This window comes from Ammospiza caudacuta, chromosome 5, assembly GCF_027887145.1.
Source record: "Ammospiza caudacuta isolate bAmmCau1 chromosome 5, bAmmCau1.pri, whole genome shotgun sequence".
In the NCBI taxonomy this organism is placed as follows: domain Eukaryota; kingdom Metazoa; phylum Chordata; class Aves; order Passeriformes; family Passerellidae; genus Ammospiza; species Ammospiza caudacuta.
The window spans coordinates 2,728,384-2,800,472 of record NC_080597.1 but is presented as its reverse complement, the minus strand read 5'-3'; the positions used below and the strand labels follow the sequence as shown (position 1 = coordinate 2,800,472).

At 37.0% G+C, this 72,089-nt stretch overlaps 3 protein-coding genes across 3 annotated transcripts in view; 2 read left to right on the top strand and 1 right to left on the bottom strand.

Moving 5' to 3' along the window:
• Nucleotides 1–12,254, top strand: part of PIK3C2G (phosphatidylinositol-4-phosphate 3-kinase catalytic subunit type 2 gamma) — a 242,221-nt gene extending 229,967 nt beyond the window's left edge. The window contains exons 33-34 of the mRNA XM_058805171.1: nt 6,091–6,216; nt 11,539–12,254. Coding sequence (XP_058661154.1) covers nt 6,091–6,216; nt 11,539–11,691 — 279 coding nt within the window. The 3' untranslated portion in view covers nt 11,692–12,254. The remainder of the gene's footprint in view (nt 1–6,090; nt 6,217–11,538) is intronic.
• A 3,456-nt stretch (nt 12,255–15,710) lies between these two features.
• PLCZ1 (phospholipase C zeta 1) lies at nt 15,711–61,182 on the bottom strand. Its single transcript, XM_058805169.1, has 13 exons — nt 61,025–61,182; nt 60,272–60,389; nt 55,900–56,134; nt 48,761–48,962; nt 47,082–47,226; nt 45,116–45,271; nt 37,702–37,926; nt 35,365–35,521; nt 33,594–33,710; nt 23,900–24,072; nt 20,778–20,910; nt 19,179–19,328; nt 15,711–15,793 (listed from the first exon to the last, which is right to left on the bottom strand). The coding sequence occupies exons 1-13, from the start codon at nt 61,180–61,182 to the stop codon at nt 15,711–15,713; spliced, it is 2,052 nt and encodes a 683-aa protein (XP_058661152.1).
• A 28-nt stretch (nt 61,183–61,210) lies between these two features.
• On the top strand, nt 61,211–62,255 carry CAPZA3 (capping actin protein of muscle Z-line subunit alpha 3). Its single transcript, XM_058805168.1, is given in 5 exon segments — nt 61,211–61,219; nt 61,320–61,399; nt 61,748–61,987; nt 61,989–62,137; nt 62,140–62,255. Coding segments are annotated over 5 exon segments (594 nt in total).
• Nucleotides 62,256–72,089: the final 9,834 nt, after the last annotated feature.

Here is a 72,089-nt window from a genome sequence, read left to right as displayed (position 1 = left end):
GCACCACGGTGGTGGAGTGGAATATCTTCTTCTGTAATTATTATTTAATTACTGCAAATGGGATTTTATTTTTCATTTTCTTCAAAGCAATTTGGGGGTATTTTGTGAGAGGGAAATGAAAAGCTCAGTAGCAGGGTAGAATAGAGGTGTTCATGCTTTGGGATCTGCAGAGCTCAAAGGAAGAACAAGGAAAGTCTTGGATACCACTTCAGGATTTGGGAAGCTGTTGGAATTCTAGATGCTGAGAATTTCAGACTTTCTGTGCATACAGTCTCTGCCTCCCAAGAGAGCACCGAATTTGACCTGAGGCCATGAAAAAAGCTTTCAAAATTAATTAATAGCACTGAAATTACAAGTTTGTAGTTGATTAGAAGTATATCATATCACAAAGTAGAAAACTTAGAGTTTGGGGGTTTAGAAAATAGTAATATATATGTGAAGCCAGATGAAAGTTTTAAAACAGAGACTAGTTCTTATTCTTTACCTTCTTCTTCATAAGTTTAAGTAATATCTTGTAATTAGGCAGAAAAGTCAATATTGCAGACTTTGAGTAATTAGTTATAAAGTGAAAATAATTTAAGTATAATTTCTTAATTAGACAGTTTAACCTTAAAAGATCTTGTAACAAAAAATAGTTACCCGTTTTGTGCCCTATTAGTGCAATACTACAGGTAGCAACAGCACAACCACCCATTCACCCAGCAATCCCCTTTTCCCTGAAGTGTACATATCATTAATCTGCCTTTGAAGGAGCCTCTTGCTTTGTGATACTAATTTCTCAGCTCTTTAAGCTCAGAAGTAGCCCGGAGGATGTTCTCTTTTTCCTGAGGCAGAGCTGTGTTTGCTAATTAAGCTGCAGCTCTGGAGGGCAGGGTTGAGCCTTCCTCTGCTGAGTGGCACAGGGGCTTGGGGGCAGTGGAAAACACCAGCACTGGTGGCTCCTCCAGCTCCTCACTGGCTTTAATTTAGGCCAGAGGCAGCCAGGAATTTACAGAGGTTACCCCAGTGCAAGGATGATTTCTTCTGTGGATTTTTTCCTAATCCTCCTTTACTGGATAATAATCAAATCCACCTAATGTCTACACATGATATGTAGACGTTTTGTCTTGTTGAAGGTTTTTCCTAACCACTTACCATAGTGGTTTGCTTTTCAAACGTGTATGGATGTCTTGATATCAACGATTATGGAATATTTTGTAGTCCTTTCTTTACTATGTAAATAAATTCTCACAGCAGTGTATGTAAGAGAAGAACATAAGGATGGTAAAGGATAGGAAGACTAAGAGAAATAATGGACAACATGAATTATTTTTATTTGAGGGCAGGAGCTGAAATTGGAGACTTTCTAATGCCTGGATATCTATTTTATTTATTTTATTTAATTTTACTTTTTTTTTTTTTTTCCTTTGAAGAAAAGGAAGAAACTCAGATTTAAAAATGTCAAGGAAATGAATATTCACATCGGATGCTAAATCACTGAATAGTTGAATATATGACAAATTTTGCAGTAGTTATGCCTATAGTAATGCTAAAAACGAATCCTTGTGTGAGGAGAGTTGTAGATCATTAATAATGATCAGGGGGAAAAAGTCATTAGGATAATACATTCTTGTGGAAAAATTAATTGAATTTCATCCATTATTTCCCAGCCACAGCTACTATATTTAAAATTAAATTATAGAGGATGTAACACACCTCTGTGGGTTTCTGTAAACAAATACCAACTTGTTTTGGAAAACAAAACTGGAGTGGAAAATTTAACACAGTTATAACAGATCTAGGCTGTGTATGTTAGGTTTTCAGTATTGAATTAGAGGTATGGAAAAAGTAAACTCAGAGTTTTACTTTCTCTCCCTCATTCTGCCTGACTTTAGAAGAAAATAACATTTCCAGAGTAAAATCCTTTTTTAACAGAAATACAAGCAATAGTAACTGAGCTCCTTTAGAAACATCTGTCATTATCAAGGTCAACTAGGCTGCTCATTCTTTGAGAAAATAGTTCAATCATCACTTGGTTGTACTTGAAGAAAGAAAATACATTCAGTTTCTAAATTCAATTTGAAACAACTTCTAAATTCAGATTTTTTTATTGGCAGATTAAAATCACTGGGGAATTTTGTGGGCTTTTTGTCCCTAAGCATACCAAGAGAACCTATGGCATTTTTGTTGGGAGCTTGGTTTTATACCTTTACAGCCTGACAGATTTTTATAGCTTGGATTTATTTTCAAGCAAACACAATAAAAGATTTAAGACAGTAATTTAAATTGGGAGTAACTTCTTCTGAAGAAAGTAAAAATCCTTTATTTTTGGGTTAATAAAATGACTACAGAGTTAAACACAAATAGAACTCGATTTAAAACTTTAAGCTTTTTCTGTTTGCTTGATCACAAGTGCATTCAAGCTATAAAGGTTTTGCAGAGTAAAGTGCAAAATGGCTTTCCCAAGGTACCCTTTGATTTTATTTTTTTTTCCCCTGGCCTGGACTATGGACAGAAATAAGTCAGTTTTTTAAATCCTTCAATAATAAAAAAGAGGGGGTTTGCTGGATTTCAGAGCTACTTATGAACCTGCTAGAAATCTTCCTCTGTTTCTATAATGAGCTCACCAGAGCAAGTCCTCTTTGGTGCAAAGAGAGAAATTCCACCTGAACATGGGGAAGAATTTCCTTCCTGTGTGGGTGACCACATGGAACAGATTGCCCAGAGAGGGTGTGGAGAATCCCTCCTGGAGATGTTCCAGAACCATCTGGACTCAATCCTGTGCCCTGTGCTCTGGGATGACCCTGCCTGGCCAGGGAGATGGGGCCAGATGATCTCTGTGGGTCCCATCTGGGATTCTGTGCTTTTGGTCAGGTGTTCCTCATGTTTACCTAAATTTATAAACAACCCAGTGCAGTCTGAGTTAGAAGTGATCACTAAATGTGATACTGTAGTATGACAGAAGTCATAATCCTTAGTGAGAAAAATATTTATGATGTTTCCTCCATTTTTCATGATGTTTCTCTCCATTTTTCCTTTATTGACCATTCTTGTATAGTTCAGTGCTCAACTCAGAAACCCCAGAAAAGGATTAGTTTGCCCAAAACTTGGGGGGTTTTTTGCCTGCTATTTCAGTTTGCCTTAAAACTGTTTACTTCAAATTCCACCTACTTATGATTTTAAAAGAGATTTTTGCCATGTTAATGCCAGTCTTGTTTTGCACTATTGCAGTCAAACTGCCACTGTCACTCCTTGCTCCTGCTAGGAAGTGTTTATCAAAGTACAACTCTTTCCACTGCAAGTCTTGCCTCAAGAAATCCTGTGGTTAAGTAGGCTCTTCACAAGAAAAAAATTCAGCTCTTGTGCCAATCAAAAGAGAAACCAGCAAAAACTCATCATATGAGCTCCCCATACTCTGCTCTTGTAAGGCTGGGGCTGGTTTAAAACTGCTCTTAATGTGGAGTTTTGAATGATTAGGGCATGGTGGGACAGAGTCTTTAGCAGCTGGAGCCCTTCATTCGATGGATTGTGTGTGTCAGGAGGCAGGGGAGGGCAACTGAGGAGTGCAGCACCTGATCTGGCTGGGAGAGTGCTCAGCTGAAGCTTTGCTGATTGTTTGATGGCATAACAGTGCCACTGCAGATGGAGAATTGGGACAGCAGTGGGGTTTGGAGTGGCCTGTTTGCCTTTCCTCAGCACGGGAAGAGGAGGGGGGAAAATGTCACCTGTAAAGTTGGGGAGAAAAAAACAACAATCAGAACTACGATGTGTACTTGGAATTCAAGTGGCTGCACATCAAATTGCCTCTAACAGTCTGACTGCTGATTGCCACTATTCATGAAAAGTGCCTTTATTTCAGCTCTGAAGTATCCCAGAGCAGCAGCTCTCCCCTTGAGTTTCCCCATCTGAATCCCTGAAATGTTCTCTTTTAATTTCCTCTCTTGACCCTCTCCTCCCCCTCACCTCTTTCAACACCTATTTATCTACATTCAGAGGGATAGTGGGGAAGTATTTTTCAGTCCATCTCATACACCCAAAACACTGCTGCAAAGTGCCTTCCTTAAATTTTGGGAGGAATCAGCTGACAGGGGAAGGTTAGTTGGCTGAAGGCAGGGTAACATGACAAAGCTCAAAGGCATAGTGACAATTTTATGTGACTTCTTTTCAGTTAATCACATCTGGACACCCAGGTCCTGTTAAACCAAGTTACCTTTGGAGCCTGTCACCTCAGCCTGGTTCCATTCTTTGTCTGAAACAACTAAAACCAGTTGACCTTCAAGTTACACTGATGTTTACCTATTAATTGAGAAATTAAGAACTTGATTGCACTCAGGTATAATCCTCATTGCTTGGACTGGTACTTCAGGCTGCATTTCATTCTCCCTCCTGATTTTTTAGAGATGCTCAGTTTACTGTTACTTGTAATCCTCAATTGAAGTTTTACTACAGTGCTAGATCAACAGAGATGGGCTTTCAAGTGGACAGTGTAAATTGTAAATAAATCCTGCAATAATGATGTGGCAACCCATCCTAGGAAAATAGCCTTTCATTCCATTGCCCTTTAATGTCTCTCTTTTGTTGGCCATTGAATCCCATCCAGCTCAATCCCATGGGTATTTTAAATCAGATGTGCTTTGTGGAACGTAGCAATAGGAATATTAATCACTCCCATAGTGCTGACAATCTGTAATGGTTTGAGTGGGGCATCCTTTGATGCTGTGTGGTGTTAATGATAGCAATAATGAGCTTTGCAGTTGACCACATAATTTGCCTTGAAGGATCATTTCAGATAACAAAAACCAGAGGTTTGTTGTGCAAGAGCTAGTTGTTCACGCACACAAGCACCATTTTCCATCCCAATAGAGAAGTTATTTATTGCTAGGAGACAGCAGTTTCTTCCATCCCAGGGATATGTTGCTGATAATGCTGTAGAAAGCCCCATATTTCCAGACACATATTGTGAGTAATCAAAATTTGAGAAATTACTTCATTCTGAGCCAGGTGTAAAATTACAATGGGAGATATAAATGCAAGTGCCTGTATAATCCTCTGGGTTCATTGGTTCCAAATGTTTAAGTTCTCTTCTTTATGCCTGTATTCTTATTTGCATCTGTCACTGGATTGCCTGGGAGCTGACAGGTAAACTTCCTGTCTAAAATGCTGATTATTTATGTGATTAAAATTACTGATATTTTGATACACCCCATTTTGTGCTTTCTGACTGTATACTGTGTAACCAACACAAGGGTTTGTACTTAATTATGAATCAAGGATTAAGTGTCAGGTGCTGGCAGCATGCCTCCTCTACATTTTTCATTTTTATGTTTCTTGTGTGTTCTTTCAAAGCCTCAAGTAATACAATGTGTTTTCTGAGTAATTGTAAAGCTGCTTTAGGAATAACTTTAGAGCTCCTCAGAAGTTATCAAAAATTCTCCACCCGCCATCCCTGGCTGATGACTGAGCCTGGTTAATAGATTGCCTCTGATCTGGAGTTGCTACCATATAAGATGGAATATCTGGAATACCATTCAGTAACCTGAACTGGAAAATTAAAGAGAGATTGCAGCTGTGTGATGGGTGAGATGGGAAAGGCTGTAACAAGAATCCTGTCCTGCCCATATTGCTGCAGGAAATGCTCCTGGCTCCTCTATAGTAATATGTTTTACAAAACACCCTTAGAAACAATTGGTTGTTCCCATATCAGCACTGATACTTAGGGGTTAAAATCAATAGGAGCTTACTGTTTAATCCAGTTTCTGTACCTTGCTTTGGAAAGTGGAAGGGCTGGACTTTGTATCAGATTAAGATGAGTTAGGGTAGATTGAGGCTTAAGGGTTTTTCCATCAGAATGTAAATATTAAAGATAGACAATTTTAATTTTCTCTCTTGACCCTCTCTTTGTATTATTTAATTTTTATTTTCCTGATTCTATTTTAAGCTGAATTTTAATAATTGTTGTTATTCACTAGCACTCCAATTTAGCCCAAGAGAATACTGAGAATGTAACCTGTTTCTGTGTCTGCTAAAAGCCCAGATTTCATTTGGTACTTTTTTATTTGTTTTCTTTGCTAGAAGATGAACATTCATATTTGTGACCTTCTTGTTTTCCAGCACCTCCCAGATGGCTCTGCCCCAAGTGCACACGCTGAATTTTATCTTCTGCCAGACCCTGGTGAGGTCAGTCGAAGGAAAACCAGGACAGCTGCAAAAGGCTCTGACCCTACTTACAATGAACTTGTGAGTTCCCTTCACTTCCTTCCACCCTTTCTTGTTTCACAGAACCACAGAATGGGTCAGGCTGGAAGGGCACACAGTGGGCACGTGGTGCCACCTCCCAGCTCCAGCAGGGCCATCCCAGAGCACAGAGCACAGCAGTGTGGCCAGGTGGGATATCTGCAGTGAGGGACACCACACCCACTCTGGACAATCTGTTCCAGTGCTCAGTCACTGCACAGGGAAGTTCTTCCTCACATCCTGGCATCGGTTCCTCCTGTTGCCTCCTGTCCCATTCTGGTCCCTGCAGGAGCAGAGCCTGGTGCATCCCCTGAGCTCTCCCTGTGCACACTGGCGGACATGGATGAGGCTCTCAGCTGTCTCTTTTCCAGGGTGGACAGGCCCAGCTCAATCAGCTTTTTCTCATGAGAGTGATGCTCCAGAGATGCTCCAGTGCCTCACCAGATCCACAGCCCTTCCCTGGACTCACTCCAGGGCTTCCCTGCTTTTCTGGGTCTGTTGAGCCCACAGCTGGACACAGCTCTCCAGATATGCCTCACTGGGGCTGCTTAGAGGCAGGATCACCCCCCTGAACCTGCTGTCAGTGCTCTTCCTAATGCACCCCAGGACCCTTTTTGGCCATGAGGGCACACTGCTGGCTCGTGGACAGCCTGTTGTCCACCAGGACCCTCAGGTCCTTCCCAGCAGGTCACCCACAACCCACACAGGTGCAACTTGTTTTATTTGCTTTGCCCACTCTTGAAATAAAACAGCAATACAGCATTTTAGCAATGAGGATGACCAAAATGAAGGAATGTATCACAAAAAGGGACAACTGTCTGTTTCGCACCTTTCTCAGAAGTGAAGCAGTGTCTTTTATGCCTCTCTTCAGGAAAGCAGTTGGATTGTTCACAGTGCTCTGTCTCACCCCATAACCACAGTTACATGTTAGCCAAATGAGGCCAAGCATCATTGCACCATAACCCAGCAGTTCTGAATGCAGATATGCACAATAGCATGGAAAGTATTAATTGAATGGATGCTGTTATTCAAATTAACACTTGAAAATTGCTTGTCACTGTCCTAAATGATACCACAAGAATAAATAGCCAGGTTCTTTTTATGTTTAAATGCCATCAGTTCACAGCTATATATTATTATTTCACACATCACTGAAGTGCTCATGCCTCTGGGGTGAAAGAAAACATTTGTATGGAGAAACATTTATGGCAGAATGGGAAGTGGTATAAAGTGTGTTCATTTGTAAGGGCATGAGATTGAAACAGTAGGTGGGATTGGAGATTATAATTATTGCATGTAACAAATCTCCTAAAGATCTCAAAGTAATTACAAATGCTCTTTCAGCAGGCTATAAAGTAGAAGGCATGGAAAATATTACCACTCCACCCTGTTTCACAGATAAGATATGATAAAACTTAGGTTAGTCAGCAGAGTCTGAGTGCTTATCTCTTAGTTTCTCACTCCTGGAGCTCTAATATTTCCCCTTTCCCACATCTGTTAATTACAAAAGTTGCCTGCTCACACTGATGACTTCCAGCATTCTGTAAGAAGGCTCCCTGAGTAGTATTGCTGCTCACAGCTGAGGCAAATTTCCCTCCCCACAGAACTGCAGTGGAATAACAAGGAAGTAGGCTTTATTTTTTTGTCCTTTCTTTCTTTTTTTTTTTTTTTGCTATCAGAGTTGGATGAATCTAATTAATCTGTCTAAAGAAATTCCTTTGCATTTAAAGCAAAGGAACATAATACAATTATATCATAACATTCATTAGTAAGGTATCCAAAATGGACAACAGATAAGAGCCAGCCAGCAACACTGGAAGACAATTATCTTTCAAATTGTACTTAGATCTTTTTGAATGCAGTGAAATCCAAAATCCTGTCTGCAGTCAGTCAGTAGTCGCTGGAAGGAAATTTAGTTGTGGGTAACAAGTATTCCACTGCCATTAAAAGAAATTTCATGAAAACTTTAATGTCCTTAATCAAAACTGAGAGCCTCTTTCCCAGATGCTCAGTTTTTTTCACTGGGAAGTGCTAATCACAGTGGGGACATATGGTTCCACTGAACCTGGCCATTTCCAACCCAATGGCTGTGCTTTAGCAGCTCTGCTCCTCCATATGTGATGTCATTCTGGATGCAGTTTCTGTCCAAGGCTGGTAGACTGAGGCAGAAGCCGCCCCAGGGAAGAAAAACTACTAAAAATATAAGTCAGCTGTCTCTTAAGTTAGTTACTGTCCAAAACACTGTGTACAGAAATGTAGCAGCCTTTTTTTATGAGTTCATAAGTTTTTATTAAATCCAAATGGCTGGAAGGAAGCTGTATATTAATTTCTTTCTTTGTTCCAGACTGAGAAAAATCTGAAATGTGCTTCTCTTGAGTATTTTTGATTTTAGTTTTATACTTCTATTGCTTATGACTGCCTACAGCAAATTATCAACCTTGCAAAACTGCTTTTTATGTTTGTTTTTTATTTGTGTGTGAGAGTGAAGATGCGAAAGTCCAGAAGGGCTGACAATAAAATGAGTTACAGCAAATGTTTTGGAGTGGCATTTAGCAAACAAATCCTTCTTTTCTCCTGTGCCTGTATCTGGATTTTGGAATTTGTTGCATTCACAGTAGTTAGTGTTATATTGCATTGAGAAATGATGGTGGAAAAGGAGTAACACAGAGAAATGGAATACAAAGATGAAATGAAGGCAGAGCAGCCCCAGCCAGTGTGATGGAAGGGGAGGAGGGGAACTGCACCAGGAGCCACAGCCACTCCCTCCAGCACCATGCATCAAAACTACCTTGGATTAATTACCAAATCCAGGAACTGTGCCATGGCTACCTAGGGAGAGGCAACTGTCCCTCATTTGTGATTAAAATGTCATTAGACTCCTGTAGGTCAACAGGGTTTCTCTTTTGGAAGCCAGGAATAGTTGAATTCCAGCCCTACCTGTCCCACTGATTTGCTGCATGGCCACACGTAACTCACCTCCATCTCATCTCTCTGTGAAAAGGCAGGCAAATATTCTCATTGCACAATTATTTCAGAATTTAACTGTCCCCAAATTCTGGCAGGTGGCATTTGTTCTATCCACTAATTAATTGTTTTATCCACTAATCCACGCTAATTCGTCCTTCTCCAGACCTTTCTTCTGTCCCTACATCCTGATGATAATGTATACCTTACTCCAGCTGAATTTGCAATACCATTTTAGAAACAGTTTACTGGGATCATTTGAAAACCATCCACCCTCCACTGCAAAAATTTGTCATAGCTCAAAGATTAAAGCCTCTTTTTGGCCAAAGATTAAAAGTTGTTCATTTCCCCAGTTCAGTTTCTTAGCATTTACAGCTGATATGTGTAGTTTTTGGTGATGTGTTTAAAACAACAGCTGGTACCTTTAATATATTGGCAAAGAAACAAGGCAGCTTTCTTTGGTAACATTAGCATTACCTCAGTGTCAGATCACAGATTTATTCTAAATTGTATTATGCTTACTGTGCCTGTCCTTGCTTTTCAGATTTTCTTCATCATCTCACTTTTATATCAGTGAGTGAAAGAGAAGCTGTGAAATTTGTAATTCAGAGACAATTTAGCAAAATAGGCACAGTAAACATGAAAACCAAAAAGCACCAGGTGCCAATTTCAGGACAGCCATCCCAAACTATTATTTCCAAAGGTTTTTAAATGGAAAAGGAAATGTTAATCCCCTGGTAAGACTTTTCTTGGTCTTGTTGGTGCTTTCTGTGAGGGTTGCCTGGTGTCCTGTCCATTCCATGCTCCCTGTGAAATTCCTGCAGTTGCAAGTGGGAGTATAGAGGGGGCTCATCAGTCCAGCCCAGAGATCCAAGCTGGAGGGGCTCAGTCTGCCTTCACTCCTCCCCAGCAGTGCCTTGGGTACAGATTCCATGGAAAATCCAAGCAGGAAAATGCCTTTCAGGCAGTTTCAGTTTCCCATTCTCCTGAAGTGAGAGAATGTCACCTCGTTTGCTTTTCTAACAGCATAGAGAGATTAAAATTTAAAGGGTTTTTCCACTGCTACTAAAATAGCAAAAATATTTCCAGCCATACAAATTTTAGCTTAAATGGACTTCTTTAAAGGGAGTTTACCTTTCAGGCCTGCACTGAGAGCATTCTTTCACATTTTATCAGCTCACAGGCTGTTCGCTCAGCAGTTTTTATTAATGCAGAGACTGAAGCATGGGAATCTGTTCTGAGTGCAGCTGATTCTTGTTAGGTTATTGCTCCAGATAGTTTAGAGTTTTTTTAAATTCAGAAAATACACCATTTTAATTTCATACTTAATCCCAGTGTGTTCTCACAACATTAAGGTAATTTAAAAGCTATTTTAAATTTATAGGCATTAGTAATTTCTTAAGAGATGCTAAATTACTGTCTCATTTATTTTGAGAAGTATCAACAGCACTTCTGGAGTATCAGAAACATCTAAATTTAGTAACTTCCATTTGCTGAACTGGGTCCAATCTTTTCCAGTTTTCACAGAGAAAAGTATGAATACTGACTTTTTTTCTCTCAAGCATTGTTCAAGACAGGTTCCAGATGTATTTTCACATAATATTTTAAATAATTATTATTTAATATATAATATATATTATAATATATAGACTCTATAATATATCATTCTATATAAAATATAGCATATATTATAGAGAATTATATATAGTGTATATTATACATTATATATGATATATTATATATTTATATGATATATTTATATTATCTATTAAAATATAATTATATATTATATATATTAAAATATATACTATATGATATTATAATATATAATTTTAAATAGATATAATATATAATATATAATATATTGTGTATATTATAGATAACACATAACATATAACATATTTATAACATATTTAACACATAATATATAATATATATAATATTATATAACATATATATTATGAGTAGTATATGTATATAATAATTATATGAGGCATATTATATATAATTATATGTAGTGTATTATTATATAGTATATAACAATTATTATGTAATTTAAAGATTTGAAGTAATAATAATATTTATTTTAAAATAATCAAATCTCATGAGCCTAAGCTTGTGATTCTACGGTAGAATCTCTTTATATAAATGAGATAAGGTCAAATGTATTTCTGAGGTAAATTTGCTAAGTTAAGTGAATTTTGCTCACGGTTAATAACTTACTATTGTGGATGGAAGTTTGAAGCAATTATCACAAAATTGGATTAGTCATCATCCTGAACGCTGCATTGAAGTGCTTTGCCTGTCACATAGATTAACAAATTTGTGTGTTTTTTTCTGTTTCACTATTTATGATTTCAGATTGTCTATGACAGAGTCCCAGAGCTCCAAGGCCGTGTCCTGAAGCTTGTGGTGAAAAGCAAAGGAACATTTGTGGGAGCTGTTAACATTCAACTGAGCAGAGTCCAGTTCAATGAAGAAAAGTGGTACCCACTGGGAAACAGTGTAATTTAAATGTTCTCCAAGATGATTCAATTATTTGCCCACTAATGTTTCTTTATCCCATTTCCCAGGGTACATTTTGTCTCAGTTGCCCTTGAGAATAGGCAGTCATCTCCTGAGCACATATCCTAACATTTCTAACCATTAGCCTCTTGTCTTAAAAGTGCCACAGATTGCTGCCACAGATTCCTGCCAGTGTGGGTTTACAGGATCACATCCTAAGGACTTGTAGCAACATGCAGGAAGTTCTTATGACAGCAATGAAGGGCTTGGTTTTGTTAATATTAAGTAGTACTGTAAAAATACTGAATTCTGTACACATCAGTGTGTGGGGGCTCATTCTTTGCCCATTAATTCCACTGACTGTGTTGAAACAATGCTGATAATGCTGTAATTTATCATCACTGCATGTGATTTCACCAGAAAACCATGGGATGGTTTATATATTTCATATATTTCAGATGTCCAGCAAATTTAAAATTAAATCTTACCCAATCAATACTTTTGTTTTTTAAGAACTTTAAAAGTTTTGATACAATGTAACATTTAATCCAGGATATTCATTTGTCATTAATATATGTCGTTGTTTCTTTTATTCTGACATCCAAGAAGCAGATATAACTGGTCATTGGTGTGAGGAAAGAAAAAGGGAAAAGCTAATGTTCGTGAATAAAGAGAATATATTGATTATGATCTTTCAGTGGGGCATTTATTTAAGATCATGATATACCACAGATATTTGTTCAGCAGTCTTCCCACATTGCACTCCTGTGCTGCAAAAGGAGTTCAAGTCAATACATGCATTAAATAGACCTCAGGGTTATAAAATATATGTTATATATATTAATATATATAATGAATAATAAATAATGAACATGAGTGGTTCCTTTTAAGTTCACAGATGCTAATTACAGGCTCTGTCTTTCTCTAATTTGAGGAAGCATTTAGGCACATCTTAAAGCATTTGGCATGTGAGCAGCCACAGTGAAGTGTCCATGATTGCCAGACCCACTGACCATGTAAATAAACCTTTCCAGGGCCAGGGGCACATTTTTAAGGCACAGGAGATATGGTGATTTATGATCTGATCTGCTGTAAATTTTAAATTACCTTATACTGGACAAAACTGACATTTCTCCTACCAGGTGGAAAAGTGGTCAACAGAGAGGTAATAATCCCAGAAGTGAAGGTAATTGCCTTCTTTTCCCAAAGGACATTTACATCAGTCTTCAGAATATAAAGCTGCATAAAGCTCCTGAAGTGGGACTTAGACTGTTAGCTAGGAAATTAAATAAGCTGGAGTTTTTCTCAGCATCAAAACAATGGACTTGATCAGGTTTTATGTGAAAATTCTTTCCCCAGTCAAACTGGTGCACTAAGATCCTCCTCAGTAAGGGGAGGTGAGGGGAACTCTGAATATTAATAGTATTAGTCTATTCAGAGCTGTAAGAAACTGAAAAATATTTACCACGTGCAAGGGGCATTGGCTGGCACACAGAATATCATCACTACAAAGATCTGGACACCAAAATTTTATGCTGTGGGCTCTCCTGGGAAACATATCAAGTGCCTTGTCACTCAAGCACAGAAAACACACTGAGAGCAGCTTATAAAGTTATCAAATTACCTGACCTTACAGTTCAATGTTGATTTTAGATTCCTCTTAGTCTACTGTCTCAGTTTCCTTATTAAAACTATAATACAATTTTCTAACAGTGCTATTTCCTGTGACATTTTCTAACCCTTGTTTACCACATGCCCTGATTTTCTATCTTAAAGCAACATTAAATAAAACAGCATTAGAACAGCAATAAATAGAAAGAGCATTAAAATGTCTTATAAGAACTGTCTGTAAACTTAAGCAATAGTGTTTAATATTAAAGAAACTTGTCAATATAACATCCTTTTTATAAAAAACCTATATTTGAGTAACAAATATGCCATTAATTGCATAATTAACAAATCTGCCATTAGTCTGTAGTCCTGTGGAAGGCCAACAATACTTCAGTTCTGAAAAGAAAATGAAAAAATTGTGTTTTATGGGCAAGATCTACACTGATAGCTCTGGTAGGCAAGAAGTTGTCCTCATAGCTCTTCACACACATAGTCAACCCTGGCTTTTTATAAAATTCTCTGGTTCTCCTCAGAGTGCTGTGTTTGCTGAGTTCCCTGCTCCTATGAGGAACATGGTTCTTTACAAACCAGCCCAGGAATTTTTTATCTTGCTTTGGCAGCAGGAGGTTCAAGACTAAGGTAAGGAAAGGTACCAGTACTAACATATGTTTTTTTATGATTTTAAGTACTTTTTTTCCTCAAAACTATTTTTTCAGGTAAGAAAATGACAGTGGGGACTAAAGAGGAATAGCCCAATCAGAACCCACTTTTTATAAATGTAAAGGGAACATTGTATGGGTAACTTTTTCCTGAAAAGATACAATGGTAAAAAATTTTGTTCAAAACAAATAAAAAGGTCAATTTCACATACTCATATCCTAAAAATTATCTTGATCTCTTGTATATATTGGACTATTATTCTCACTCAAGAATTAGTCATAAATTTGAAATTAGCTCCATGTGACATCAACTGAATTTTTTAAATATACAAAAATATTCGGTATTTATGAATTGTTTCTAAATAATCAGAGAATAATAGAATCACAGAATGGCTTGGGTTGGAAGGGATCTTAAAGATCATCTCATTCCAACCCCCTGCCATGGCCAGAAACACTTTGTAGGTTGCTCAGAGCCCCATCCAACTGGCCTTGGACACTTCCGAGGAGGAGGAGTCCACAAATTCTCTGGAAACCTGTGCCAGTGCCTCACCACCCTCACACTAAAGAATTTCTTCCTAATACTCAATTAAACTTAATTTCTTTCGGTTTAAAACCACCCACTCTTGTCCAATCTCTATCTGTCCTTCTACTGGAAAGTTCTAGAAGGTCCTCCCTGGAGCCTTTTCTTCTCCAGGCTGAACAGTTCCAATCCTCTCAACCTTTCCTCACAGCAGAGGTGCTCCACACTTCTGATCATTTTCATGACCCTGCTCTGGACTCACTCCAAAATATCAACATCTGTCTTGTGTTGGGACCCCCAGAGCTGAATGCATCTTTCCAGTTGGGAACTCCTGAGAGCAGAGCGGGAGGGTAAAATCACCTCCCTCAATACTGTTTTTGATAGCAAATGTGGGCTATTTTCCCCTTTTTTCAATCAGTGGGAACTTCCCCAGCCTGCCATGACTTCCCAAGTATATGGATAGCAGCTTAGGCCAGTTCCCTCAGGATCTGTGGATGTATCTCATCAGGTCCCACGGACTTGTGTGTGAAAAATTGATTTGTAAAGGGCTCTCAAAACCTGACTGAAAGCTCACACAGCCTTGTACATGTGTGTGCAAACTCTGAGATAAGGTGTGCTGACTTAGGAAGGCCATGGAATAGAGATGACATTGTTGAGAGAGAGATTGAACTAGAAACGAGTTTCAAAAGATGGTCTGTCAAAAAGACCAGATATTTTGGAGAATTAGAACTGTGAAAGATGCATTGCAGCAAGGCCATGTAGGATAAAAAAAGAGATAATTTGGGTTAGAAGTATTAGCAGCATTGTGTGGCAAAAGCTAATAGGCTGAAAAACATTTATAAGGTATTGTAACCAAGAAGTAGAGTGGCTTCTGATGGAATGGTGTTGAGTTTTACATCTCTTATGTCTCAACCTTCTACAAGACTGATAGTGGAAAAAAATCTTTTAAAACACCTTTCAGTTACCCCATCTCTATAGAGCTGGGATTTTCCAACACTCGTGCATTTCAAAGCTTAGGTTTTCTCACACTCAGTCTTCCCCTACAGAAAAATAGCAGTACGGCCAAGGACAGTAGCCCTTGTCCAGGACATCCCTTCCATAAAAGCCCACTGGCTTCACAAAGTCATTGAGAATGTGCCAGTCTGGAAATCAGGCCCCTGGGCTCTTGGAAAGCCCGAAATGCTACTTTATTGAAGCAGGGGACAATCCCCCAGAATAATTTCTTCTGCAGAACATCACTAATAGAACCAAACATGAGCAAACAGCGATGCAGATTCCAGCTTGGTTCCATCTTTGGATAGCAGCGGAATGTTACGATAACCTGGAAATACAAGGACACCTTATTAGTGTATTAACCACAAGCACAGATATTAGAATGGAGTGGTTTTTTGGTCATCTATGCAGATAAGGCATAAATTAATGATTCTGTAAATAGCTCTTTAAAATAAAATTAAATTATACAGGACCTAAACACCATTTGTGCTATTTCTTCTCATATATATATAGTACTTCAATTGTGGTATTTTTAGTGACAGAGTGAAAAATTCTAATGTTTTTCAGGATGTGGTATTTTTTCAAATGGAAGACTTTTAGCCCAGTGATATTTACACATGGGCAAAGGTTACAATGTAATACCCAAGGTTAGGTGCTGCACACATTGTTCTGATAGCAAATGAAATCAGCATGTGAAACAGCAGTGATGGCACCTACAGAACGGTGCTGCAGCAGCTGTGCACTGTCCAGCTGAGGCAGAAAAAAATGAAATGTAACAACTCTGCAATGACATCTTACAAAGTTGTTTTCATATGAGTAATTCACTTTATTAGAGATAAGTCATGCCATCAGAAACAACGTGTTCATCTGGTTGGTTGAAACATTTGGAGAAGCTGTAGTTCTCAATTTCAAACATAATTCACTTACCTGCTTAGAAAACAAAACAATCTCTTCTTCAAAACCCCAGCCTGTATGGCTTGATATGACTAAATGTCCATTATTTCATAATAATAAACAATGTCACTTTTGATTAAAAAATAATCTGTATTCTGTCTATGTATATATAACTCCAGGTATTTAAGTAATTCTGTGTTTTGTATCAGTATCTCTGTTTTCAAAACTGCATATTTCAAAGCCCCTACTTGGGTGTGTCTGGTTGCCTGTGGAGTCTTTGGGGCCCACACTAACCTGGGTTTGGAATTTCTTGCTTCTTTTATACAGAATCATAAATTTTTTTAGGTTTGAAAAGGCCTCTGAGATCATCAAGTCCAGCCTTTGGCTGATCACCACCTTGTGAACCAGAGTGTGGCACTAAGTGCCACATCCAGCTGTTTTTTGAACACCTTCAGGGATGATGATTCCACCTCCTCTCTGAGCAGCCCTTTCTAGTGCTGGACAACCTTTCCAGTGACAAAATTCTCCCTGATGTCCAACTGAACCTTCCCTGGCACAATTTGCCCTTGTTCTGTCATATTACACATAAGTTCCTCTGGTATTTAAGGTTCAGATTCTGGGCAGCAGATATTAATGCTGGTCTCAGACACTTTTCATTTTAAATCAGTTTTTAAGGCATGCACACAGTATGTGGAAGGCTTGGTTGATTTCTTATCCAAAGATACACTTCAAGGACTAAGATTAATTTCTAAAGACTCGTGTTCTAGCTCCTACCTACAGAATATTCTACAAAGTGTCCTGGGAGAAGTATAACTTTTTTTTTTTAATTGAAATTGCTCCATTTTGCATTAAATAATTAACTACTCATGGATGATAATGGAGGTAATAATTGAGTTCCTGTCCTGTATTAGCATTCTCCATGGCAGATTCATTGGCACATGGACTGTAACAGAGAACTCCCCTTCTATTTGCCTTTAACCGCCCAGGTTGAGAATTTCTCTCAATTTCAGCCCCTCTGAGTAAAGCTACATAATCACTACTTGGAAAATCAAATTCTGCTACAGCTGGGCAGCAAACATTCCTCCCCAGTGGAGTCTACAAGTAGCTGGGAGTCTGCTGCTGGGGAAAGGAAGGCAGTGTGGATATAGATTTGAATCCTTTCAAACGAAAATGCAGAGGAGGGAGGAAATGGCACGACTTTTTCTCACTACCTGACAAAGAAAATAAAAAGATGTAAGCACTGCTCAGCTTTTGGAAGGAACTTGCCCTCAGGGACACCTCAGGGATACAAATCCTAGGGACTAAGGGGCAGTCCTGTAGCACAGATTAAAGCAATTGCAGTGCTGAGGACTAAGACTGAACTCCTAGCTCATCCTTCAGCATTTTAGGCAGTTCTTCCCTTGTCTTCTTTTTGTGACTCCCTCTGCAAGAATTATTTTCCTATTTCACTGTTTAGAGAGCCTTGGTACCTAAAGCAAAACCATCATTCCAGACCTAGTTTCAGAGATCTCAATGGTAAGCATTGCAATAAATTTTGAAATTATTTATCATTTCACTTCTTAGAAGCATTTTATTAATGGCTTCTGGGCATCCTGATGGCAAATTACTTTTTTTTTTTCATGTTGTGTTAAGGGGCAATTTGTTTGGCATCAATTATAGTTTTTGCACCTAAACTTATTCCCTAGCATTTTGAATTACTCCACTGGAAATATTTCCTCAAAAATCTACTGTTCTTACTTTTCCAAAATATGAATACCTAATTTGTCACCAAAATTAATCCTACAGAGACATTAAGCCACACTAAAAAACCCATCTAAAAAAGCCTCAATTAATAATTTTACAAGCACTTGTAAGCAGCAGTGCCTGATATTTGAATTTGTCTCAGACGTGAGTTGGTGAGTTGAATTTTCTTTCAGTATCCAGAAGTATACAAATAAAAGGAAAGTAAAAGGTTATCAGTGTAAAAATTTATGTTGTAGAAAAACAACTGAGCTCTAAGAGTAATGTCTTTGTTCTTGTATAACTCCTCAACCTCAACTAAGAATCACAAGCAGCTTTACGACTTCCAAACATGAGGGGAAAAAAGCCATTTAAAATCCTGTTAAGCTTAATAAAATAGCTCAGTGCCTGTTGCCAGCTGCAATGTTTTGCCTTCGCATCTTTATTCTCTAATAAAAGCTGTTTGTTTTGTCAGAAATAGCTTTGGAAAGCCAGTGTAGTAAACAGCCATTTTACATAAGCCTTTCTCCTTGGCCTATTGGCTTCTGTGTCTGCTCTTTATGTGCAGCCTATTCATTACAAAGGTTCCAGGAACTCTACTGCCTTAACAAAAGAAACTCCAGCAAGAAAAATGCCATCTTTGGTCTAATTTATAACCATTGTTATAACCATTATAACCACTCTGAAAAGTTGCAGATAGGTTACCTGAGGGAGTTTTGGTGGCTTGTTTTGTTTTAATTTGATATTGGATTTTGAACTTATCTGAGTAGGAATTGCACAAAACTGCTGCCTTCATAGCATTCTGACTAGTCTCACTTCTTGCAATGAATTAAAATACCACCTGGGCAGTTTCCATCTAGAATGGAATACTGCAGTGGGAATAATCTCCTGTCATTAATACTGCTTTGATTTCAACATCATGGATTTGCATTCAGAGAATACAATTAGTTAAAAAAACCAGAGAGGGCCATGTATTCATTTAGTTAGACAATCTCCCTCTAGAAAACAGGCATGATGCTGTAGTGTCTCAGTAAAAATAAAAGCTTGGAATGTTGCGGATTTTTTTAAGCTGTTACAGATGGCTCTCATAAAAGTACTACCTGTATTCAGGCTCATCACAGGTAAAGTGTATTGGCCAAGGAAGTCCTTGTTGACCAGAGACACCTCATCCTCCACACAGAAGCGTATCATTGCCAGCTCTGGAACTTGGATGTTGAAAGAGAAGGTTTCATTCCATCTAGGACACAAAGCTAAGGAAAAGAGAAAAGAAACAGGATTCAAATGTGATTTCTCTTTTTTCTACTCAGTAACTGAATTATTGTACCTGCTATCACTAGTCTGAACTGGTAAAGAGTCATTCTTTTTCCCTAGATATCTGTGCCCATTTAAATAAATAACCAGACTCCCACTGACTCTAGAGGTGCAAAAGCCTAAAACAGTTGGTGTCATCCCTTAAAAGAGAGCAAAATGGGCCAAGGATAGCCAAGTTAAGAACTTCTGCTCAACCTGAATTTTCCTGTGGCCATACCAGTTTCATGCTTTTGCCAAAGTTTGTCCTTTCACAGTGAGTAAATAAATTCAGGTAGTAAAACACTCACTTGACTAGAAAGACAAAAAAAGAATGTGGAACAGAAGGTGTTACTTTGTCTTTAGCAATGTTCCTACAGAGAAAAGAAATTCAGGGGCTGATTTAAAACAGCAGCCATCTAAATAAAAAGAAAAAGTAAGCGTAGAAGACAGAGATACAGAAAAAGGGAGATCACAGGGAAGTTGTAGTCTGAGACATCAAGAAGATCTATATTATAAAGATAAGGGAGTGCTCAAAGACAGCAACAAAGAGTACACACTTCACCTGTCAAGCAATTAAGGGATTACTCCTACTAGAAACTTCAAATGAGACAAGTGATGAAGTTACAGCGATTGCTTAAGAAAAAAAAGTCTAAATTTACCAATTTGTCTATTGGTTTAGGCTGGGATAGGATTAATTTTCTTCATATCAACCCCTATGGTGCAGCATTTTGGATTTTTAACCCAAACAGTGCTGATTACACAGCAGTTTGAGCTGTTGCTGAGCTGGGCTCACACAGTGTTGAGATTTGTCTTTCTCACTGTGCAAAGCAGCCTCAGGACGGCTGAGCCCAGCTGAGCAAAGGGATGTTCCTTAGCAAGGGTGGCGTGCTCACAGCTGGGGAAAGCAGGGAGGGAGGGCATTCACTGTCTCTCTTCCCAAGTAACACAAAACTCCAAAATGAACCCTTGTTTCCCTGGGAATGGCTCTACCCCTGCCTGCCCATGGGAAGTGGTGAATGAATTCCTTATTTTGCTTTGCTTGTGTGTAAAGCAGCTTTTACTTTACCTATTAAACTGTCTTCCCAACCCATGGGTTTTCTCATTTTGGCCCTTCCAGCCCTCTTCCCATCCAGCTGGGGGAGAGCAGGCAATCAGCTCTGTGGGGCTGAGCTGCTGTCCAGGATGAGCCCACAGCAGTGTGCAAATAAAATCCCAGCTAGGAGTTTGTGCTTCCTTAACCTACCAGTCTAGAAAAATGGCACACAGCATGAACTTCTGCTACAGATTTTGTGCCAGAAAATCCTAGTCTAGAGATAACTAATTGAATTCTCTATAACAATTCCTTGGTGATTCCTTATAAAATGTTGTTGTGCTTTGTTCTCAGCCAAGAGAATCAGACTGCTGCTCACCATTGCTTTTTATAACACTAGATCTCTTTTTGGCTTGATCCTCTGGCACACCATAGATTTCTATCTGCACCATGGGGTCAGCTTTGTTGGTCTTTGACATGGCACTGGGTGGTAATTGATGGCCACTGATCAGCTGGAAAATAAAGTTATATTGAAATAACTGTAATAATGAACTATTCACAGCCATGTAGTAACCATAAAAGAAATACCTTTCATAAGAAATTATTTTAAGGATATACCAGCCATAAACTGATGTATTAAAGACATATTAAATACAATGGAATCAATAATATGGATTTCATCTAACTTAATTTGTTGATAAATTTTTAGAAATATTGTGGTATATATTTATATAGTATATATATTATATTATATTCATATATATATAGGAACATTCATATATTTAGGAACATTTTAAATTAAATCAGATTGCTCCAAGCCCAGTCCAAACTGACCTTAAGTGGTTATAGGGATGGGACACATACAACCTCTCTGGGCTGCCTGTGCCAGTGTTTCACCACCCTCTTTATAAATAAAAAAATATATAAATAATTAAATATATAAATATATATGTGAATAATAAATATATAATATATATGTCACTAACTATATATATGTATATATAGATATATGTATATAAAACTGATACCATATTTTAAATTATATTTTTCAGGGGTTTTTACTCAATAGCTGCACATAAAAATTCTATTTTGTAACCATGCAAAATAATAACATTGGAGGAATCAGTGTACAGTGATTTTTACATTTTCTACTCTCAAGATCATGAATTCCAGTCTGTGGGGAGTGGATCAGCATCAAGACCCACGGTGACATCTGCACTGTGCTACAGGGTGTGTAGCAGACTCCCTCACCTGTGCCTCATGTCTCACACAGTAACACAAAAACTCCTCATTTAGTGAGCTTCCTGATGTTTTTCTCCTTAATTTAGTTAGCTACCTGGAAATTTTGTCTCAGACTGCCCTGTAATCTGGCACCCAGCCTAAGAAAGGACTTCTGAAAGTCACAACTTGGTCTGCTTTCTATCTATATTTCAGGACACCTAGGAAAGAGTAAACATCTGTGCAGTAATCAGCTTTTTAGAAATCAGTGTATGAAATGTCTTGGGAGAGATCTACAAGCCTGAAAACACAGCTGCAAGATATGACCCCTGATCCTGGTCTCAGGACTAAGCATCATAAGAGTTTCTTATTCCCCTGTCAGCCGCCCAAACAATCGAAACCCACAAATTCCAGCTTTTGCTTAGGTATTTTCTGTAACGCCTTGCTCAAAGAGAAGTTATAGTCTGAAATGTTTGAGCCTTGACAAACACTGATGTCCTTTCTTCCTAGTGAATAGCTACAGCCTTCACCAGAAAGCTTTGCAATCCCTGATGGGCTGCCCACTGGGAACCTGGGAGATTCCTTGCCATGTCCTGAGTGCTTTTGGCAAGGCATGAGCCATTGCTAGAGCCAAAATTTCCCCTGGGGTGGGAAAAGAGTGAGTTCTTTTGAGCACACTAGGACCCAAATACATAAATCCAATCCATGTTTGAGATCCAAGGTGCTGCAGAGACATAAAAATTGTTAGGCTGAGAAGACTCTTTATGAAGCACCTTGAATATCTCTGTGCTTCAAAAGCTCCATGCCTCTTGATGGGAATTGTGGCATATCAGGTTGAGGATAATGAATTCAGTAAAATCAGGCCCTATGTGACTTTTCTGTACTTTATTCATTCATTCTGAGAGATTTGTCCCCTAGATGTTTTATATCTTTGCTTTCTGTTAAGTCATTTGTCCATTCATCCAGTTAGTAACTTTTCCAGCAGAAGCTGCTTTTCCTTTGACTCCTGCTCCCAATTCCTTTTGTCTTCAACCACCATTTCCTGGTTTTTGCTGCTGGGAATGAATGGGGCTCTCTGTGCCCTTCAGTGCCTCAGCCAGTGGGATGCCACTGCTGCTCTACCAGCCTGTAGTCTCAGTCTAAAGTCCTCAGTCTAAAACACTGCCTTTCTCTTCTCCAGCTCCTTCCAAACTCAGACACTTCCTTTGCACTGACAATGATTTTTTGCTGTGTCCTGCATTACAATTCAGGGTTTCTCCTCATCCTAATTCCAGCTTCATCCAAATTAGGGCTAAAATAAGTGATGTATTTGCCTGGCTGCCTGAAATCATCCAGCAATGTCTTTTCACAATTGGTATGCTCACTGTCAGAACACTAAAATGTTCTTGATTAGGTGCGTGCATTATGTAAGTATTTTATAATTGTCACTAACTATTGCTTTATCTCCACTATTTATTAGTCTGAAAGAAACAAAATAGCAATTACACACTAATTATATGCTAATTAAATAGCATTTATGCCAGTGGTATTCTGTGTATTCAGAAATATTACTTTTTCATTGGGAAAAGGGAGTTTTCTAATTAGTGAACAATTATAACAAATCTACTTTATCTCAAAAAAAAAAAAGGGCTTTTCGAACCATTTATTTGTAAATGACATGTATTTCTAGTATTTTTGGGACGTAAATCACATTATAATTTGGGAGAAGTAGAAATAATTCAAAGACTTATTAATTCATTCCTCCTTTCACACATTTATACCATTTTAGGATTATAAATAATCTTTAATATATGCATAGGAAGATAATGAGACTTTAAAAAAGCCTAAAGCTTCCTATCTTATCTTTAAAATTTCCATTTCTCAATTAGCATTATAATAGTACACATGGTATTATTGATATTGAAAGAAATAACACCCAAAGTGCACATTTGATTTCTGTGTTTTCAGCTCAGTTTCCACAAGCACAATTAACTGGTCCATTTGTCAGCTCCATTATTTATATTTCTTTATACAGCATACTGAAAAATCATGTATTTTTACAGACTCTTAGAAGCTCTGAACTCTTACATATTTTTAGCAAACATAAGTGAGATACAGACTGGAAAGTATCCAAGCAGCAGTTGATACTATATGAGAGTTTTACCTTTCTTGTTGAAAATATTAATTCCCAACAAACAGGAATGAGAATAAAATGGAAAAAAAAATAGGTTACAATTGCATCTGAACTACATAACATTTGTTTTCCCATTTTTATGGAACAAAGCGACACTTCAGTAACCTTACCCTTATTGACAGAGACATTGGTTTGCTGTGTGCTCCCACATTTCGGGGTGTGAATGTGGTATTGCGATCCCTCAGGAATGCAGGTTTCAGCACATAGCCACAACCACCATTGTCCAGGAATTTTCCATCTTGCAATTCCATGAATGGGCCCGGTGTTTGGAAGTTTAGGGCCACTGGAAAATTAGAACAATACTGATTTTAGTGAATTAGGTTTGATAACATTTTATAAAACAAATATTTTTAAAAAAGCAAATGAGCTTAAGATATCTATATCTCTCAATTCATATGTAAGATCCTGCTGTTTCCCTTAAATTAAGTGATACTCAATTGCTGGAATCTGAAATGTAAGGAATTCTCAGTAAGCCAAAGCTTAGAATTAAACACAGGATTCTATTTGAGATCTTGGAAAAAGTTTCCAAATTTAAGTTCCAGAAGAGAGAATGTGGATTTATAGTTTAAAGTAGAAACACATCAAATTAAGAAGAAGAAAGTTTAGAGTTTTAGAGTTTAAGATATGGAAAAAATAAAAGTCGTTACAGAGGTAAACAAGGAGTTTAGAATGGTTACAGTTTAGTACTGTAAGTTTATATGTCATAACATGATTGGCTAAGAAAGCTTACAGCTTACACTTTAACATGAGTCCATAAGATGAAATATTTAAGGATTAGGTCAAAAACATAAATATCTTTATTAACAGTGGTTTATTAATCAATAAATCTTTAAAAGGTCTTATAACTAGGAGTCTTCTAAACCATAAAGATGTGAGCTGAACTCACCCTTCCTATTTATGTAGACGATAAGAAAAATAAATCACATCAAAACAACTCAGAAATCCCATCTCTAACTCATTCAAAATCCCTTCAAAAATCCCCATACTCATACACCCATAATTATTTGTGCACAAAAGCAGCACACTATTTAGAACTGCACCCCATTTTAAGAATTACCCTATAGATATTTTTACATTGCTCTATCTGTTTTCCCTTTTCTTTCTAAATTAGACCTAGGAGAATATGAAATGAGAGATCCTTTTTCTCCCTAAAAACTGAATTCACATCCTAGTTTCTCTAGAGCAGCAAGACCCTGCGCTCCAAAGCTGCTAACAAAGTTCTGGTGCAGAAGTCAAAACCACAGGATTGTATCCAACCTTAGTTATGGTGCAGAATTCATCAAAAAACATCTCACCCAGAAGATTAAGAAGCTTTAGTTTACTGTTAGAACACCCAGTGAAAATGCAATAGAAGTTTATAGAACTAGAAGCAATTTAAAAAGTGTTCTTAAATTTATGTGAGCACACATTCTCTTGGAGTTTAATCCTGCAGTACTGGTGATTATTGCAAAAATACGCCTGACAGATTTTCCTTTCCTTGGCAGTTCAAAACATTTTTGGTATGCTGCAGCACCAATAATAAAATATCACATTTCTCATCAACAGGATATTGTAATTCATGAGATAAAGCCAACATTGAAATAGACCTGTTTAATGAAATTTTCCCCTATTCCAGTACATTGGAGCTTCCTGTCACGTTCAAAATAGAAAATGCAGAAGTCAAATCAGCAGTGAATGATGGCATTATGAACCTGTGACATGTGTTAAACAGACAGTGATAAGAAGTCATTTACTTAAACTGGTGGTTTGGTAGGAATGAAAAAAGAAGACTTTAAGCAGTTCAAGTGACTCCTCATAATAATTCATGAAGAGGACAATATTACCTGTTCCTATGAGATAATATGAATGTATTGAATGAACGTTTGACATAATGCAACAATCCTTATCGCAAGAGGAAAACACACAGAATTGTTTTCATGCAAAAATTATTTGTTCCTTCATTGCTCTGATGATCCTTTTAAAATGTTCTGTAGCAAATAACACAAACAGGAATGAAGCAGCTGGTACAATGGACCTGATATTTGCACTACACGTGTTTTTTGGTAGGGTTACTTCTGAAGAGCTCGGGCCTGGCTCCATAGTCTCAAAACCAATTAATGGGTGGAATATATGAAGTGCTCCCAGAGTGCATCAGCTATTTAATCTGACAGGAATCCCATCTGTGCTAGCTAAGATTGCTCTGCATCATGAACCAATATGCAGCAAGCAGGAGCAACTGGAAACCCTGTCTAGAAAAACCCCAAACAAACAAAAAAAATGTGAAACAGCAAAACACAACATGCAGTCCCGCTTGGAACTAAGTGTTAATGTAGATGCAGACATGATTTTATATTAACATACACAGGAAATCTGTTTTAACTTTAACAACAGAAGTGAAACTTCACAGTGTTCATATTGCCCTTTGCACACCATTGCCTTTTTTAAACAGGGTAAGTATTTTCTTGGTATGGTTTTGGCAGTAATTCACAATTTGCTTTTCATGATCAGCACATCATCCAGAAACAGCCCCAGATTTGGTGCTCTATGATGCTTGTCATATTTTAATACACTGAATCAAGCTGTGCAGAGGATGCTACAAGAGCTGCAAACCCTGAGGCCCCTGGAAGTCTGAACTACAGATAACCCAGGACCTCTCAGTCCTCAGGTGATTCCTGGGCCACACTTTCAGAATATGTGGGTTTAAAAGTGCAACTGAAATTAGGCACATTGAACAGTCAGCTTCAAATAGCAGCTTCTACATGATGAACCAAATTACATGATTGCACATAATGAGACTACTGCTAAATTTACCAAGCTTTATATGCGACTAAGCAGGAAAATCTGATGTAACAACAGCAACAAGAAAATGAGAATACTTTATATTTTATCATATTAGGAAAATTACTTTTGCAACACAAGTGAAGGGCAATGTTATTATGGGTTCATATCTTCAAACATCAGAGCTGTGTTTTCACTTAATTTAATTTGACCTTAGAATAAGTTAAAAACATATGGAACAGTAGTTTTCATTTACCTGCTGGTTTCTTTGCGTTGCAAGTTTTAAGGTGATTAAGCAAACGTGAGATTTTGTGTCATATTCTCTGAGATGGAAACCTCTACTAAAACTGCTCACAGGGTTCATAGCTGCTTGGGGCCTCCCAGGGCACTGCTTTATGGTGCATTGATGCACAGTTTTTCTTTTTAATCAGGTGCAGTTATAGCCCTAACACTTCTTGAAAAATGGCAAGGATCATAAACCAAAAGCTATGCCTAGCAGCATGGGCTGAGCAACATCTTTCTGCAAACAACCCTGAATTTCTACCCAGTGTTTCATTTTAGCTTTGCTGAATTCAAGAGCAGAACTGTCAATAACATCCTTTGTACTGTTGTTTTATGAAACAATATAAATTTAATGCATGTATGAAAAGAGATTTAAACTGACAGTTTCTTTTGGAAATAAGCCTAAATGAGCTTGCAGTGAAACCATCTGAGCAGTACATAATCTCAATGTATGGTTTTCATGGGGAAGTACAGGCATCTTTAACACTGTGTACATTAAACTTTTTCCTTAGTCCTTTCATTAAGCACCAAAAGCCTTTAATATTGACTCAAAATCAAAGCACAACAGCAAAACCTAGGCTTGAGGAATGACCTGAGCAAAGGAATTCCTCAGTGTGACTCCTGCACCTGAAATGGATTTAAGTATTCCTAGAACCACGAGGCTAAGTCCCCTTCAGATCAGAGTATTCCATAATCAAATCATCTTGCAAAGCACCAAAGCTGCCATGGTTGTGCCAGTAAGCCCCAGGGGTAAATAACTTCAGAGAGCAAATGGAAGGTAGGAAATAGCCCAGCTCCAAAAAAGATGAGCCATTCCATAATACACAGAGCAGTACTATTTTTGACCCCAAAACTCTGTATCACAAACAGTTATCTGAAGTCAGTCCCATAACCAAGTGCAGAACTAAAGACATTCTAAATATTCATATACAGCACCTTCCATAAGCACCACAATTCAAGACATAATTGATTTATAATCTAAAAGCAAAAGCTTTTTAAAACCAAATGAGCACTGTGAATATGATTGTAGGGCAGTTGAGAAAAACTGCACATCCTTTGTCTGTTATCCTGCCTCTTATTAATAGTCCTAGTGAAACTTTTAAAATGTATTTTTTTATCTTTTGTTCTTTGCTTCCTGGTTCTATTACCTATATTACAACCATAAGGTTTAATGTATTTTCCCATTCAAATGGGAAGATTTTAAAATTGATAAGGACACATTTATCACCAATTTTTCTTAAAATGAGTTTCTTAATTGCATTTTATGCCATTTAAAAATGCATCTCAAAGTGTATTAATTTTATGCCATTTCAAAAAATACCATATGCAAAAAGCACTCAGTGCTTTCTATCTCCATGATTCACCTCACTCATTTGAATCTAAAGAGATTTAATAGATCACACTTTTATCAGCCTTGTTGCCTTCCTCTCAGCTCTTTCCAATTGTCTGTGTTCTTAAAGTGGGCCACTCACAACAAATGCAACAAAAAAAATCTATGCCTTAGATATTCAAAATCAGAACTGAATTGCACACAGCCTGGGAAATCCTATTGAAAACAGGCCTGCATCCCAAAGGTCTGGAGTGCTGCCATTGGCCATGAGATGATCAATGTGCTTGGATTTGAGGACACTGTGCATTTCATTCCACATCAGCACTCCAGGCTGGGCATGGGCTGTCTAGGCTTTCTTCTCACATGCAGGTCACAGCTGCACCCAATCCATCACTGCCCAAATTTACAGAAATATCTCAGGAGTCCAAGAAAGATAGAACAAGACTATTTGACTGTTTACAAGGGCATGACAGGACAAGGGGGAAGGTCTTCAAAGTGAAAGAGAGCAAACCTGTAAATAGGTGAGACCCACACAAACTTTATGAACAAGGACTTTGGTCTACCTGACCAAATATAAAGAAAAAACCCATTTTTTTCCTACCAGAAAAAAAAAAAAATATATATATATATATACTATTGGTTCCCTTACAAGCTTCTATGGACAGTATAAATTTTGGCATACAAAATCTCATCTCTCTTCCTGGCAAAAAAAAATCAATCAGTCAAACTGTTATTTTTTTCCCTCCCCTAACAGACTCCAAATTTTATTAAGCTTAATGATGATTCCTGGCTTTATTTTTCACCTACACATTTTGAAATGGTTGTTTTTATTCTACAGAAAATTGATTTATGAATGACTTACAATGTGAGAGAGGAAGAGGGACTGCTCTTCTGAGAACTGAATAAATGCAGAACTGTGACATAATATGCTTATAATGGTTTTTTTAATTGTCTTTGGGCCAATTTAATACTGTGGCTCCAAAGATACTGTCAAAAGAAATGTGAAGAATTCAGTCATACACTTCATAATTGCTGACATTGTTCCTACTTAATTACAAGTGGTTCTACTGGAAAAAAAGATATCAGGTGATTGAGTCATCCATTGTCCCAGCATATCTGCGAAGGGTTTAAGTAGGGATCCTCTCTTGTGAGGTTCTCATGGGAAAAGTACATAAAGTATTTCTGATAAATTATCAAGTCTAAAAATCTAAATTGATTTTTGCTATTTAATTAATGTATCAGTCTGAAAGTCACACTTTAGTGTAAGGCTGAGCATCTTTTGACTGTCATTTGACCAATTTTACACCTGAAATTTTTCCAATTTTTAAAAAATTATTTAACTTGTGATTCTTGGCAGAACAGTGAATATTATCAACTTCCCTTCCTGTTTTAGTATGAATCACTGACAGATTTTAGAACAAGATCTGCAAGGACTTCAGAAACAATTGTGTTCCTGCAATTTTTTTTCCCCCATCTTCTTTTAAAATTTATTAGACTCCACATAAATTATTTACTACTCTATTGGTTGTCTGCACTGAAGACAGCTGGAAAAACTGATAAAATGGAATTTCAATGTTTCTTTGCTTTTAAGTGAAATCCCAGTATCTATTCCACCCACCAAAAACTGCCTAAAAAGAAGCAGGCTACAGAGTAGCCCAAGAGCTTTTTCATAAGCCTGGCAGCAGGCACATTTCTGCAGAAGAAACATGACACCTTCATCCAAAACAGCTCCTAACCTTTGGAACCATTCCAAAGGAAAGTTGAGTGCATTTGGGGAGCTTCATATGTAGAATCATATTGTCCCACCCATCTTGTAGAGGTCTACACTTGAATTAGCTGCACCACTTCACTCTTAGTGGGGATCAAATCAATGAAGTTCAAGGGACAACATTAAAAAAAAAGATTTCTCTAGTTTTTCACTTCCCAAGAAGGCACTTTTGGGCTATTAAAGCCAATAGAAGGCAGCAATAATATAGTTATTGACACAGCACCCAAGCAGGGTCAGATTTGAGCCATTTTGATTTGCACAGGTGAGGCATACCAAAATTTGTTGCTTACTTTTCCCTTGGTTGCTTCAGAGATTGAAATCAGAACTGGTTAGAGAGCTCTTTATCCCTCCTCTTTTCATATTTTGTCATATTTTTGCTCACAAGACTGAGCCACAAAACAGATGTGAAAAAAACTGCCAAGCTGCATTTCAGTGTCACAGGCCAAGACAAAACCTACAGTAAGAAAAAACCCTTCATCCAAGTACAATTTTCACAGCAGCATATAAATTTCATGCACACTCCAAAAAGCACATATAGGATCTTCTGAAACAAAATTCTGTACCTACCACACCATGGCTTTCTCCTGTAACTTATGACATGTTTTGGTCATTCCTGTAGAGTGCTTTGATACATTTATAACATTTCCTACTGCATGGAAATGCCATATTCAAAAGGATAATTAAGTCTTTTTTTTTGTTTTCACTGAGGCTCTATTTTGTTTCAGATTTTTTGTTGTTTTTCTCAATTAATATAAAACAACTGCCTTCAGTTTATTTAAATAACTACCCTGAATTTTCTTCCCCTGCATAAATCTTTCAGTTTAATTTTATTTACTAAAGAAAAAGGAGACATGGATACACCAAACCAGTTCTTTCCAGTGCCTCACTGCAGCTGTATGCAGAAGGCATACTAATTTTCACAGACTATGAAAAGTGGGGTTGGTTTTTTATTCACAAAACCTCCTGTTCTTATGAGTCTCCATTTTCAGAGAACAGACAGGGAGTGCACAGTGATATCCAAAAGCTATTTTGTGGAAACTCTGTACTTTTCAGTGAGCTTTTTAACTTGTCTTCCTCTGGAAATTAGGTTTACACAATTACATGTCCCATCCTCAGCCCCAACAAATCTTGAGCCTGTTGGACCATTTCATCCTGCTTTAGCTGAGTGCCAGCCTGCTCCAAGTTAATATGTTCCAAGCAATTTAGAGAAAATTGCTGGCAAAGTACAGGAGAGAGACTGTTTTGGGTCCATCACTAAAGGGAAGTGAAGGAATAACTCAATTCTCATAATTACAGGATGCAGAGGCCTGGCAGACAGTATTATATGTTAGGTTTGAACAAAACCTAGTACATTTTCTTTGCCCAGCCAGAAGAAGTTATGGATGTTAAAGGAACTTGAAGGCAAACTTGCAGGTGTGGGGAGGAGAAGGGAGGTAAGAAGGGGAATAGGTGGCATAGGGGAAACCTGAGAGTCCTTTGAAGAGTTTTAGGGAAGTGGCAGAAGGGATCTGGAGGGATCACTTCTGCGCATGGGGTGTAAAATACAAAGGCAGGGTGTGTATGTCTGTCCCATGTCTCTATAATTCACACACGCAAAAAGTGTGTGAATTATAGAGACATGGGACAGACATAAAAAATCAAAACTCTGTGTTAAATCAGTGGAAGGACATCAGCAGAATGTTCACTGATACACTCACTCTGGGAGTTGCATTGTGGAGAGCAGCTGTAGTTCTGCCAAACACTTATCTGAAGCAGATTAGGGAATTAAGAATAGATCTAACATAGCTTGGAAATTATATATGTGGAGAATTTGTTTTAATCAGCCTATTCCCATGTGAAAAATGGAGGGGGTTTTGAGTGAAGATGCAAATGAAGTGACCAAGAGAGCAGATCTAACCACTTCCTACATATTTTTCATTCTTCCAGGAAGGGGCCCAAACTCCCTATGCACCAGAAGTCATATGTTTTGCATAGTAATGTTTAGAATGACTTCTCATTAAAGTATACTCTGAGTAAACAATCAGTATAGTAATTTTGAAAGACTTCAGCCCTGTCTGTGATCTAACAAATGGATATTCTTTCAAAGATAAGTGTGCAGATTTACAGGCCAGAAAGAAAACTAGTAAATTGCAGCATGATAAGACTGGGAGATTAATTCCATTTGAAATTAAGGACCTCTGGCTAGTGTTTCCTCTAAGCATGGAACAAACGTACTAGTTTTTAATGGCAGTATGGAGTGTAGATGGCAATGATAGCATACAGAGTGCAGCACCCAATTCAATAATCCAGAAATTACACAAAGTGCGGATGAACCACAAGGACAGAACATAATCAAACCAATTTCACACAGTGTGGTAATGAGAAGATACTTGGATAGCCCAGCCCAAGTCCAAATCTGTACTGCAAATAAGCATTTATAAGGACACAGAAACAAGTAAAATTTATACTAATCAGTAACTTTTGTAGTCCTTGTGTAGTTATGTAAAACTCTACCTCAATATAAACAGTCAGGATGGGGAAGGTAACTTGTCACAGGAGATACATGGGGAGCTGAGAAATGAAAGAAGTGGGAAAGGCAGCCTGGAACAAGGGTGACATAAGCTCTAGGGCCCTACAGGCAGAGTGGAAGCTGTGCCTGTCCTTGGATGAGTGTGTATTTTAACATAACAGGGTGAATCCAAACCTTTCACCTCCAAACCAGGAGCCTGCAGCAAAGTGCCCTGCTCACCCCGCAGCCTCCCTCAGGTGCCCTTGGCCAAGACTCAAAGACAGAATATATTTGTGAGTACAAAACAAAACAAACCAAAGCTCAACTATTCTGCTCTCCTTTACCTAGGGCTGAAGAAGATGTAGCAGGCAGACAGAGAAAAATATTCTGTAATGAGAATCTTTCAAACTGAAGAACAAACAGATGAAGGTAAAATTGTCTTTAAGGCCATAAAAAAGGACAAAATGCTTATAGGTAAGAGGTTTTTCAAAGCCTGCTGTACCCACAGAAGTAATGCCATGCTTATTTTTAACAAATTCAAAGTAATAACTTGCAATGAAGAGAAGCAGAAATAATTTTTATTTTGTTGCTCAGGAAACTAATATGTTATGCAGTGGGAATTAAGATGCTAAATGTATGTTACATTTATATAAAGACTGGAGGCTCCCAGCAGCTCCCAGCTGAACCTGGGTGTGGTGCTGACCAGGAATATTTGTGTTTCCTTGTGTAACATATCCTGTTCTGGGATTTCTGGCACTACTATCAATGGTTGTGCTCACATCTCCTGCCCCTGTACTGCTCAAGTCACAGGAGCCATTGAAAACCCAGAGACCCTGCAGAAGAAACTTCCATTGCTGAGTAATGGAAGCTTAAAAATGCTAAATTATCACTAGAGTTAATATACAATTCAAAAATATATTTTAAAGAAATTAATAAAGTACAATAAATTAAATATCTAGGATAAGAGACAGCTATTCAACACAAAGTGATGTTTACAACTACCAGGGATGAAAAACTAATGGGAGACGTGGGTTGAAGGAAAAGTTTATATAACAAAAAATTAAAATAATGTCACTGGTGGGAAATATGCAACCTATATAACACCAAAATACTACAGAAAGCAAGAAACCCTTGCATTTGTAAAGCCTAGAATGCAATCGTCTCTGCAAGGATACATACCCATTTGACACCCTATATTCCAGAACTCTTGAGGATTGTAATTTGAAGATTTCATTCTTGATCCTTTGGGGTAAATTCTTGTAATAAATCTTGTAGTATGTGCAATAAACTGGCTAGCTGATAAACAGAAGGATAAAATCTTGGTAAGAAAACCTTTGCTATCAAAGAGGTCCTATTTGAATAAATAATAAAAATGCAGTCACTGGATCCAGAAATTTTATACACAATATTATATCAATGTATTCTATTTTAACATTAATACATGGACCACTCTGAGCTATGCCTGAAATCTTATTTTGAAACCTTAATATCTTCCATGTATTTGAATCTGACAGCATTCCTGTATATAGTGCAGACTTTTTTAAGAAGTTCATGAACCAAAAATCATTCCTTCACTGGAATATTCTGTTTCTTCATCTTTTTACAGGGTAATTATATGATTTCTACACTAAAGCCCACTGTGTTCTCATGGGAAACTAAGACACAGAACAGGGAACTGCACAAAAGTTTCCCCATTCTATAGTAGCTCAAAATGAAAGAGAAAATCATCTCTAGATGATCTTGGCTTGTTTGCTGTTGGGAGATTTAAATAAAATGTCTAAATAATATTGAGACCAGGGAACAGCACGCTTTTAAAAGCCACTTAAATTATTCTTATATAAGCCTCAGAAGTTGTTAACTATTCATGAACATTGTTTTTCCTTCTGCTGGCTGTGTTCCCTCCTTTCTCATATGCAGGCATGGACTACACAGATGTGGGAAGCTCCAGATGACGTCTATCTACACAATTTTTAGTTATTCACCAAAAATCTACGTTTCCAGGCTCATCTCTCTGATATATTCCATTCTCCTCTCATAATTTTTTGTTTGTTTAGGGGTTTTGTTTGGTTGGGTTTGTTGTTTGGGGGTGGTTTTTTAGAGAGAGGGGGAGTTATAGAATTAGTTTTATATTCCCTAGAGTGCTGGAGGAACAGAGAGGACTCTCTGTGGATGGCTGGAAAATCTTACTTTTTGATGCATCATTCACCTCACCAGGCACTGAAGCGCCTCCACAAAGTGGGTGGGTGGCAGCAGGGCTGGCCCCGAGTGAATGGGCGTGTGGCAGGGGTCATTCTCATTGCCATTGCCGTTGTCACAGCCGGTGATCTCTGCTCTCCACACCCCCAGAGCCCCGGGCAGGCAGCTGGAGCTAGAACAGCAGAGGCTGCACTGTGCTGCCTCCACCAAACGGACATGCCCCAAGCCAGAGTGGGTTTGGAATAGCCCAGCTTGGCTGGCATGAAAGGTGTGCTCCAGTGGAGCAAACTGCCTGCTCTGGGCTTTATCCAGCCCTTTAATGTGGGCTCTTATCTGCAGCTCTCACCAAAGCCAGGGCACTGCCAAGCCAACTCCACTTTTTCAGCCCAGATTTTAGGAAGGGGGGAGGAGGAGTGAAATTTATTCCACACTTTTTCAAGTACTGGCTGAACTCTTAAATTATTTGATGCAGAAAACAATGAATCAAAAGGCAGACATTCATTTTGTAGACTGTGTTAATATTTGTTCTTATAAAAATACATGAAATTAAAACAAAGTTGAATTTCAATTTTCCCCACAAAACCAACAGAAATTTTAAAAAATGCTATTCAAAGGACATTTCTAACACAGTATTATACAAAGACCCAAATAAAATCAGACAGCAGTTGTTTCATAAAATTTTTACCCTTCCAATGCCTAAGCAGTGAACCATAGCAACAAGTAACTTTAAACTAATTAACTCAAAAGAAATTACCTGAAACTCTTGCAAGTTTTCGTGCTTTAGACTCTCCAATGGAATTATTTTCCCAGCACTTCTGAAACTGCATGGAATGCTCAAAGCCCACAAACTTCTGAGATTTTGTATAAACCACAAGGTCTGACAATGCAAGGGCAATCTTTGTCTTCCGCACCTAATAATCATCAGATGAATAATGGAATAAAAAAGTCACAATAATGCATATTTCATTATTATTATTATTAATAATTCACAGAAACAATAATTTTGGATGCATAAAGCATGAGAAAAGATGCCACAGTTAATGAATTTAATAAATATGACCTTTAATAGTGAGATTTGATCTAGTGAGAGAAAATTGAGGTTATTTTGTTCATGTTCATCATAGTAATCATAGGGTGAGTGGAGAGATGCTTCCTAGCAGAATATTCTGCATAGCTTTACAGTTTTCCTGCTTCTAAGGTGTTTGCAATAACATCATTTTTCTTGGCTTTTAACATTACTCCTTAAAACTATACCTCCAACTTTCTATTTGTAAATATATGAAATACTAGAAAGGACCAACAGCATAAACTCATCTGTAAAATGAAGAATAACAGGAAAATGTTACACTGTGCCAAACAAATTAGTCAAAGGCATATTATTCCTCTAAGCATTGCTCTGAAGTCAGGAAAACTTTTCTTCTTGATTAAGGTCAAAGATTCTCTCACCAAAATCTTAATTTAGTCTTGCTCCATTACCAAAACAAGCAGAAACGACTGACATTTTACCAGGGTCTTCTCTCTTACAGTGAGGCACTACATGACCACTTCATTTTCCACAGCACAACTTGTGAGCTAATTGGGGGCAGTAGCTAGCAGAGAGCTGCTGATGCTAATCATGTTTACATTCCATTAAAGCTTCTGAAGGCAAAGTCTCATCTGACAAAATAACAGAGTTTGCCTCCTCATGGCTCTTAAACTATGCAAAGTTCAAGAGCATTAATTATTCTGAGGCTGTGTCCCACGAGGAGCAATAGGGGTCTGCTGCCATGGAAATCCTGGAAAATGCAACTTTCTGGAGGCAGGCAAAGCCAGCAGCATCACTGGGACTTCTTCTGCAGATTCAAATGCTCTCCCACCCCTCCTCCCAAAAGTGGGATAGCAAGGCAAATAGTCCAACAGAGTGGGACCCTGGAAACCACTTCCCCTTCTGCCTGTGAAACATGAGCAGATACTTTTTGTTGCTGCTGTTTAAGAGTATTCCACAATACATTGTATTGTATTCCACAATACATTCACAATGTGTTCCACAATACATTCTCATCTGTAAAAAGGTCCTATCAATAAACTTGAAAACTTTTGCCTAGAAATTTGACATTTCCTGTTCAAAGAAAACTCCATCCTTCCTCAGCATTTTTCCTTGCTGTTTCTCCATGTCAGATGGAATGAGAAAGAAGCAAAAACTTTCACCATCAAATTATACAAAAAAAAAAAGAGACACTGTTTCTCAGCAAGAACACTGGGCTCTGAGGAACATTGCCAGTTTAGCCACATTTAGGTAATCAGAGCATGATGTGCAAGAGTGACTGGACACTTCAGGTGCTGCTTGACATCTTAAAAAAGTTGAACAAAGCAGTTTCAACTCTGAGAAAGCAACGGATTTTCAATGGTAGACAATTATACTTGGTTAAAAAAAATAAGTTCAATTTGACTTTCAGATAGGAGATTACACCCAATTTTTACACTTCTTTCAGAAATAGTGCTTAACGTTAAGTCTCTACATGATAAATGTTAAAATGCCTCTTCAATTTCAGGTGCTGAAAAATGTGTCAGCACAACCAGGAATGTGCACCAAGTTTAATGTAAAAAATCACAGAACAGAAGAAAATAGGGGAATCTATCAGAAGAAAATAGGGGAATCTATCAGAAGAAAATAGGGGAATCTATCTGTCTTAAAAATAGACTTGGGGAAGAAATAGTTAACTCTGCCTGTTGTCATTAGGAAGTGCTATAAATGTTCTCTATACATAGCTCCAGGGGGCCATGGCGCCAACAAAACACTTGGGTATCTTCATCTTAAATCTACTGTGGTACTGTGCACCTGGGACAAGCACAGAAAGAGGAAAATGGGGTTGAAGTTCAAGATGGGACCACTGGGAGGTTGGATACTAAAATGTGGTCCAGTCTGACTTTTCTTATAAAAATAGGAAAACTCTGAAAGCTTCAGCTAAAACATGTAATTTCCAAATGCACTGATCTTAGCAATTTTAAAGTTTCCCTTTTAAATTTAGTCTCTATTTTAAGATAATATAGTCCTTCTTAAAAAAAAAAAAAAATCTATATGTTCTCTATATTCAATTGAAGCAAAAGCTACCTTGCTTTTTTTTTGAGGTGGAGGTGAAGATCTACGATCTCCTTTTCTTTTGGAAGGAGTCTTGGGTCCTCCAGGAAGCATGACTTCTGTGTCATCATCATCAGAGGGAACATCAGAGTCAGACACTTCCTCTGCCTCACCACCATACTCCTCCTCCATCCTGAGCAGGCTTTGCTCAAGTGTTCCAACTTTCTTATTTTTTATCAGAACTTTGAATTTTAATGCCTGTAGAAAAGAGATTTAACAATAATAACTAGAATTCTGTAGATTTTTCATCTCTTGGTATTATTTAACTCGTCTTCAAAGTTGTTTATTAAGTATAATGAAGTGAGCTTATAAAATGAAGCAAAATAGATATGAGTGAGGCAGAAGCCAAAGCCAAATGAACCAAACAGAATCTGGGGACCAAAGTACATAACAGAATGTGGCTATCTAACCCCATGACAGGAAAAAAGGCTCTCCACCACAGGCACACAGATGCTGAAACTATGAAAACATAAGTAGGAAGTAAGAGCCAAAGGCGATAGCCAGACAAGATGGAAAACTATATTTTTTCACTATGCCTAAATGTCCTTATATATATGTGTGTGTGTGTGTGTGTACTTATAGACATGTATGATGTTAATTTGGAATGTTTTCATCTATCATTGAGGCTGCAGGAAATTTGTCATTTGATTTTTTGTGCATATCTCTCTTGTGTACCAAATTAAAAGTTCTGTTTATACCTTGTGTTCTTTATAGTAGATCCTTTATGCTGATCTTACCCAGTTGAGGGAAACAACAGTTTGGTGATTTTGTCTAAGCAGTTTCTCTGTTTATAAATGAGCATGTATCAACCTCCATAATATATAATGTAAAGGGGGAAAAGCATCTCTCAATTATAGTGATTCTAATAACATGGCTTTCATCTATGCAACAGAATTATTTGAATTTATATTTCACTTTGATTACAAAATTATATTTATAGTAAAGCTGTTATTATGTAGCAGACACTCAAATCTACATCTGGACACTGGAGCTGCCAGTGAGTAACAGGACTTACTATGGCTCTTGAATAAAGTGATCCTCAAAAATATTCCTTAAATTTCCTATGTGAAAAGGGAGTGAAAAGGGAGTGTGGCAGGAACAGGGAACGAATCATTTCACAATAAATGAAAGGTAACTGAAATGCTGTAGTTTGAAGTATCCACTAAGTAAATATAAAAGGTGTGGATGATGAAAACATATGAACCCAAAGTTCTATAATGGAAACCAGAGCCATTATAGGCAAGGACAGAGACATTCCATTCATTGCCATTGTTGCTCCATTGCTCATAATCCCTTTATCACTTCAGATTTCAGGCTGGTAGTTTGCCAGGGTGCCAGTGCAATGAGACGTCCCATGCCCAGTATCTATCAGTGCCATGGTGCTGGGAGGTTTGATCAGTCTCTCTGCACTGGTGACTCAGAATAAGGATGCCCTTTAAATTTTCCTTCATTTCTTATTGATGCACTATTTTTTTTTCCTTGTGATATTTTTAGAATAATTTTAATGTTATTAATGCTAAAATAAATGAAAATTAACCCATATTTTTTAAGAGTTCTGAATTTTCCTTTGTATGTTCATATTTCCCAATGTTTAAAAGCTATTCTATCCATTTTCAATCTTGTATTTTGTTATTCACATGAAGACTTAATTCTACAAATTTAAAAAAACCAATCCTAGTATACAGGGGATTAAAACACTTTCTATGGTTACATTATTGCCTCCTGTATGCAAATTTCTTTAAATAAAAAGGACTGTAGAATGTGTGTGTAGTTATAAAACAATGGGTCATGATGTTTTAAGTCAGTCTCTAAAATTCTGTTTACAAGCTGTTAGCAAAAATGTAAACACCCTGAGGTAGGAGGAGTTTTTTAAGTTTTTTTGGGGTTTTTTTCTACAAAGATAACATTTTTAAATCATGACTCATTTCAGAAACAGTCATAAAAAATACCCTAGTGATATGAAAATTTGCTATTTTTTGGCCAGAAGAAAATTGTAATAATAGTTACCCCAAATGGTTGAAAGTGAAACACAGAGTGAAAAATGACATACCAAGGATTTTGTCTGAACTTCAAAGATCTTCAAAAAAAAACTTACAATAAATGTATGGTTACAAAATCAGTGACTGTGAAATCTGAGTTCTTTAATTGGTAATCAGCACTGCTAAGCATGTGACCCCTTTTTTCTCTACAAGTCCAAGTCTTCCAAGAGAGCTGAAAAGTCTTTTAATAAGCTGAAACTCTGAGTATTCACTAAAACTTCTCATTTCTAGTTTTATTATGAAAGGCAAAGTATGTTAAAAATACATTTGCTGTTTACCTCTATATAAACTGTAAGCATACTAAAAAATTTAAATATGTAAAACATAATAGGTCTTCCCTAGAGCATAGAGGGACTTCAAGGCTGGCATAAGCAAAAGCCTCAAAGTACAATCAACTGGAACAAATATTTACATAATTAAATGAACAAAAGTCTGGTTTTTTGTATATTCTAGTTAATGTGATGTATAACACAAATCAGCTGAAGCAATGCCAAGTTTCCAAGACAAAAATCACAAGCACTTTGGATCAAGCAAACCCACCTATTGATCTCTGTGATTATGTAATGTAAAAATTCACTTCCCAAAAATCTAAGGAATAAACCCTGGATTTGAGATATAAGTATTAAAAAAAGAATAGTTTCTCCAGTTTAAATGTAGCTTGTTTTTCTCCCTTCTCCTCTCCTTACCAGCTGTAGGTACTTAGTTAGAGGAATATCAAATCCTGAAAATCTTGCTAAGTAACAAGGTTAAAAATCTCTTCTGACTTTTACATAATATTCTATTTCAAGAATTGTGTTGCTGCCTTAAATTCTGATACAGGGTGAAGATGCAACACCTCCTGTGAAGTCTAACACAGGGAAAGGTTTTGAGACAATGACAAGACTTGTTAAGTACAACTGTTAAAAAAACCCAACACCAGCTATCTTTAACAATTCAAGAGACTCACACTTAGTGAAGTGTGACTGGATGTCTTTGTGGCAGCCTTATAAATCACAATTATCAAGATACTTTAAACTAATACTACCAGCAATGTCTGAGCTCTGGGCAAATAGATATTAATTATATCAGGAGCAGCATTTTAGCTAGCTCATAGCAAGTTTTCATACAACACATTTACCCAGTGAGAAGCACCCTACCCCAAAAATTCCACTTCTGTATTGTGCTCTGTAGTAAACTTCAGGCAAGTCTCGTCCAAGGCAAAACAGCTGTGCTACAGCTGCGATGATATTCTACAAAGGCAGCTAAATCTCTGGATGGATTGGAAAGAAATCCAAAGGATGAATGTGGAGAAAGATGGTTGCAGGTTGGCCAGGATATTAAACCAGTGTGCTCAGAGTCCTCATGGCAGATTCCTTAGCAAAGCTCAGTGTTCCAAGAAGACACCTTGACAAACAAACAACCTGATTTTTAGACACCAAATAAACCATCAACCTGCCTGGGTGATTATATAAAATATGGCAATGTGTTGCTTTTAGTTGCCTCCTGCAGTTGCTTTACACTACGGGGAACCTATTACCAACAGATAATGGCTGTCACATGTTTACCACATTTCTGGGAAAACCATGTTCCCTCAAGAAGAGCACAATGCCTAAAAATAGTGAAGGAATTAGATGAGCCTTCTATAAGTACTCAGTACAGCCTAGAGATTCTAGTAATTTTATGAGAAACAATGCTGTTTTTCGGGGTTTTTTTTGAGGTCATCACCAAGACATACCACATTCTCATATCTTTCTTCTTCTTTTTGTAAAGAATAGATACCACAGACTGATTGAAAGGCAAAAGAAATGTTTTGAATTGCTAAGAAGCAAAGACATTTCTGATGCAAAGACTTGGTCAAGATGTTTGCATATTTGAAATTCCCAAAATAAATAGGAATTCCTCTCATAACTGAAGCAACAGAATCAGATATACTAAAGCAGGCTTGATCTTGAATTTCTCAGTGAAAACACTCACTGTATAGAGAAAGCTCCTTTGTACACTGAGTAGATAAAGCTTAAGAAAAGTGGGAACAATGAGTCCTGGTTTATGGGGTTAACTGGTTTTCCCCATAATAGCAGAATTTAAAATGTCCATAGCGTATAAAGTTGTACTGGAGACTTTCTATTGATCTTTCTCAAGGAGATCATTAAACAGATCCTTTTATTTGGACACCACAGGTTTAACAACCATAGGAAGCCTTGGCAATCCTGGCCAGAAATGCTTGTGAATCACCACAATACAGTAATTGATCTTGCAGCTGTGTGGTAAACATTAAAGACAACTTGTAAAATCACAGTAACTGCCACTTCCCATTCAGTTAATCACACATCAATTCCAACTTTGTGACAGGAAACCTGCAAATAATAAAAGTTCCCTAACTATCTGATATATATATCCTGTCAGCAGTGCAAGGCAGTTCAATGCACCACAATGCAAAATAATAGAGGAACAAATCTTCATCAAAGCAGTGTGTTTACATTCTTTTCTGTGTTACATTGGATGCCTACATGTTTCTTTCAATTGCTGTCAAATTTCTTTGAGAGGAAGGACACAGCAGGGTAAGTATATATTCTAACATATATTTAACACAATTTTTTGATATTTTCTAAGTTCAAATGTGAATTGCTGCAAAAGACACTTCATTCCTTCACTTTCTATCAGCACATCTCCAGGAGTGCTGGTGCAACCTGCAGGGATGTCTGGCACCAGTCAGTGATGCCACATCTAATTTAGTGCAGGAACTGACTCAAAGGACCTGATATTCCAGTGAATATTAGAGGAAGTTCATGAAGTCTCTTCAGAAGCACCATGATGGCCAAGGCTGGGAACAGAGAATTTTATCAGGTCTGCTGCTTTGAGTGGCAAAACATTTGCCCTGCAAAGAGGTAGAATAGATAGATGAAGCTTAAGGGCAGCCTCAGTTTCTCAGGGGATCAGGTATGTATGAAAGAAAGAAACAGAGCAAAAGTCTTCTCTTTCCTTCATATGTAGAGGAAGAATTGTGTGTTGAGATGCTACAGCATACAGGAATTGCAGGGAATTAACAATATCAATATAATCAGCTGGAAGTGTGAATATATGACTGAGGGCAAAGAATTAAAAAAAAATTACGTTCTTCCTGAAATTTTCTGGGGTTTGTTTATTCAGATGAAGCAAGTGTTGGGAAAAGCAGACACAAGAAGTGTTCAGTGATCCTCCACTAATATTTTCTGGCCCTCCATGTGATTTTCACTTTGAATTACAATGGTAGGAGACTTCATTGCAAGGTGGTCCAAGGAACCACCTGAGTGGGTTTGTTCCTCATTTTAACCTCCTTCCACACACACAAAATCGTCTCAGGGGACAAAAGTATAGCTCAAGATCTACTTAAAGAAGGAGGTAGAAGATTGACCATATAAGAGAAGAGAAAATAATTTCCATGGAAGCCTCCAAAACCTAAAAGGAACCTGTAATTGGGAAATGTTTCTCTGAAGTGTTGTGAGAAACTGTATGTTTTCCCACTTCATGTACACAAAAGAGAACCATTTAATTCTGATCTTGAGGAACACTGAGGTGGCTTTTTCCCTATTCGTGCTCATGCTCCATCTTGAAAAAAATGGAGCATAAATTATATAGGTGACAGCTTTTTTTTCCACACTAACTGAGAATCCTTCCCACAAAGAGCATTTTAAATTCATCATTTATGATTCTGTAACATCTCCTTTGCACAGCTTAAGCAAAGCAGTCTGAAGACTAAATTCAGAATTTGGCTTTCTAAAATCATAACAAATTTAACCAGGCCTTGAAAATGCCTGGTTAAGGTCCCAAGCTTTAAAGATGTGATGCCACGAAATTCCTTTTGAACATGGACCAAAAGTTGTTTTTCAAAAGGATGCCAGCCAAAAGTCAAGCTGAATTTACACATTCTGCCATAGCTACGTATTTCCATTGCTAGGTAAAATCCTACTGATTTTTCTAACATGCTTGACAAGTACATTTAGGAGAAATGGAGATGATCCTAATTTATGTTCATTCTCAAGATAATAATTTATTAAATTCAAACTTTTGTAACCAGCTGAGGACAGTGGTGGTATTTAGGTAAGCCTTACACCTGGCACAAATGGGAAATACGTCTGGCAATTCTTTAATATGCTGAAAGTTCAGGAGAATGAATCTCACCAGTCAGCATTTCCATACTTATAGACCCAGCAATCCATTTTCAGGCAAAAATGACTCATGAAAACTTTAAGCTATGGAAATATAAAGTATGAATTCCCTATATCACAGTAACCATATGGTAAGAGACATATATCATAGACAGTAATATTTTTAAGTGATTCAGTGATTCCATGTTCACTGATTTTGTGCTTGCTTCAGAGGGTGTATGGTCTTTGGACATCTCCTACACTGAATCCAGCCATGCTTTGAGAAGCTTTAAAACAAGCCCTCTTGTTTGGTATAGTTTATATTTTTTCCTAATTGAAAAAGCAGTTTTTAAGGCATCAAAATTATATTGGACACCATGATGTAAAAAAAATAATGGTACAATAAAAACAAAAGGCGGATAAATGTGAATATTAAATAAATTTATAACAACATTGTTATGGAAATAGAAGAATATGGTAATACTTTAACACATCTTCTGGACAGATTGCTTCAAAAATATTTTTCCTTGACAAATCCTTTGAAAATTACAACCTTTGTGTGTTGTTTTTTTTTATGACAGTGCTTCCTCTCCACATTTTCATTTGCATTTTTTTTAGCTACTGTAAAAAAAAAGTGTAAAATACAGCTATCACTAGCAACATTGACAAGCCTAAATAAGTATTTTGTATATATGCATGTATTTGTGCTACAAGAGATTTAAAAAAAAAATTGTCCTTGAAAGAAAATTATGTGCAAAGACTGGAACTGTGGACATTTATTTGTTTTAGCTTGCAATAAAATTTTCAATACCCATCTAATTGCCTTTTCTGATTTCATATCCCAGGGGTCTCAGGCCACCAGCTGAGGAACACTGTCTTGGGGAGAAGCACACTGAGAAAGAGAATGGCTTTGTAGTAGCAGAACACCAAGAAAAACTTCATTATCACTGTTACTGACAAAATAAAATGCTGGTTCAGGTTTCCATTTCAATAACAAGTTTAAATTTCAGGAATTTCCTTCAATTCAAACAAGAAAAATAAATCAGCAGATAACAGATACAGCAACATGTGCATCTTTCCATGGGGCTTTTTTCTGCTGTTTAAATTGTTTTGTTACTAACTGAAGTCTATTTCTGACACCAGATGTGATCCATAAATTCAGTTCCAGAGGATTAAGAACAAAAAAAGTGAAGAACCCCACAATTTTTTCCATTTTTTTAATAGAGAAAAATGAAAACTTATTACCTCAGGAGAAGGCAGTCGTGTCATATCTACCTCACCATTAAGTGGTGAAGAAAGAAGTTTGTCACCTAGAATACTTTTCAAGCAGAATGCCATCACTTCCTGCTGTTTAGGGCTGCAGTGGTTCTCCAAAGACAGTACAAGTGGATAGGCAGATGACTGGAAACATAATTTTGGGATTTTAGTATTAATAAATAAAAATGAGAATAATTGCTTTTCCAAAATATCTTACAAAAGTCCCCTTGGCAATCTGTATTTACCTTCATTTTCAAAGCATGCAGAATATAGATCAGTTGTTTCAGGTTAGTAAGGCAATAGAAAAAGCTCACATTTGTGGAAAAGAGAAAGCACAATTGAAGAAGAAAAAAATGCACCTTCAGAAAGCTAAAGCAGAGCTGGACATAGGCAGAGGTGTAAAAAGAACTGCTTTGTTTTGGTTTTAAAAGGTAAAATCAAATTCTAAAATTAAAATTGACAACATAAAACAAGATTAAATGTCTTTTGCTTTTGTTTATGACAGATTTTTTGAAATGCTTTTCAAGCTGATAGTCTCCCCAAAGCTTTTTCAGAAATTATTACTTCTGCAAAGACAAGCTATGCATTTTTTAAAATTTTTAATAATACCATAAACATTTCTAGGGACAGTCTACACTTTACTCATCACAGTACTCAAGCAAGGGTAATTGAGTAAAAATTAAAAATAAAAGGTGAAAAGGGGAAATTGAGTAAAACCTAGATAATAACTCAAAAGAAACATATCCATTTAAACATACAAATAAATCTCAGAAGTTGACAGTAATAATGGTGGCTACCAAAACCATAGTCTGAATGAAATCTTTGCTCAGGCAGGACCTAAATTGTCAAGAAGGAAAACACCTTTCTATTTTTTCCTGTCTTCACATTTTGTCCCATGAGCTTTTGTTAAGAGAAGCAGAGTTCAGCTTGCATGGACAGCTGGTACCAACCATTACCTGTTGTGATTTTATCATCTCATTGGCACTTAAACTTGAGAAATAAAGTTTGCATTAGAATTAAGCACAATATGTTGTGTATTAGCGAGAATAGGAGAGTTATATCCAATGAGTTTTGAAAAACAATGGAATAAAATAATGGTTTTAATTTCACTTTTAAAATCAGATATTAATTAAATTGTATACAGAAAACTGAATAGAAAAAACACAGCTTTCATTAGCACTGAGAAGGCTAATAACACATATGTGTAAAAATCCACATAAATTTATGATCATGGATGTATAAATTCAGACACATAATGCTGGCCTTATTCTGAGATTTGTATTAATAGTCATACAGCACTTGCTTTGAGCAGGAGTTTTGCCAAAAGCCTATACAAAATCCTGAGACAGTGCCAAAAACTCTCCACATTTCAGTGCTTTTCCAGAGATAGGCAGAAGGAACCTTGCCCTGTGAGTCACCTGACCAAAAAATCAGTAACTGCTAACACTTATCAGGTCAACATTCAAAATAAAAAGAGAGGAAATGAAAAACAAAGTCTCAGACTCATCTATTATCTAAAATTATTGTCTATTTCATAAAGTCACATATAGGATATAAGACAGACTGATAGCAGTAGAAGAATAAGTGACACAAAAACCGTTAAAAGATATAAAAAGGGAGAAAATGTCAGACCAATTCTGAAGTAGCTCTTCAATCCTTGTTTAAATGATCTGAGGTGAGAATTACACCCAAGAAGCTGAGCAAGATCACCTGAATCCTTTGCACTGTTTGGTGTATATTCATTATCAGGAAAAATTATTATGATTCCTTTAAAAGTTTTTAAAATACATTAAGAACAAATAGCACACTTGCTCTGTAATTAATTTTAACAATGCCCATTGCCACATGCTCTGTTTCATATTTTTTTACCCTGGATAATCTATAAGAGCCGTGTCCCTGGCTTAGTCAAAGCCACCATCCCAACTTATTTCTGCAGACATATATCTATACATACCATAAATGCATACTTGTCAATCACATGAATTACAGAACGAAATGGGATTTTGCTTGTTAAAGTGTGACCATGGTACACAATAGGTTCATTGTTGTGGCCATCCCAGCAGTCAATCTCCAGGCAACGACATCCTTTTAGGAGAGCACTTCAGAAGAACAAGAGAAATCATTTCACAGCCAAAAGAAAGATACCATACTTTTCTATACAAGTTGATGTATTTCTTTTTACAAGCACAGTGATCAATTACAGGAAAACCACCTCAGTTTCATCATAAATAAAAATAAACCCTACAAAATTTTACATATATGAGACACACATATTTTCTGTTGCTTATTCTAGGTGTGTTATGTAATAAACTTTCTTGGAGCACTAAAGAATATGGGATTACCTGAATTATCTTCCTTAAAATGAGGGTCAAAGATTTCAATAAAGGAATTTTGGAATAAAGACAAATTTTCACTTAAAACAGAAGAATAAATATTTTAAATGGTCTTTTGTGTTACTCTACCAAACTTGCTTGCAATTTTGAGAATGCCTGTATTTAAAGATCCATTGCACTTAGAGAATCAGGTTGCACTTTGTCTTTACATAAGTCAGTTCTCCCCAGCCCACATTTGTAAGAGGGAGTGCTAAAGTTTCCCAGGCGCCTTGACTTTCCTGCTTTAATTTTAATACGTTAGTGGCATCCCTTAAATTCTTAGGTTTCTAATATTTGACTTGCAACTAACTGAAACATTCCTTATAAACCCTTTCACTTAATTACCAATCTGTCTTTTACACGCTGCTTTTCACACATTAACAATATGTCAAATATGCCTCTAGCTGATTTTAGCATTTTCCTTACACAAATAATAGATAAAGAGGAAAAGAGAGGGGTCTATACCCTCTTTGCAATTACTTTCAGCAATGCAGCATTCACATAATGGAATTTAAAATACTGTTAATTATTCAGTACTGTTTCTGATAGTTGCAGGTCATTATAGAAAATTAAGAGAGCAACAAAAAAAAATTAGTTCAGATAGATGATGGTTCCAACTGCTTTCTCTTCACTAAAGCAGTACAAATAATAGGAATTCTAGACACAGCTCTTCCTAATTCTTAATATATCCTGCCCTCAGTGTTGCCTTTGTTGCACAATGCATTTCCATCTTCTCTGCCATCCTGGTCCTCCTCCTCCTCCTGGAGTCACACACTGTAGAGGTTCCTCCCCTGCTGCCTGCTTGAATGCCCACGTTTTGTGGTTTTTGTACTGCCCATGTGCACTGACCACAAATGTTCTTGACACAGATACACTCCAACACACATCCTCTATATTGAACAGATTAGAGCTTGCCCAGGATTTTTACCTTTCTTTCAGGGAGTTATTTATTTTTGCACAGTGTGTTGAGATTAAAAACTGATTTAATCATGTACTGTACACCATACTATAGATTTCATTTGCTGCAAGGTTGACTTTCTGAGATGTAAGTGAAAAAAATAAATTGTTTCCAGACTATGAACAGATGGTTTGGCAAATATATTGAAAAGGGTGCACATAAAATAAAAGACTACTCTCACATTTTCAACTTGTATCTTTGATGGCTTTGTCCCTTTTTGCCAAGTAGGAGTGTATGTGACTTAGCAGTCATTTCAAAAAAGCCAAAGAATATTTAAAACATTAAAAAACAGTGTCTAAATACCTGGTATATCCCCATAAATGACTGGGTCCCATTAGTTGGTCAGCTATCAAGTAGGTGTTGTGAGAAGATGAAATAAAATAGTCACACAATGGCTGGGTCATGTCTTGATAGACGCTCCTGTGCTGGCTTTTAAATATTGAACATTCGTCTGAGTTCATGTACCTTATAAATCCTTCAAATGACATCTGCCTTCTCTTCCTCACTGCACAAAAACAAAAGGAAAAACATCTCTGTCAGGAAGCCACTCTGATGGTTGTATCTATGTCCTTTCTGAAATTTTTAATACCCAATTCTGAACACTGCTGAAGGTTATACAGCACAACACTTTCCTGAAATTTTAAAGTTCATAACAAATGTATAAATAACTCAAAAATCAGATACATGTGACTCTGGAGCTGAATTGCTGGGGTTCAAACTTCTGAGAGGAAATAAATGTGTTTTGACACTTTTATTCTTCTATGGACAGCAGTAAGAAAAGTTTTCAGTAGTCTGGATTAAATATAAAGTAAAATATTTTTTATTTAATTTGGAAAGTAACATGACATGCCCTACAATGAGATAAGAGAATCTTCTTTTCCCTTTTAAGAGAACCAGGATTATTCTCTAAAAGTCAGTAAGAAATTCTCAATATAATCTTGCAGAAGCTGTGACTCCTAGCACCAAATATCTTCTCCAGGGGTGGAAAAAAATCAAATAAATATTGATCAAATCATGTTTAGAAATATTTGAAATAAAAATAGCATCTTAACAAAATAATTTACTGCCCACACAGATGAATTGCAAATCAAGCTTATTATACTACTGCATTTAAAACAAAATTAACTAATTGAGTCCATCCCAGTGATAGTCATCCCATTTGTTCTGCTTTTGACTGATTTAATGGCAAACAGAGCCATTACACTGCCAGCTATTGCTCCCAATGTCCTGTTTCAAATGCAGTCATTTTGCAAATGATATAATCTCAAAAGTCAGCTTTGCTTCAAAACATAGTTTGAATTAGTGAGGGATTTTGCCCAGTTCTTACTCTAAAATAACTTTATTGTCACCCTAGCAGGCCAGTAGTGAACAAGCAGTAAATAATCCAAGATTATTTTATGCTAACAATAACTTAGAAATCAATGTATACAAACTTGAGGACTGGAAATATCTGCAGGAAAACCCCCTTTTCTGCCCTAGTAACTCTTACTATAACTGTAAGTACCAGAATGCACAAGTTGGAATTGCTATTATCAATCTTTGGGGTGTAACAAAGTGAAAGTTTTACACCTGAATGAGAATTTACAGAAAATAATTATTTCTCTATTACACAGGTCTTTGAACTAGAAAACTTGCAATGTTTTACAATGATAAAGAAAAACAGAAGGCCATGCAGATATCAAACATACATTCACCGCACCACTGTAATTCCTACCAGAAGTCTTTCTGAAATTATTCTTCCACACTTCCACTGACCAAGGATCCACAGACAACCCAGTAAAACCATTTCAACAGCTAAATAATCTCATTTTCAGGAAATTTTCCCTAATTAGGAAACAGAAGTTTACCCTGAAACTTCCTTGCTGTCCAAAATATTTGTTCAGTTTGGTATTACTCCTCTCCTCTGTTTCCGCACTCTTTCACTGGTGAAAACTACTCTCACACTTCCCTCATTCCAGTGCTTTCCACAAAAACAAATCCAAGCCAGGGCATCTTTCTGTTTCAGATTTCTGATAATTTTCCTTTTTCCTCTCATAGGAGAAAACAGGATCCTATTTCTTCATGGGATGTCCTAACAAACTGCTACTCACATTTACCATCTTAGAAGAGTTTACATATTTATTATTTCCTCCGTTTTTTTTCTAGTAACTGACAGTGTCTAGTTGCTTGGATGTTCCCTTTCTAAAATAGATATTCCATTTGAACTTTTCCAGTCTTTCAATTCATCATTCATTTGCCCCCTATTTTCAAAAGTAACCTTTGACTTGTATTAGCCAAGCTTGTTACAGTCAATTTTCTAAGAACTTGGATTTGTCAACCTGTCTTCACTGACCTGATTACATAATTTAAGAAGGCCCTACCCTGTTTCATCCATAGTTTTGACTGAGATCTACTCAGATCAATAATATTACAGAGGAATTTCTTTGGTCTTTTAACTAAGAGATTTGCAGGATGACTTCCTGCCAACCTGATGACTCTTGAAAAGAGTATCCCATTTAGTATCTTAACTTTGGTTTATCCACATGCTTGTGTTATATTGTTCTATAGTTGTAACAATTGAATTAATTTTCTACTTTCTAGATCTTTAAAAATAATTTTGAATTTTTAAATGTTATTTAAAACATAATACGCTCATCCTGTATGCTTTGCCTATAATGAATACATGAACTGTCTGGATTTAATTTCTGATTAATTTATTTTTCATGCTCTGTCTATTTCTCTGAGCAATTACAAGTAGAGCTACTAACTATTTATATGTGTGTGCGAGCATTTTTTTGTTTTCTAATAATTCTTACCTTTACTGCATTTATTTATTAAATCAGTGAAAAATACTGGCTTTTCAAAGTCTTGTTTTTTTTCTGAATTATTTATTATGTTTTCCTGTCTGTTTTTGTCATTGACAAAAGTTAACTGCAATATTCTCAAGAGAAATTAATGTTTATGCAAATGTACTGATGAGCATAATCCCCCAAAAATGAACATCTAGCATTTTTTTGTTAGTCAATATAGACTTCAATAAAATATTCAGCTCATGTCTCCAATCAACAGACTAAAAATCTTTGTATCTTTAAAGAGCTTATTACAGGCCCTTACATTTCTGAGGAATAGCCCAGTCACACTATTTTCTGACCATTTACAGACATTTTCTGCTTCTCCATTAAAGGAAATGGGAATTCATCTCCATAACTATTCCACAGTGAAAGACTTTCATCAAGGCCTTACATTTCTCCCCCTGAGAAACCTCAGTCTTTTTCTCCATTAGGACCTTTTGGCAGTAGCTAGTGTGCACACACATATCCATTCCTTGTAGAAAGGGAAGGCAAGAAAAGATCTCTGTCTTCTCATTGCCTCTTTCTGTTCACAAAGTTCAATGATTTCTTCCTTGCCCTCCTCTTTTGGACAGTGTGGAATTCATTTTTTTAGCAATACTCTTTTATATTGTTTGGGTGGTTTTTTTTAATCTGATTTAAGAAAAAATTATTTTTCTCATTCCTCCTGTTAAGGTAAACTCCAGCTCTGCCATATATACAAATACTGTCACATCAGAGAGGAATTATGGATATAACCTGAGTATTTGAAAGACTCTGATTACATTATACATTATTTCCAGTGTTTATTACATTCTGCTTTCTTATTTATCTTGGAACTTCTTTGAAAGTATTTTTCTCCCTCTTTGGAAAGAAAAAAATTGGAAACTTTCATAAGATATTTGCTGTCCTGAAGGGCTGTAGGGTACCTACACTGAAGCAGAGAAAACAAGAAATCATTCTGCACTGGCCAGAGCCTCCTTCAAGACCTGTTTCCTCCTGGAGTGGAACATAGAGAGCAGTGTAGGTGTATCACTTGGTGAGAAATTGAGGTTTTAAAATTTTTAGTATGTTGTGGATAAAAGCAAAATGAAAGACACAGGGCGTCATCCTGAATTTCTTCTTCATGCTTCTTCTTCCTTCCTCTTTATGAGTTTAATTGGCATTTTGTAATTGCACAGAAAAGTCCACATTGGGGGCTCTTTGGGATCAGTTATTGAGTTAAAAAAGAAAATAATCCAGGTGTCAGCTCTTAATTGAATAGTTTAGTCTTAAAAGACCTTGTAACAAAAGATTGTAAGCCATTTTGTGCCTTCTAATGAAAACCTGCCAAACCCACAATAATAAGACTGTTTTACTAATAAAAATATTAAACACCTGATCCAAATATAAACTACCATCTCAAGTGCCTTCAATCCAAACCCAAAAAAACCAACACTGGAGGGACTGAGTACAACCTGCAGCGCTTCTGGACTGAAGCAGAGACTGGGGAGTGGGGAAGAAAAGAACCTGAACTGAATTTGAGGCTAGGAAATGGGGAGAAAGGTGTTTCCCATGGTTTTTTAAATGTATGTGTGTGCTTTTTGCTTCCTAGGAGTTGAATTAGTAATTAAATGTCTACATTACTTGGCCTCCAGAGATAGTAAAGTGGGTACAGATATATTTACTGGTAATTTTAGGGGGGAATTCATGAGAAAGACTTGCAGAGACCAGGGTGTTCCTCTGTTGTACTGGAAGGAGGAAGCTTTCAATCATTGTTAAAAGTCAGGCAGAAACATCATCAGATGGAATTTCATACTGTGAAATTTGACTACTTTACATCAGAATGAAACATTCATGCTCTAAGGGAGCAGTAAAGAGGGAAGTATTTCCCTGACTAAAGTAAAAATACAGTTATTCCTTAAAGTAAAAATACAGTTATTCCTTTTCTACTCTGAGTTTACATTCTAGGGAGGCTTTTTTCTACCTTACTTATACCTATAACTGGTTCATATTGGAATAAAGTATCTATCTGAACAGTTCAGTTCAGTTTCCTAAGGGCTTTTGTCTTATAATCACCTTATTTTGAAAATTTTCCCTGAGACTGGGTATTTACACACCCTTTCATCCATCTGAACTACTGTGTCTCACAAATCCAGCCACAGCCATTGTCATTGTTGAGATTTTAAAGTCATCTTTCTTGCTTCACATGATTTTTTATGAAATCTGTAGGACTTTGACAGAGATGTCTGCTTTGTTAAATTTGATTTACATTGGCCAATGGGATCAAATGTTCTCTTCTGCAAATTTCTGCTCTACATCCTGCTCTCTCACACACATACTCAAAAAAACCCAAGAAAACCCTCATGACTGTGTGTAGTAGAATAAACTGAAAATGGTATTCTGCTTCACAAACACATTCTGGATTACTCAAAGTCCTTATCTGACAGATGCACCAGGCTTATATTGTTATTTATGAAGCAAGCTGTTTTTTAAGACAGGACTGCATTTTTGCCCTGTTTTTGTATTGCCTAGCAGTAATATAGGCAGGAGTAGAGTCTTTGAGTGGCAGTACATTATAATTAATAATGGGATGCACCTTCTTATCCTCACTCTGCCTCTAATCCTATCCATGTAAATGAGAAGCATTTTTTTAAAAAAAGACATATATACCAAGCTAAGAAAATGCATTTAGTTGGCATTTTTTCTTTAACCTGATTTAATGAGTCAAGGCTTCTATTCAAAGCTAATAGTAGAATGGGCAGATAATGGGATGTTTGGGAAGAACAAAACTGAAATTTGGGTGTTAGTAAGACATAAATGTCAGGTGTGAATCACATCTTCATATTTTGTGATCAATTCCATAGAAATGGCTCTTTCTGCCAAAAATGCAAGCTTTTAGCATACACATGAAAAAATCCGTTAGTGTAGCATTTTGACATTAGGCATTTAAATTGTATAATAAAAATGAAAACGTAATTCCTTCCTGAAGTAGCTATAGTACCCACAGAGAGTAAATTCAGAGTTATCTGGCCCAATATATTTGGAAATATCTCTGCACAAATGTTAGGGATGCACTAAATGCCGTAAATGGATTTATTTAATTTATATGTAAAATGTAGTCATTGCTTTCATCTTAATTGTATTAATCTTGACATACCAGTGCTATCATATTGATGAGAGAATGGTCATTACTATTAGCAAAGCTGTGAATCAAGTGTCAAAACCTGCCCTTTTCCCTCTCTGTAAAGCAGAGGGCAAGGGTGACAGATGAGTCCAACAGACCATCCTGATGAAGAACGTTCTGTAGCAAATTCAGAATGACAGTTGCACAAAATGGTCTATCACAATACCATATGAATCATCTCCCACGTCAATCATAACTGCAACTTTTCAATAAATATGTCTGAGTGGGAGTTTGAATTCACTCAAAGATGCATGAACAATACAGAGATTATTTTGTTCAGCATTATTTCCAATTATGAGACAAACAAATTTATCACAGGTGAAGAAACAACCAAGAATTTGGCTCAGCATCTGAAATTTAAACCAGACATCAAATTAAACCTATAGAAACATCAGTTGATATTTACAAAGGTGTTTTCCAATAGACTGAAGATTTTTCATTGTTTAACTGTGTTACAGTTCTTGACTTTCCCATCAAAACAAGAGACACAAAATAAAAGGAACCTTTTAAACTGGTAACTTGTACAATTAGTAAACATTACTTCCTCTGAAAGAGTGGAATATGTTTAAAAATGTACAAATTTGAAAAGCAACCTCAAAGAGTAAGGGCATAAGGAGTCACGTGTTTTGCAGCTATTACTGGACAGTAAGTGTCTCTTAATGAAATACGAAATGTTCTTCTGTTTCTCATTGAAAAAGTGGCATTTTCCATTTTCTTCTTTCACAACAAGTCAGCATAGAAGACCTGGGTTTTTCATCCCAGAAGAAATATTTTCTCCTTGAGTTTGCTTTTCCTAACCAGTTATCAATTCCGCCCATTTTCAAAGGCTGGGAACCAAGGAAATGGAAGAATTAAACACATTCCACCACTGAATAAAATAACAGCTTCCTTTTCATAGCTCAGTGGTAAAATTTGCCACAAGCTGAAATCAGTGAAACTCAGCAGAAGTGTTACACTTCAAATTGGGGCATATTGAAATAGGTGAAGAACATGTCAGAGATTTATGAACCTCTCCTCATCTCAGAGTTCTAGAGAATCAGAAAGGGTGACCAGGCACCTCTGAAAATCTTACACAGTGCTTCTGCAAGGGAGTCAGAGGGACATCAAAGTCTTGTCTGAAGCCTTGCATTATCACTAAATGACTCAAGGGAGAGAAGACAGGGTAACGAGCAGACAGGAAGAATGGCAGATAAGAACTTTAAGAAAAACAAATTGGAAATGGTTTATAATGAGTTGAAGGACAGAATTTATAGAAGGACTGGAAAGAAAAGATTAAAAATGACAGAAAAAAGGAGAGAGCAGAGAAAGAAAGGCACCATGAAAATTAATTAAAACAAAGGAAGAAAAATAATTAATAGATGAAAAGTCATGCTTTAAAATAAATAAAGAGATGAGGTTTTGCAAAACCAAGTCATTGAGAGAAGCAAAATAAATCACAGCTAGATATCAAATAATTTAACTGTGCATACCTTCATCAATGGGTTCATACTTCAGAATAATTTCTAAGACAGTTGTTTCATTAGCTTCAGTTTGAAATTGTTCTTTTGCAAGAAATTTCAGGAGCTGGCCATCAGGTAGAATGTTGCCATCTATTGAGTAAGCCTTGAATAGTTCTTCAAATTCAGGTCTGTGTACAAGAGCTCGATAAATAGCTCTGAAGTCGTCCATGCTAATTATATCTCCTGAGTGTTTGTCAATGGTTTTCTGAGGAAAGAAGCAACCAAAAGATTTTTTTTTAAAAAATCAAAAAACAACATTCATATATGCAAAGTTATGCACCAAACATTTTTTTATAACTGACCATAGGAGTAAGAATCATAGAAGAATCCAACAGTGAATACAATCAGATTACATTCTTCAACTTTTAGATTATGCTTTGTGTGCTACAAATATTTTATATAAAGTAAAATGGACCATATGACATAATTAGCATCTAAATAAGCACAATAAATTTAGATTTAATGAATTTTAATATTAAAATATATTGTCGAAAATCTCTAAAATGCTATGCATTAAAACAAATGTGCAGCATAAAACTTATCAAGTGGAAAATATATTTAGTATAATACCTCTCCAACAGCTATTGACATCATATTGTAAATATTGTCAGTAAAATTTACATCAACCAGTAATCTTAAAAATGACATAAGGATGTCCAAATTATCAAGAGACAAGTCTTTTAACACTTCAAAGAAGAAACACTAATAAAAATTGAAGATGATATTTTATAATAACCTATGACATCATGTTCTGTTCTTAACAAGCCAGAATGTTTAACTTAGGTTAATCATTCACGCTTTCAGAATTCTTCAATTTAAGCTTGTTTTCATAGAGCTTACAAAATGTTATCATAGTAATTAATTTCAGTGTTTCAGTGTAAAAGCCAAAAGAAAAGTTAAAAGGGCAAAAGAATTTGAATAGAATTATAATTTTTACCATTTCTGCTTTTTGTGGTTTTCTCAGGTTTAACAATTCAAATTTTCCTTTAAAATTTTATACTCAAAATAAGTACCTGCATACAAAATATAAATGTTTGTAATATTTTAGCCTGAAATATTCTTAAAAGTTGCCAAATTAAGAGAAATCTGCTGACAAAATTGCTCACAAAAATTAAAAAAAAGGGCAATCTACTGCCTCAGTGATCATCACTGTAAATTGATGAAAATTCCTAATTGTTGGCTCCTTAAACAAAAAGTGCCAAAGAGGCCAAGTTCCAGCATCCAAAACGTGGCACTTACAATGGCTGGGTTGGCTTCCACCAAAGTGTCTATAAACAGGAAATTGCTTACTTGAGCTCTGGCTGCTCTTTGATCAAGATTTGGGATTACTGCTCAATTAGATTTATTTATATGGTTTTGAAGCCATAGTATAAAATTTAAAATTTAATGATCCACTGACAGTTCCTTCGTACTCAGTACAGTTCCTACTGTACTTCTGAATAAGTACAACGATAGGATTAAAAATATATTAGATAACTAAAACAAGTAGAAAATTAATTTCATGAGTTCTAGTGAAAACATCCTACAAATCAGTACTTCAGTATTTGCTTTGAGCTTGTGAAAGAGAATAATAATGATTTTTAACAGAAGTCACTAGCAAGAAAATATTTCTGTACTAATGCTAATTATTCACATTTCAGTATTGCTGAAAAATTCCCCAGCTAAGGTTGATATCTTCAATCCAATTTTTAATGTTCTTAACAATACAGCAAATTTGCTCATAACCATTAAGCAGGAAAAGAGAATACCAACTTATTTTGGAAATAAACAGTCTATCAGGACTTGGAAGATGTTCACTTAGTTGCTGGCACAAAGAGAAGCTGGGCAAAAAAATTAAAGTTTCTATTTTAGTTGCCTTTTGATGAAATACAGGCAATAATACTACATAAGAGAGCTCTAAAAATTAAAGTGATAAAATCATGTCACTATAAAAAGATATTCTTACAATTTTGGGGGTAGATTTTTGTCATTCCTATTTTTATTAATGCACATCAAATCTTTGCTGTTCAGAAAAAGAAGAGACAAAGAGTCTTGAGAGAAATTATATGAAAATTTATTATTCCTTAAAACCTAATTTTCATATTGCTCAAAAGAGTATTACAGTAAAACAAACTCAAAGAGAACAGACAAGAAAGAAAAGCAGATTATTCCTTTAAATTGGTTTTCTATAAAATGTATTTTGCTATGTGTAACCATTAGATTAACTGCTGGTGTGTAGTTAGTTACAATGATGTCAGTAAGATTCCCTTCCAGAATGCTTTGAATTTTTACATGTTATTACACTGATTAAATATTTGAGCCCCCCAAACTACTGGACACCTGTAAATCTTTCCCAAATAGCAAAGAACACCTACCAGTACAGCAATAAATAACTAGATCAGGCTATTGGGTATAATAGGTTATTAAACACAACTAGATCAGACTTGTTCTTTGCAGGTCACTTCCCTCAAATAATTCTTCTCACTCTCAAACTCCTGCCAGAAATCAAAGTAGGGGGAAGATAGAGGAAGCAGTGAGAAATATTTTTAAATTCTCAAGAACTTCTCCAGATTGGCAAATATCTCCTTGCAAGTTCAAAAACCACAGGAAGCCTCTCCAGCCAGGGTTGAACTCATGCTGCTGCTTCTACCTTGGCTTGACCACAATGAGAGGGGAAGACAGGGTGAGGAAAACTTAGCACCTTCCTTCTTATGACCTAAAAGTCTCTGACTTGCCATAGTTAATTCTCCTCTGCCAAATCAGGACAGAATCAGCCAGCTGGTTACAACATTCTTAAAAGAATCATGTATATAAATGTGTAAATAAATAAATAAACAAATATGTATTTCTATATATACACACACTTGTTTTCATTCCCTTAGGGAAACAGCATTACCAGACAGCTTTTTTGGGGGACAAAAATGAGGTAAAAGGAAAATCTTACATCTTTTGAGTCATTACAATAAGAACATGTATACATGTATACCCAGTATGTGCCAAGGCACACAGTTTTCTAGTATTTGCTCACTGGGATGTGGTACTTGTTGCATCCCCAGGACAAAGGAGGAATTGAGAATCTGACTCCATGTTCTTAGAAGGCTAATTTATTATTTTATGATATGATATGATATACTATACTAAAACTGTACTAAGAATAGAGAAAAAAATCGAAAGAAAAAGCTTAACAAAATACTAATTAAGAACTTGTGACTGCTACTAGAGTCCTGACGCAGCTAGATCATAGTTGGTCATTAAGTAAAAACAATTCACATGCTGGACAAACAATCTCCATACGGCATTCCAAAGCAGCAAAACAGGAGAAGCAATCAGACAATTCCCTGAAGCTTCTCAGCTTCTCAGGAGAAAAAATCCTGGCGAAGGGATTTTTCAGCAAATATGACAGTAACAGCGGCACAAGATCTGCTTGGCAGTAGTTTGCCTACACTAAATTAACTTATTAAGACCAGTTTCTAGCTGGATGGTGTAACCTTCATGGACATCTAAAACACTGCCATGTCTCAAGGCCAAATCCTTTCCCTGGGGTGCAATTCCCATCCATTTGGGTACACCTCTTAAATACTCCAGGAGAGATGTAGGGGAGAACAGAATGAATGTGTGCTGGATCTAAAGCCTGAGCAGCTCAGACAAGTCCATGTTGTCCTCCTGGCAAGAGGATTTTGAGGAAGTTGCTCTCATGGCTCTGCCCAGCAAACAGGCACATCTGGGTTCATTAGCTTGATCACAGAAAAAGCTGAATAGGATGAAACCAGAATGCTTCAAGTTATCTCAAGTGTGGTAATTTTACAAAAAACCTGGGAATCAAAATTGACGTGTGTTCCATCTGACACTAATCTGTTGTGGTGGAAAGACAGAGTTATGGGGATGTCAGTCTCTTCTCCGAGTACCAAGAAGTAGGACAAGCAGAAGTGGACTCAAGCTGTGCCAGGGATGGTTTACACTGGCTAGTAGGAAAAATTTCTTCACTGAAAGTGTTGTCAAGCATTGGAAGAGGCTGTCCAGGAAAATGTCTGAGTCACCATTCCTTTAAAGTATTTAAGAGACCTGTAGATGTGGTGTTTAGGGACAAGGTTTAGAGGTGGACTTTTCAATGTATTAATGGTTGGACTCAGTGATCTTAGAGGCATTTTCCAATCTAAAAGATTGTGATTCAAATACAAGCCCTGGGTTATCTATTTTACACAGAAATAAAAGACCTGGAGGAGGAAAAATCTTTGCTGATTTTGCACACCACTCTAGCACAAAATACATTTCCCAAAAAATTAACTTGAAAAAATTCAGCAAAGGTATGATGTGTGTAACTGAACTTCTGAGCTACTAATTGCTTAATGTACATACACCTTACCTTGAAAATATGTTTTAAATGATCTTCATCAAAATTTATTTGCATTTTTTCAAGAAGCCTAATGCAACCATCTAAATCAATATTCCCATTCTTGAAATCATTCTGAATGAGATTCCAAAACCACGTATGAGACGTGAAGTTAAGGAAGATTTTGGCCCATGAAATTGCCCATTAATGGGGGGATGAGGGGGAGAAGTTTCATTTTCTTACAGCTAAGAAAGTTGTGCTTTCCTTTTCTCATACTCTAGAACATCCTTATCTTCTGACCTGTGAGAATGCAGCAGGCCCTGAGGTGTGCAGGAAGAGATTTTTGCTCTGTCTTCAGAGACTTAGAGGGCAGTGACCAGAAGGGCTGAAGGGAGGGAGTGAAGATGATCAGGGGATGCTCAGGGTGCAGAAAGGGGTGCAGTGAGAGGAGAGAAATGTGGAGAGGGCAAGGGGACTCAGCAGCAGCAGGGAATGGTGGGAAATGCCAGGAAACACCAAGGAATGAGTGTCCCCAGCACTGTGCCCACCCAAACCTTATCAACCCGCCCTGGCTGATGGGACTGGCTGCCCCAGGCCATCCCTGCCACCCTCCTGTGTGCCCAGGCCACCTCCAGGCCTGAGGGGAAAGAAACACACCAGGGGGACCCAATGGCAGCTGTCACAGGCCAGGGAGGGGAGAGGAGGAGGAGAAGGCAGCAGAAAAAAAGGATATCTATTCTCATCCATGGTGGCTGTGCTCCAGCCCCCTCACAGCAATGCCATTACCAGCCCTTGCTCGGGCTCACAGTGGGCTCCTCATGCCCCCATGTCCTGTTGGAGTGCCATGGAACGTTCGCCCCTCCATCCTTCCAGTGTTGCTGCAGTGATGTCACAGACTGCAGGCGCCCAGCACAGGCCCCTTCCTGCCACTGCTCTAACACCATTGTGGGCCTTTTCCTTCCAGCACCAAATATGTCCCAGGCCCTGCCCTCATCCGCCATCTCCCACCCTCAGGATATCCCACACGCCAGCGCGGGCCGAGGCGGGAGCTGCCTGAGGCCGAGTAGGCCTTTGCGGCCAGCGGTGCCAACGTCCTCCTGGGGACTTTGGCCAGCTTGTCCCACGTGTCTCTGCTCTGCTGCGAGGTGACAAGCTGGTGAGGCAAGCGGTCACCACAACATCTTCCCCCAAAAAAACCAGGAGCACTGTGCTACCAACCCACTGCAGCAGCTTGAGGGAAAACCCTGGGCCTCAGGGAACCAGCCAACTCCATGGTTCAGCGTGATGGTGGATGTTGGGGAATGGTGAGAAACCACCCAAAGGGCTGGAAGGCCACCCCAAAGGGCTGGGAGACCACGTAAAATGGCTGTGAAGCCACTCCAAAGGGCTCTGAGGCCACCCCAAATGGCTGGGAGGCCATCCCATAGGGCTGGAAAGCCACCCCAAAGGGTTGCAAGGCCATCCAAGCTCCAAGTTCCCTGCAGGGAACTGCTGCGTCCTCAAAACCAGCCTGGGCAAGAGCAGCTGTCCATGTTGTCCTCCTGGCAAGAGGATTTTAAGGAAGTTGCTCTCATGGCTCTCATGTGCCTCATGCTTTGAGGCACACCAGTATCAGCCTTCAAATCATTTGGACAACCTTTGGAAATCAGGCTGGACTTCCACCCTTTCTCCATTTCCCACTCATTTTACATGGATTCTTCTCCAGGCAATCTGCTTCAAAGTTGCCAGCTTCCATGTAGCTGTCAGCAAGCCTGAGTGAGACTCTAAATGTGACAGACCAAAGGCAGTTTGCCACAGGTTTTATGAAACTTGTGAAAGCCGAGGACAACAAGTTTTGTATTGGTATTCTGGAAAACATTCAGGTTTTGTCAGAGGATATATGAGGGAAAAATCTGTCAAGGAATTCCCTGTTACTCACACTTTTATGGACTGGAATAAACTATGGAATGTTCAGCATCTGAACATCAAGGTCTCCAATGCTGAAGTGCTTCAATGCTTGCTGAAATACTATCTTTGATATGATGGCCTAAATAAAAAGCAGGGGGGAAAGACAAAATGGAGTTGTTTAATTGATTTATTTCTGGATCACTCAGGAGAGTACAGAGACTTCCATCAGTCAATCACCACTTCAAAAATAATTCAGGTCTGCAGTGACTGGAAATAATCTGCTGGAGTTTTTTTTTCCACTTTCTTCATGTACTTTTCAAGTGCTTTACCAGTAACAGTCAAAATGTCAAAGCAGCACAATGCTACAGGTGAGATAGTAAGCAAATTCTTATTTTCATTTGTAATTTTAACTAAAATTACATTCACTCATGTAGCATCACACCAAATGAAACATTGATTTTAAGGAAGTTGGTAAGGTAGATTGGCAAAGATTGGGACATAGTATCTAGATTTCATTTATAGCTACAGAAACCCTGTAAATTCAGCCTTCAGGCTTTGCTTGTGCATTTATCTCTGAATTCCTTATACAGGCACATGAACAAAAGGAAGATTAGGACACTGGAGGAATAAATTTCTAATAGCTAGTGCAGAAGATATTTCAGGACTACCCAGGGATGTAGGCTGGGTGTTGCAGCATTAAAGAATAAAATAATGCTACTCCCTCTCTCCCAGTATTTATTACAAAGGCCAAAGGAATGCATGGGATTTTGGTTTACTTTCAAACTGTGATAGTGATTATTTCCTAACCTTTATCACAAATTATTACAAATGCCTTTCATCCTTGCTGTTTTCTGTAAACATAACTTTTAATTAGAGTTTCAACAGAAACAAAGTTTAATTTCAAGCACTACTGTAGACACTACAGTTGGAAAAAGAAATGTGAACATTTAAGAATTATTCTGACAAATATTAGATATTTTTGATTTAAGCATAAGATTTTGCTGCTGTTCATCATGGCAGGTGGGAATTGCAGTGCCACATAGGTTGAACACACCCTTTAGTAAATACTCATCTGAATAAGTAAATACTCATCTGTGGCTTTAGAGATTCACTGCTGACTGGCCATGGTTGCTTCCGTTGTCTTGGTTTTAAAATGTCATCAAGAACTACTCATTTCTATGGTTTCAAGGAGAAACAACATTGTGCAAAAATGGGCATCCTCGGGTTACTCTTTTGAAGGAAAATGAAGATTTTGCATACTTACTGCCCTCTGATTTGGGAGGTTCCTTTCTCTGTGTATCTGGATATGATAACTAATTTCCCAGATAAACTAGTGTTGAATAGAGAGAAAGATGGAGCACAGAGAGCATTTTCTGCGCTCCCTTGGTTCTTCAGAGCTGCATTACCTATGGGTCATTCTCTTTTCACCCCACAGCTGCTGCTGAGATCCATCCAACACCAACCCACCAATCCTTCGGTGCCTGTGCTGCTGCTGGACACCATTCGATGAGCAAGCAGCTGTCTTTATATGGAATTTGGTTGAATATGTGATTATTTCTTTATTGGAAGCAAAAGTATTTTTATTAAAAATGTTATGCAACCCAGGGCTGCTATAATGAAGATGGCCTGGTGGGAATGTAGTTTATATCTGCAGTACCAAAAAATAAAAGAAATTTTGGGCATAGATTTAAGTGCTAACAGATATAGATATAACACTAGAAATTCTGGATTGGAAAAAATCACTTTTTTTCACAAATATTAAACATGAACAAACAAGAGGGAATAATAAAGAACAATGAAAAAGACAAAACAGTTAAACAAATTTCAGTTCCAATATTTATTGCACTAGATCAATCCCCTATGAGATGCAAATATATGGCATTTTGCTGTGCACTTTTTGGTTCCGTAGAATTCAATTCTCTCTACTTTAAAATTACGTTTCTATATGACAAAACGGTAGCAAGGAGTGCAATAATAAAAAGCATTTAATATTGCAATGTCAGTCTATCAGTCTACCTTTATGAACTTTTCATTTTCTTTCAATTTCCTTCCCTGTAAAAGAGGGAATCTGTGAAACCAGAATCTGCAACAAAAGCTGCTGAGAAGGATGGAATTTCAGCAGAATAAATGTTCTGATCTGACTGAAAATGCTCACTCATTTTTTGCAAGTCTGTGAAATCAATCTGGAAAAGATAATTACAAAACAGGCTTTGTCAAATATCCCTCTACATTCTCCAGGATGGGCTTGGATTTTTTAAATTTTTTTTACATTCTTTTGGAAAGTGGAAACCTGGGAAAGAATAAACATTATGAGAAGAAACTGAAGGTGTACAACACCATGGAAAACTTCAGGGAACTTTTATTTATACAGTTTTGTAGCTCTGAATGTCTTTGAGACTTAGTTGCAACTGTTTGCTTTTTTGTCTATAAATGATTTTTTGTTGTTGCTTAGGGAATACATGCCAGCTTTCATTATCTTTATTCCTAAAATAGCCTCCTTTTCTCTCCAATGCTTTGAAAACCTTTCCCATTCTTATAGCTCCTTGTGAATCCCACTTTTTTTTTTCTCCAGTTCTTTGTATTTTAACAAAAGAAATGAAGGATTGGCACATATAATATATGTATATTTATATCTACAACAAAACCAAAATTCAAGTTGTTCAGCTGTATCAGGCAGCAGTTTTCCACTGCAGTCAAGAGTACAGCACACCTGGAATTGAAGCTCTGTCCTATTTATAATCATAACAATCTGCTGCTAAAGACTTGCTTTGTGCCTACAAAAAAACATTATCATCAGGTATCTTTTGGTTCTTCTTATCTTGGGTTGCTCCTGAGCAGCCATGATTCTTCGTCACAAGGAGATCACCTACTCCAGAAGTTCAGAACAGCTTTACAGAGAGATGCAATTTTCTCTCAAAATAAACCAGGAATTTTGTTAAAATTCTGCTCTTCCATTTTCAGGCTTGCAGACTCATTGGAATCACCAAGTTGGTATAAACATACCTGAGCCAAATTGGCTCAATTTTTTTATTTCTGATAATAATTTTGAATCTGTCCTTAATTGTTGCTGTAAAGAAAATTATCATTTTTACTATGCCAGTAACATAAGAGTTTAGCTTGGACTTCATTGCCAGCTTACAGCTGCATTAAAATGAGAAGACACTTTGTATTTGGACTGAATATTTAATGTTCACATTATAAAGTTTCCTTCATGTTTTTCTAGTACTACAGCAGGTGGAAAACCTATCAAAATAATACCAGTGAAACAAATGTAATGATTTCATTTTCAAATATATGTGTGGAATTAAAAGCTAATTTATTTCTTGTTTCAGAATAGATAGATAAATCTGTAACAGGCAATAAAGACTCCAGTTATCTGTTGGCAGAAAGCAAAGTCTGTCAATATTTCTAGTCATTGGAAGAAATTCATGTTTTCCTCTTTACATTTTCCAAAAATTCTTTCTTTGCTTCATTGGAAGAAATTCATGTTTTCCTCTTTACATTTTCCAAAAATTCTTTCTTTGCTTCATTTGTGAAAAGGAAAAGACAATTTTTGTAAAACAAAACACCTTGCTTGTATGTCTTCCAGCTTGTAGTCTGTCTTAAAATTTCCACTGTGTGTCTTACTGCCCATTCCTTTCCAAGCTGTGGGAAAGAAAAGAAAATATGATTTTAAAACAGAGGAAATAAAAATGAAGGAAAGAACCTTCTGTCAAGTGTCTCTCTGTCACTGAGCTTAAACAAGCAACATATTAATGCTGCAGCTATAGTAGGACTAAATTCAAGGATTATTTTCCCTTCTACAGCAAGAATGGTTTAAAATGTTTCAATAAATCTGAAAAAGCAGATTTAGTACATGCCAAGTGCAAGATATTTTCTAAGTCTGTAAGTCAGTATGCCATTCCTGCCCAAATAGTGGATTTTATAGTCCTTTTTAATGAAAGCTTCAGAGTTATAAAAAATGTGGAATGGTTTCAAAGAGTCACTGGTTCAAAAAATAACTATTTTGAGCTATTCAAAGCATAGTATCCTGGGATTCTCCAAAGTTACGAGACATGTTTGTTATAGAAAGGCTTTGGAATTGCCATAATACAAAACTAAAGGAATAAGAGACATTAATAATATTAATACTACTACTAGTAGTGATAATAATAATAATAAATAATAATATTCATAACAAATTACCCATGCCATATTAGATCATTAATGTAGTCAATTATCCTTGAATGGAAAAAGGAACTATTACACATCCTTAAATTAATTCCTGTGATTAATAAATTATTATCCTGAGATTTTTTTAGGCTCCTGGGATGCTATTAAAGTCTGCTGATAGTGACAGAGACTGCAGATGAGACCTGTCTTGGGGCTGTCCCTCTGTATGTCCCCAGAACTGCAGATGAGACCCAGTCTCAGGGGAATGGAAGGCCAGTGTCTAGGTCAGATTAGAGACAACAAGGGTTGGCTCTTAAAAACTGAGGTAGGGATTAAGATAATTATATGGGACACGCGCGCAAAGCAGCCATGATCCCAAATTAAATTCTCGGGTAGTTGATGAGAGTTTCTTTCACAAAATGAAAAAGCATCAAGAAAAGAAATTTCCTATCCCGGTTGAAATTTAGAATACAAACCTACATCCTCAAGCACTCTGCTGAGCTCTCTTGTGCAACAGCTTTCTTTTCTGCAAAGATTCAAGATCTACCTACACAGATCTCAGATCAGTGTACCAGCCCCTGGCAAGCCTAGAGCTATTTAGGTGTGCTCATCTTCACTGGCAGAAAGCAAAGGATCAAAAGTCTTTGCTTACTCACTTATTCATTGCTTTTTCTAAAACACAGTTTGTTTGTTCTTAAACACAAGTTCAGAAGCCTGAGGAAGACAAAACATGGAGTATTGTGCCTCTCATGTAATTTTACTGTTATCTGACTTCTGAGACACAGCCTGCCCACTGAGGAGTTAGACTTTAAACCAAATGCATAGATAAGGCCACACTAAATCCTCCACATTCAGCTGAGATGAAAATATGAGTTTGTGCTCACAGTCACTCATGCTCATGGCTGGAGACTGTCACTGTGGGCCCTTCTGGCATTAATCCTCCATTCATTCTGCCTGGGCACGTGATAAAATGCTCATTTCATATGGCTCATACTTTGCCCACCAACTCACATTTCTTTCCCTTGGAAAGGAATTTTTAATGTGGGGTTCAGCTGGGACAGGAGGTTGGGACAGCATACTGGGAAGTTTATCCTACTATGGGAATTCTATGACTGAAAGAGTCCAAGCTCCTCTAGAGATTGAGGAAAATAAATACCCTATAAGCCACTTCTCTTTGAGTGGGGAATTGACAGCTAAACCTCCTAAAGACTGGTTTCAGTGAAAAACAAACCAAAAAAAAGCAGATTTCAGTAAAGGTCTTCAGTTTCAGCTAGAAACACTTTGTTTCTGAAAAAAGTTAAACAAAGGTAAGATGAACAAATTATTGGGGCAGGGGGGATGGTTGTGGAGTTCTGGGTTTTTTTACCCTACATTGAAAATATTGTTAAGAAAATTACCTCTGAGAAGCTCATCATTCAGAAATCAGGCTCACACAGGTGGAAAAAACTCCTTAAACTTTGTGTTGGATGGAAAATTGGAAAAAATGCCTTTAACAGCTGTGTTGTCCTTTCTGTACCATTGACTCCATTGATCTTGAGGCATCATAGATAAGTTCCCTTTAGAACCAGGCATGTTCCAAGCCATCAAGTTTCCTTATGCTTTCTTTCTTGCTTTATAGCATTCAACAGATGAGAAAAAGTGGGTTTTTGTTTCCAATGCTTACAAGTTCATTAGGAAGTATCTTTTACAAATCCCTGTGATTATTTTTGAGAAAAAAAGAATTTCCAGTTCACTGAAGATATTAATTTTATTTAAGAACTATATTTCACACAAGACTTCCCATTTTCAACTTACTTTAATTACATAGTCATTAGAGACAGATTTGAGAAGCACAGCTTATTTGAAGTATTTATTATTCATTCTTGTATTGTTAATGAAGCAATGCCTGAAGCACATCTGCAGTAAGAAGTCACCTTCTTGTTCATCAGTTTTTCAAGTCCATAAAATAAATGTGATTGCTTCAGGTACTGTATTACATAGATTCAGTACCATTGCTTTCCAATTTAACATCTAGATGCAAATTTATTCTGTTGTTCTTTCTTCAATAATTAACATTATCTGTTAATATATTCTTGCTCAGACCAGTTCCTTTAGTAATTATCATCCAGTGCTGTAAGTATTCACTGAGCAGCTATAGTTTATTCTTTCTCTTTCCATCAAAAGGTCATTTTAAAGACACATTGACAACATGCTTTCAATGATCTGTAAACCCTGCAAGAACCAAGCTGTTGTTTCAGCCCCTGGGCTGTAGTTCCATATGCCTAAATCCATTTAAAAATATGGATTTATCTGAAGCCAATGAAAAGCATAATTAACATTTTGGTATTTGGTGTGCAATAATTTATTTTCTGTTATCAAAGTTACATAGGCTGCCAAATGTGTGATACAGATTAGGGGACAAACTGTGCTTAAAATTTAAGTTCTTTCAAAACAACCTGTTATTTCCCATGAAGTATTCATGGGGAGAAAGAGAAGATTAAAATGCATAGGCTCTATTTTGCCTTCAGCTCTTTTCGGGCTCCTCTGTTTAAGTCCCAGCTCAACAAAGTACTTAATTGTCGGATTAATTATAATCATGTGACTATTTCCACTGGGAGGAGTAGTATGATATAGCTACCATGATGCTACAGTTGGTTGAATTTGATCATGCCAAATGAAGGACCTGATATAGCAGGTACAGACAACAACAGAAAGGTTCCTTTCTTTTGACTGTGAGCTTTAGACCTACCTGAAGACATTTTCTACAGACCAATTTCCAGTCCTTTGCTCAAATTTATTTTATAACTTAATTTACATGATGCTGCTGCAATTTTTTGTCTTAAATATAGTATGTGTTGATTTATTGTCTTTAAATGAATACTACTGGATCCAGAAATGTTCTAGAAATGCAAGAAGCTTCAGTAAATTAAATGCTAAGCATTGATTCTTTCTCTAGTGAAAAACACAAGAGTCAAGTGAAGCACCTTGTCCATTTAAGCTCTGAGCAGGAGTGTTCAGTGTATTTTGAATTTGAGGAGGTTCAGCTGTGTGGTTCAACTAATTTTTTCCTCTGTAAGAAAATGCCCATGTGTTCTACAGAATGAGTAATTTGTGGGCATAAAAGGAGCAAGATTAATATCATTTCTGACACAGCTTGAAGGTAGCTGGAGAGTTCTGTTCTGGTCACTTCTTCTGCACCAGGAAGATATAAAACCAAATTTTTGAAAACTTTCCATACTGCTTTTGTGGATCCAGTAGTGTGAAATTCTGTTTAATTTCTGTGGGGGTGATTCTGTGAGAGAATTCTGTGGGGTGATTCTGTGACCATTATGTAATGGGAAAGTAAATACATGAAGCTCACAGAGCTTCATTAGGAATTAGGTGCAGAATGAAAGTGAAAATAACCTTGGATTTTTGCTTGCCGTAGATTCTTAAGTTTAGAATTTGAGCTTGTCCACTACTTTTTTTAAAAAGCAAGATTTATTATAAGAATTTCCTATATAAAGGGAATTTCTGTTAATTCTCTGAACATATAGGACCAGACTAGAAGGGGTGAAAGCATTTGAAAATTTATCCCTGCAACAGAGTAGGCAATTCCAATGTCTAATTCCTACTGATATTGGCACAATATTTTTATAAGCAAAAAGTTGAAGCAGAAATGAAAAGAACTCAATATATTTATCATGAAATTCTGCAGTCAAAAGTGACTTTGATGCTTCTGTTCCTGTTTCATTAAGCTCTTCATAGGCAGCATAATCCTGATAATTTCAATTCCCTGGAAGAATATTCTCTATTTCATTTGCTTCTAAAAGACCAAATTATTAACCATGTCATATTGTAAAATTGCCATCTAAAGACTTCATGATGTGCAAAGTAGAAAGGAAATTGCCAGGGGCTGTAAGCTCTGGGTCAAAGGACAGTTGTTTGTAGCTCATTAGTATGATGTGGTGAAATCTGAAATTATATTAAATGTTTGTTTAAGATGTAATTAGTGAAGAATTTATGCATTTCCAAGTATTCCATGCAGATCTGTAGTCTCATATCAACAGTGGCAGAAGTGCTTTCTTGGGTGCATTATTTGCCTCATCCAGAAGCAGGAAAACAAGTCAAAAGCCAAAATATATTGCTCAGCATGTTTGCTTCTTTTTTTCTTTCTGCTATTTCTCTCTTTACCCAGCTGTGCAACCCTGACTGCCAATATATGATTTTACAGGAGAGCTCAATTCAGTTTGTCCTGCTCCCATTCTGCCTTTTGATGCCTAAAGAAAATTCAAATACAGTCTGAATTACCCTCCTGACTTTGGGCCGTGTAGGTCAGGAGTCAGTGTCCATGCTGCTGTGACAATGAGCAGCTCAGAGGCTCCTTCTCAGGAGCTAAAGGCTGCATGATCTCTTTGCTCAGTCTGGTAAGAAGGAGAATAAAGCCTTCACACTTGTTTTGATGTCAGGGAATGGGGCATGAAATAGCAGATTGCACTTTTCCCCTGGGGAGCTGAACTTGATCCCCATCTCTCCCCAAACACACATGAACTGAGCTGCAAGCTCAATTTAGTGGTTCACCCAGCAGCAGAGCTCTGAGCAACCCCTCCTTCTTCCCTCTAAATCAAACTCTGGGTGCTCCCCTTCACACCCAACACCAGAACTCTCCTTTGATGTGTCTGGTGGAAAGGATTAAGATCCTGTTTTCCACCAACACACCAAAAGGAAAGAGAGCTTGGCAAGTAGCCTGGTGAATGTGAGTACCCACATCAGAAAATAAAAGAAATGGAAGGAGACAGAAAAAAATCTAAGTGTGCTGATGGTGGGAGTGGAGGGAAATAGTGTTTGTTCTTACAGGAGTGCCTGTTTCTGAAAACCAGACACAGAATACAAGAAATGCAGAGCTGATACATTTCTATCAGACTGTTGAAATAAGGATTTTGGATAGCCAAGTATGAATCTCCATTTGTTTGGTATTCTAAAGTCTTTGCACAATTGATCTTGGTACTGGGATTCCAAGCCCTGATCAGCCCAGTTCTTGAACCAGATTCATTCCTGCCCTGCCTGAAGAGCTAAACCCCAGGCTGATGAGATTCCATGCACTATGGAGCTACTGCAGCTCAGCTGATTTTGGAATTCATGCTGGATCTCAGAGAGAATCCCAGCTGGGCTGCACAGTGTAACTGACATTGCAACCTCCAGGGTCACTGCAAACGTGTTGTGGCCATGAAATATCCTAAAGACAGGACAGACCTGCTAAACATATTTTATGGGAAGAAAAAGCCTATGGATACATTTAAAATATAAATTTAATGTGTTTATGTATAGATATATAGATATTATAAAACATATGTGTGTGCACATATATACACTTTGAGATGAAATAGAGCCAATAAAATTAGGAGACCTAAAAATCATAAAAGGGCTAAGCTCTAATTCACATACAGGATGCAAGTTGCAGTCACTTATTCAATGTTTAATGCTGTATCATTGAAGATTCTGTCTATGGAGATTCCAGGTAATCCTCACAAGAAACAAGGTTGTAGTGAAAGTCATATTTGAGGAATTATTGAAAAATAAATATGTCTAAGCAAGATGAACCTCAGCGCTATGCTACATATTTCAGGATAATAAAAGTTTTCCTTTGAAAGAAAATAATATAATAAATGGTTGGCAGCTAAACTTTTTCCCTGGTTGCCAAATAGATTTACAAATATGCAATTCAAAATAGTGACTTAGCTACTGTATCTAACATAATTATAGAACATTGAAGCTTTATATGCAGCATTCCTTGGTATCTGCAGACTTTTCTAAAACCAAATACTGTGTTTTTCAATATAATAGCCTTGGAAAA

Bases quoted from the DNA above. Each gene is read 5' to 3' on its own strand.
- PLCZ1 (XM_058805169.1), bottom strand. From the start codon at position 61,182: ATGGTGTTAGAGCAGTGGCAGGAAGGGGCCTGTGCTGGGCGCCTGCAG. The intron at 45,272-47,081 runs GTATGTATAGAT...TTATGTTTCCAG, and splicing joins TTGACAAGTATGCATTTATG to TCATCTGCCTATCCACTTGT. The intron at 24,073-33,593 runs GTATGTATCCTT...CTAATTTTCCAG, and splicing joins GAATATAGGGTGTCAAATGG to TGGCCCTAAACTTCCAAACA.